Genomic DNA, 72,089 nt, shown 5'->3' on the forward strand with positions numbered 1-72,089 from the left:
CTTAGCTGGGCTCCAGCACTTGCCCTAGCCCGAACCCTAACCCTAGCTCCGGCCAAAACCCTAGCTCCAGGTATAGCCCAGGCTCTGGCCCCGACCCCATCTCCAGCCCTAACCCTAGCTCCCAGCCTGAAACTCCTGGCTGCTGCGCCAAGCCACAGCGCCGGCCCCGCAAAAAGCCGACACCCTTAGCCGGGCTCCAGCACTTGCCTAGCCCGAACCCTAACCCTAGCTCCGGCCCTAACCCTAGCTCCAGTCTGGAGCCCAGGCTGCGGCCTTGACCCATCTCCAGCCCGAAACCCCTAGCTCCCAGCTGAACTCTGGCTGCTGTGCAAGCCACAGCGCCGGCCCCGCATAAATCCGAAACCCTTAGCTGGGCTCCAGCGCTTACCCTCCTTATTCCCCTCCGCGAACCGCCACCTTACCGAGGTGGAGGGGTTTGAGTGCCTGAATGATCTCAGGAGCTATGTTGCCTGGGGCTATATGCCCCTGGTAGGGTCTCCCAAGCCAAACAGGTCCTAGGTGACAGACAAGACAAAGCGCAGTTCAAAATCCCCTTATGACTATTAAATCAAGGATCTCGTTCACCCCGCCCGGTATGGAGTCACCGGGGCCCCACTCTGGAGCCAGGCCTGGTGGCCAGGTCTTTGCCCATGGGGCCTGAAGCCAAGACGTGGGGTAAGTAGCAATTAGAGATGACTTTATTTTAGCAGTGTTTGTAAATAGTTAAGACTATATCATGAAATAAAATATTACTTGTTGCACCCCCCGGACCAGAACAGACAAATAAGGACAACTCCAATGTCTATCCTGCGAGTGCATTTTCTTAGTGATTCTGATTAATGAGGACATAGGATTCAAATTCTCCAGGGCCATGCATAGGCTTTTGGAGGAAATTGTCTCAACTGAACACAGCGGTACAAGTACGGATCCTTCATTGAAATTGGTCACTCATGATAGAGTACTAATAGAGAGGTGCCTAATCCCATGTCCACTGCTGTCCTCCTACCCCCACTACTGAGATGCCTAGATGTGCTGTAGCAAGAGCTCCTTTAATCAATACTACAATATTTATACAGTTGTAAATCTTTTCTAGTTAATCTGTGCGCACAAAACATCTCAAATTTTGATCGAAACAGCTTTTTGTTATGAATTGCAATGCTTTAGATGTTAATGGGCAGAAAAATTACTGTCATGCATTCTATGAATAAAAACACATTTACAATGTCATTTTGTAGATTAAAAAAATTTTCTGCCCCTCTTTCCACACATTGAGGGGGGTCCTCATCTGAAATCTCAGAGGTGACTTGTAGTATAATGTTCTTTATGGCTTTGGAAGAGAGAGACTCCCCCCCCCCAAAAGGTATAGTTAAATTATTAAATTCTATTTCATCAAATTAAGTTACACAGCATGTTAATCTGTACTCAAGGTTAAGTGTTGCAATTATCATGCATTAATGTAAGTTGAGGAGGGGGTGTGGTGGTGCAGTGGGTTGGACCACAGTCCTGCTCTCCGGTGGGTCTGGGGTTCGAGTCTTGCTTGGGGTGCCTTGCGACGGACTGGCGTCCCGTCCTGGGTGTGTCCCCTCCCCCTCCGGCCTTACGCCCTGTGTTGCCGGGTAGGCTCCGGTTCCCCCGCGACCCCGTATGGGACAAGCGGTTCTGAAAATGTGTGTGTGTGTGTAATGTAAGTTGTTTTTTGTGTGTTTTTATTTATCCCTCAAGGCAGTCACTACAGATGTTGAGGTGCAGCAGATTTATAACTGTAACTGCATTGTGGTCAATTACACCTGTCAATTACTTCCACGTGTTAAGGAGGTAAATTTTATTACCATTCCAGAAGCTTCTAGGAGAAAATTTGCTGTCATGCATTTAAGATGAAGAGCTTCAGTTAAAGACTTAAAGACTTTTACAGCAAAACTAAAAATTTCTTTCAGTAATATTCTGCTTTTCTGTTTCTTTCCTTTAAGTTCATCCTTTAATTAAATGAACAAAAGTTGGACTTAACTTATTTGACTGAATGAAAACTAAACAGATTCAGAAAGTTAAGACCTGAATGAAAAAAAAATGGGGGTGCGGTGGCGCAGTGGGTTGGACCGCAGTCCTGCTCTCCGGTGGGTCTGGGGTTCGAGTCCCGCTTGGGGTGCCTTGCGACGGACTGGCGTCCCGTCCTGGGTGTGTCCCCTGCCCCTCTGGCCTTACGCCCTGTGTTACCGGGTAGGCTCCGGTTCCCCCGTGACCCCGTATGGGATGAGCGGTTCTGAAAATGTGTGTGTGTGTGTGTGAAAAAAAAATGCTAAAACTTTAATATAGATCCCCTTCTGATAGTCGTTTCACACACTGTTTTATTGTCCCTTTGTGCTTTTGGATGCAGTGTTTTGTGGAGCATGAGAAAAGTGTTCAGCAAGTAAATTAAAATGAGAACCATAGGGAGTTCAGATTGTTTACTCTAGTGTTGTAAAATAATATATGCCATTGCAGTTGTATGGTTTGATGAGCTTTCGTGGTCATGTTTTAATTAATGGCACTTTCACAGGCATGATGCTTGTTTTTATAAGTTATAGTAAATAAGTGAAAGACGTCCAAAAATGTAGTGGCGTCTCGGAAGTCAAAAATGTATAGGAACACTGAGACCCTACATTGAATGAGCTGTTGACGAAAACAGAATAAACTGCAGTAATTTTTTTTTTTTTAATTAATTATAACGTTTTGACGTTTTTAACAAAACCTGACTTGTAAATAAATCAAGGTATTAAGAGGTATTATTAAGGTTTTACTGACTGATGTAGTGAATGAATTTACAAACAATTTCAAGGCACAAACAAACTTCTGGCCCCAGTTGTGTTAATAAATCCAGTGTAACTTTTATTTGTTTGCTAAACTAGAGTAACTATAATGAATTACTGATTTTTTTTTTTTTTGCAAAGATATCAAGAACACAACATAGCTATATATGTTTTTCATGCTGGTAGAAAATAACCTCCCTAAAGGTATGTTGGCCATGAACCTGCAGCAGCACCAGCTGCCAACACAGTTCACACAAAATTCTTAAAGTGTGTTTGAAATGCACAAAAAAATAGTTTTCATGCACCATTCTAATACAGCTTTTGCCTTAAAATGATGTAAAAATTATTCATTTACGTTAATTTACTGTGTCCATGTGCAAAAAAAGAAAGCAAATGTATATCTAGTTAGCATTTAGGAAACACTTGCAAGGTACAAACACTTAGCAGTGTTTATGTCTGTTAAAATGTCATGCTTTCCCAGAGTTAATGCACGGAATGTAAGTGTGGAGCCCTTTCTTACAAACATTTCAAACAGAACGGAGAAGGATCGGAGTCCAAAGGGGCATGGTCACGATTCCAATGTGAGGGTTGAGATCCGAAGGGTTGTGGGGTCAATGCTAAGGTCACCGAAGAATCGTGGTCGTGGTTCAAGGAGTGAGGGTCAAGATCCAAGAGTCAAAAGGCGAGGAGCAAGGTTTCTCAATGAGATTCTACAAACACTCTGGATAGGTCTTATTCTTTTAAAGAGTGTTTTAATGAAGTGCAGGTGTTTGTTATGTATGTGGCATTAGCTCTGATGACCTTCTACGGTCCTCTGGGGTTATTTTCCCAAGGTTGTGACAGAAAAGCTGAATACTACAATGTAATTTAAATGTGTATATATTTCTCATTTTAAATATCAGAAGGTTGCATGACAACTAGATCATAGCATATAAAACTACTTAAGATGACTGCCCTACCACTTGTATTCTAGAGTCTATTCTGCAAAATGAATGTTTCCTTTCAGTACTGCAGTCTTGTGAAAATATTCTTTTGAGTGTATGCTGTAGGTTTACTTTGGTAGGATTTTTTGAGGAAGCTTCCATGGGATTCCTAATACAATACAGTTAACACATAAACCAGTATGAAATCTAGACAGTGGTATGAAAGTATATGTGACTGTAGCTTTGTAATTTTCATACTTTAATAAAACACTTATGTACATGCAAAAGCATTAATATCACTTTCACTGTAGCCACTGTTTGTTTTTATATTTTATGATACAGTACAAATTGGTACATAAAACATGCATAAATGCAGTTACAAATTACATTTACTTACCAAAAATATAACTTGTTCAGTTCTCAGCATGAATTATTTACAGCTGATACTGCTTCCTGACACAATGGGTCAAGCTTTCCATCTCCTCCTGAAGGGGTGATATCTTTAAAAACTTATCTGCACAAATAAGACACAACATTAGAGATGTCCAAATTCAAGAGAAACTTACCAAAATCCATGTCTTTAATGTTACCAGCGTACACACACTCTCCATTTACCAGCAGCTCCATTGTGTTCCAGTCAGGAGACTCTTCAAAGACACATCGGTGTCCAGCCTCTTCTAATGCAGCTACTGATATGAAGTATATATGGTTATTATGCATTAGCTTTAAAATTATTTTAAAAAAGTATAGTGTAACTTTTACCACCTTTAAGTCCATCCAAACGGAAAGTCCTATGTTCAACAACTCCACAGGACTCATACGGACCATATCGCACAATGACCAGGCAATTTAGGGGCATAATGTACATCAAAACAAGGTCTATCCTTATTTAATTTTGTCTGTTCTGGCACTGTAGTTGCACGGAAGCAACTATGTTTACCTTAGCAACGCCAAGTTGTCCGTCGCTAAGGAAGTCCGTTATGATTCAGTGACTGGAAGGTAAGGTCAGACACATGGGAGGAAACCCATACAGACACAGAGAGAACACAAACTCCACACAGACTGAGTGGGGACTGAACCCACATCCTCTCGCACCACCCAGGCGCTGTCAGACAGCAGTGTCACTCACCGTGTCACCCACAAAACAATGGCATTCATGCCTCATATTTATGGACTTCATTTTTCATAGTTATATGCCACATGTTTGTACATGAAGTTTACACAAGAAGTTTTATTTGGGCCAGAAATTTGATTACACAGTTCATACAATATACACACAACCTGACTTCCACATACCTAATAGATGTTTCATACCCTGGCTGACCTGTGTCAAAATACTTTAAACTCTGACCATTCAGGACCAAACTGAATTACAGAAATAAAAGCAGTGAGAAATACGAGAATAAAAGCATATTCTGTATTTTTCATTATTTACTGTAAAGTACCCACCTACTCTAAAACACAAGACATACACAGTACAAATACTGTTTCGGTTTGGAAATTACATTCATTACACTGAAAAATAATGCAAAAAAAAAAATCTTTAACACCAAGTAACATTTTCCTCCACATTTTTACACCTTATATATTATTCTGCCCCACACGCTACAAACTGCCGACAGTTTACAGCCCGTGTCCACATCCAAGTCCTGTCCTGTGTATTTATTTACTGTCTTGTTCTCCTGTTCTGTGTTACACCACCATGGTCTCCAAAGAAACGACATTTCATTCCACTGTATAGAAGCTATATAGAGGAATGACAACAAAAACAACTTGAACTGCCTCAAAGCATTCCTATGTGCTATGTCTACAGAAAGTAACTTCCAGTGAATGTATGTATATATACACATCAACAACTCCTTTATAGATACAGTGCTTATAGTTTTAGCATCATTACCATAATTTGCGTTACTGTGGACACTTGCATGAAAATCTGCTTTCTCTTACTTTAAATGTAAATACTTGTATTTAAGTTTCTCACTCATTCTACTTTTATTATTTTACTGTCGTTGTTAGGTGCAAAACATTTAAGAATTTCTGTGTTTGAAATTTTTTTTTTTTTTTTTTTTTTTTTTTAGATATTTTGGAAGTCTCTGAGCTGACAATAGCCACCATCAACACATTGACACCTCCAAAATCATAGTTTCCTCATGCATATTTGAATGTTCAGAAAGCGAAAGCAATGAAATGTAGCACACCCTTAATGATTTAATAATAAAGGTGAACAAAAATAAAAGTAATAAGTATACATATAACAAAAATAACAGTACTGATTTTAAAAGGATGCATGTGAGATCCATATATAAATTAATCTGTCTGAGGCAACATTAATATTAGCTGTAATTTCTCACTATAGCTCTTTCATTCAGTCTGCAGGGTGTCTAGGGCATTTGCACTCACAGCACAGATCCCTTATTTCCACCAGAAACTCCTCCTGCCTTCACAAACCCAGATGAGCAAGTCTCCTTGCCATCTTGGAAACTGGACACACTGAAGATTATGTAATCTGACTGTGGATTGTAGCAGACACCGTATCCGTTGGGAACTACTAGACCATAGCAGCAAAACATTTCAGCAGTGATGGGAACCTGAGGAAGAATTGCATTGACTATTGAATATTTATAATCTTCCTGTGTTTAAAATGCAGAAAACTAAGATACCCCACCTGGCTAGTTGTGAGGATAAACTGGTTACTGATGAAGTAGGTTTCATCAGAGTAAATGTCTGGCTTTTCCATATTCATCTCCTGTGCAATCTCTCTTAGTCCAAGTAAGTGATTGTCGACTGCCATTCCAGTAATTGCCTACAAATAATTGGTATGTCTTGTAATTCCTTTGACGTAATAGGAATGCTTTCACTGCATTCCTGTGAAATACATTACAGAATAAATTATGATTCTTTACCAACAAACAGCTGTCAGTAAGACTTACAAGAATGCTGTAGTTAGTCTGAGCTTTTATTGCATCCCATAACTTTTTCATCTTTTCTGCTTCCTAGTAACATGAGTCCACAAGTTAATGAGAAAAACATAAATCTCTCTATCAATCTCTCTAAGTTTTACTGAAGAAAACTTGACAAAGCATATTAGAATGTCTGAAACAGAAAATGACTTACATGGACAGAAGACTTTGCATCTGTCATTGACTTCGCAAATGCCAGAGCCTCTCAGGTAGCAGAGCGGATGTTGCCCACTCGCCCTTCACAAAAACGACAGACCAAAGTGCTTTCATAAGTAGACGCGAACTTTCCATTGTACCTGAAGACACAGTAATAACGTTTCCTTGACATGTTCGTACTCATGCAGCATTGTGAACTATTGGACATGGTATCATACTGACAAAACTGAGCAATTTCCATAAAGGGATTTACTGTTAAGTTTTAGGCCTAATAAAGACTGAAATACTACTGATATGATGAAGGACCATTTCTTGGCTCAATGTACCATAGTTGATAAACTAACCGTTGTTATATGTTCAATTTTCTAAAGAAAGCTTAAAATACATTGTCAGCACTGAGCTGTGTAAATGAGTAAACAAACCACAAAGCTTGTTAATGATAGAATTCACTTCTTAAGTGTCTGTAACAGTCTATAAGTGCTCGATAACCCTAAAAAATTGTTTTTAAAACATCCTGATTGTGGTATCAGTTAAATACTGTTAAATAATGTGCAGAATCTTATGGGAATGTATTATATCTTTAAGTATTTGCGAATGTGGAGGGGGTGCAGTGGCGCAGTGGGTTGGACCACAGTCCTGCTTTCCGGTGGGTCTGGGGTTCGAGTCCTGCTTGGGGTGCCTTGCGATGGACTGGCGTCCCGTCCTGGGTATGTCCCCTCCCCCTCCAGCCTTACGCCCTGTGTCACCGGGTAGGCTCCGGTTCCCCGCGACCCCGTATGGGACAAGCGGTTCTGAAAATGTGTGTGTGTATTTGCGAATGTACAGAGTGGCCACAAAGTCTTTATGCATGAGTTTTTTTTTATGCCTGTTTTATGTTTCATTTGTTTCACGGATGTTCAGAAGGACATGGGAAACAGTTACAATTTGTGCTGAGAACACAGGACAACATACAGACAGTTTCTACTATATAGCATAATTAGCATGCATAGGGACTTAGGACCACCTGTATACCACATATTGTATTCTTACCTGTAAAAGGCCAGCTGTATGGCAAGTTGGATGTAAGCATCTGGACTCATTTTCTGCTTTTAATGAATTCCGTTTCATAATATTTCAACCTGTGTACATTTAAATACAGATTTCCGACAATCCTTGGGGAAAAAATAGACCAGGTCAGGCAAGATAAAGTCTTATTGTCAACATTGCTGATTAACTTTATCCATTCTTAGGTGGCTGTAACAAATACACATACGAAGTGCGATGAAATGGTAAATTGCCTTTGTAGTTTGCCAGCAGATGACAACAGCGCCTGGACATCAGGTGAGCACTTCCAGTGGAGTCTTTTGGGTGCAGGAAGATCTTGTACACTGGATGCTTTTGTCAAGGTTGAATACACTTTCTTCCTGCAGAAGACAATACTCATGGATGTGTTCCTTCTTATTTGTACAGCAATCCAGAAAGAAAGATGATATGATTTACTTTATTTCAACTTTAAAGTTTTGTCAGTGTCTAAAAAAGCAGTACTTAGATGGATATGGTGTAGCTATGAAATACGCAGTATTAATGAGGTGCAGTGTTTTCAGTGACCACGCTGTACTACATTTCTATGAGTCCATTATTAGAACTGTGTCTTGTATCAGCCAAGTTACTTACATGTTACTGAGTTGATATTCAGTGCACTGTACAAGAACTATTCCTTCGAAGGGAGAGTGTTCATACACACCACCACAGGCACTATCCATTCCTATAATAAACTGAAACATGTGCACTGTTTGACAAGAAAGGAAGAAGATTTCATAAATCAGTTAGCACTTAGAAGGTTATGATTCATTACTGTTCAAAACTGTTTTCTGGTCAGTTTTTATTTTATCTGGATGGGTTTGTTGTACCAGCAACTTCCCCCATTTTTTCCAAACCCTCCTCCATGAAGCATTTGCAAGGCCCTGTTGGTATCTGTCAGCTCAATGTCATTGCGGTTGTCCAAACACAGCACACACATGGAGTCCAAACACAGCACACACATGGACCTCTCAATGATACAAATTGATTCTCTGTTGGTGGGATCTTATGAAGACAAATATACAGTACAGCACCAGTACACTGGCACAGCAACAGTATAACATGATTAACACAGAAATATTTATTTTGCTTCTTTATAAAGGTTCATAGTTTTTTCAATTATACTTGTACTACTTGGCTGAAACCACAGCATGTTCAACAGTTAGTATTCCCTTTGCATCATTTGGCTTTTTTTACCATATGTTAAAGACAGACATTTACTTATATCTAACCTTTAATCAGTTGATCCCAGGCATCAGCCCATTCTGTCCTTCCATCAGAGGTTAATAGTCCAATGAAAGGATACCGTTCCAACTCATCCTGTTCCATTGCCAAGATTTTCTCTAGCTGAATAAAGATGTCATTTTCATCTAATCGTTTGACGTTTAGTACAACATCTAAAATATAGAACTGTTGCAGAGAGAAACACAAAAAAAAAAAAATTAAATGAAACACGCTTCATAAATATTGACTAACAGTTCTTGACAACCAACGCAAAAAATATATTTCAATTTTGCCTTCTGGGGCAAGTTCAGGATTATGCAGATGGTCTGATCAACTGTCTCAGGATAAACATTTTAGTCAACTGATCAGAAAGAGGGGGGTGCGGTGGCGCAGTGGGTTGGGCCGCAGTCCTGCTCTCCAGTGGGTCTGGGGTTCAAGTCCCGCTTGGGGTGCCTTGCGGCGGACTGGTGTCCCGTCCTGGGTGTGTCCCCTTCCCCCTCCGGCCTTACGCCCTGTGTTGCCGGGTAGGCTCCGGTTCCCCGTGACCCCATAAGGGACAAGCGGTTCTGAAAATGTGTGTGTGTGATCAGAAAGAAACTGAGAACATTTTAAAATGTGTCATACCTGATTCTTCCAGATGGCAATAATATGTTCCAATTGTGACAATGCACTCCGTCTCTTAATGACAACGGTGTCCTTCTCTGCTCCTAGTACATGGTAGGAGCTGAAGAGTCTGTAATACTGTTCCATGCACAGGGGACTCCCAGCAAGCTGGCCATGAGCAAATTCTACAGGTAGAGCTCATCTGGAAAACAATACCAACATTTATCAATTCAAGTGTTATTCCATTTCATGTGTTTAATCTGAATTGAGTGAAACTGCATATATCTACACACACACATTCCACGTACTCATCAAGCAGAGCTTTATAGTCCAGCATGCCCGAAACGAGGTGAGCAGCAAATCTGAAGCCAAGAAAAAAAGTACCATGAAATAATATCAGTGAAAACTCTTTTCATGAAGGTATTTTCAAAGTATACTAGAACATGCGACATTATATTTATACAAGATACAGTATATTATGCTAGCAAGCTATTATTTTTGGTGATTTAGTAGACCATTATGTAAAGCTAAGAATTCACTAATTATTCTTTGTGATGTGTCGTGTGTAACGGTGAGTATAATATAACAGTATAACAATAACTTTGATGAGTCGAGGTTGGATTTGTGTCCTGGAGTAACAAAACTTGTTTTTAGCTGTCAGATAAAGTAATAAATTAAACCAGAATAAATGTTGTGTTTCAGTCAAAAAAAACATAATGGACCATACAGCAACTGACACACACAATAACACAAAGAGGGTTATTTGTGAAAAGGTTGTTCTCGCCATGCATTTTCCAGGTGGACTTCTGTCACAGCAGGGAATGGACTCATCTTTTGTTTTTACATGTCCTGGGAGGAAATATGCAGGAAGGATAGCAGAAATAGCAGTTACACTGCACACTAACTTCGATCTTCAGTACCTGAGTGCATCATTGTTGTCCCTGAAGTTCTCTTTTGGGAACACCATAGCAGGATTTGAATTGACAGGCAATGCAAATCTGTTTTTCAAGTACATATCATCAAGCCAGAACTCATTAACCTAGGAAGTAAAATATAATGAAGATTACATTTTTGGCATATAAGCAATCCTAATATTTTGAAACTATGCCATAACATTTTATACAGTATGTTTCAATACTAGAGGCTGCAAAAGGCTGTATAAGAATCAATGATAATTAGCTGGATCTGCATAATGGGAATACAATTAGACAAATTCTACTGCATTAGTTAAGCAATTAAGGCCATATGAACTTTAAATGGGGGGAGTGCGGTGGCGCAGTGGGTTGGACCACAGTCCTGCTCTCCGGTGGGTCTGGGGTTCGAGTCCCGCTTGGGGTGCCTTGTGATGGACTGGCGTCCCGTCCTGGGTGTGTCCCCTCCCTTCTGGCCTTACGCCCTGTGTTACCGGGTAGGCTCCGGTTCCCCGTGACCCCGTATGGGACAAGCGGTTCTGATAATGTGTGTGTGTGTGAACTTTAAATGTTGATAATATATAGCATGAAAATTATATATGTGGTTATTTGAGTGTCTCATTATTTTTTATTGTTTATTCTTTGAGCTCATACTTTCCTCCAAATGGACTTAGATTTTAGTCTACAATTAATTTAATGTACAAGCTTAAATCAATTTTGATGAGAAATCAAACTTAATGGTGGACAACTTTCTTGATAATTATGTTTAAATTTTACAGGGTATGTTTAACTATTAGTGCTCTAATTTGTTATAATGGTAAAAAAAATGTTGCTCACATACGGTTATGTGATTTACCCAGTTAATTTTTTGGTCTCTCCTTGCTAGCAGCTTTTCTTGTAGAAGTTCCCCAGTTCCGCCTGGTTCTCCAAACTTTTCTACAAAGGCTTTAGACCTTTTCGAAATGCTCCTCAGTTACAAGATGTTCCATGCACCTCAAGTACATGTCTAACATCTGCTTGAAAGGTGGGACTGGCAGCTTTGGCAACACCTAACCAGACATGAAACCGCCTACTGAAATGTATTTATTTTTATATACAACATAACACAATGGTAGAACTTTACGGAATTGCCTCTGTTCTCCCTGGTTCTGTCACATTTTTATTTATTACTTCATGCACTGTAATTTCTGTGAACAGCTTTTTCAACTCCTCTTTTTGTTTGTCGTGTTTATTATTATTTCAGTATTCTTATGTCACAAAGGATTGCTTCAAAATGTAAAGACCCTGAAATCTGCAAAGTGGCTAAATCTCATTAATTTTTTACCAAGGAACATTTCAATGTGTATATAGTCTAAGAGTTGTATAGCACAATAAAACAAAAGGTATGTACAAGCAGTAGAAACATTTTGAAAGACTACACAGTATTAAATCCAATCATATGCATACAGAGTCTGATATACAAGTTCCAGTTCAAACTTTATTCTTATAAGTTCAGGTACTGTGTACAAAATCCTATGAAATTCTGGTCTAGGTGCTTCTCCACAGAATACGAACAAAAATAATAAATAGTACTGCACAGAAACAAAACTACAAATAAAGCCAGTAACGATAACAATAAATAACAATAGATAGCCAGAATACTTAAAGTGACAATGCAAGTGATGTGCCAGTGTGCTTGGAGGGGTCAGTGTAATTCTAGTTGCAAAAAAGGTGGCACATTGGTGAGTGTTGTATACTCTTACAGCAGTGGTGTAAAAGATGTTCCTGTACCTAACAGCGAGGGTTCAAAAGTGCAGTAAAATTTAATCACTGTGCCACATCTCCACAGCAGATCACTTATTAGGTAGGGGAAAAAAATTTACTGCAGTGATTCAAGTTAAGAGATTTGCTGAACACCTCTTTTACAACAGGTGATATCAGTCCTTGGTTCAAAGGCAGCAGCCCTAACTATTATGCTACTACAACCCCTCCCTGAAATGAGAAGTATGGCTTTTGCTGACCTGTAATAGCACTCTGTCAAAGACTGGAATTTGGGTCTCTCTATGTTTATGAGCAGTGCAAACTATTCTGTTTCAATTATCTTTTACTTTTCATTTTAATGAATGAATGAATGAAGTTTCATAACTATTAATCTCTGAGAGGAATTCAATTTTATTGCAAGAGCCTACAGGGAAGCTCAATTTCACTCAGTCAGTGACAGGTTACCTGCCTGGAGGTGTGAGGACTCACAATATATCCTGATGGCTGCTGGTAGAAATGACCTCCATTCAACTCCAGAAAAGACTGCAATCGCAGCAACCAACTGGTAGAAGATTCACAACAGTGACACACAGATTCTAAAGGACCAGAGCCTCCTCACAAAGTACAGAAAACTCTGTCCTTCCAAAAAACTTAAGACTGAAGATGTGCGTTTTCTGCAAATATATGTTTCACTCCTGAATAAAATTCAGGTCAAAAGGAACGCTTCTTTTCTAGGACAGCTTGAACCTGAATATAGTACTAGCACTGATTTTTTAAAGTTCATATTCTAATTCTATAGATGTATCCTCTCTGTCAAGCATATCATGACAGATTGTGCTCACTTTAAAGTTGGTCATCTATATCTGAATACAACTGAATTTTTTTGTTGACAAAGATTTTGTATAAAATTACTGTGATCACTTATTGAAGACTTGTGTTACAGTTTTATTAGTTGACATTTACATTTATTCACTTAGATACTTTTTTCCAAAGTGACTTACAATGAACTCCATGCAATAATACACAAGGAAAGATGTTCAATCCCTCGTGCCAAAATCAAGGGGGCTGGACACAAACCAACCACGCTACCAGTACTCTACCCCTCCCAAAACCCCACATACCCCTCACCCCCCACCAAACAGTTCCCTCCCCTTAAAAAAAATGAATAAAAATCAGCCCACATCATGGGCAAGCACCATCCTCGTTGCCGGGAGCCACCGCGAGCACTTCGTTGGGGTTGTCAAGTGGGCACCTTCCTTCGTTGATGTTTCATTGAATTCAGCCCACGACACCTCCAGAAGGCTCAACGACGAGATCTGGCATCCCAGACCTACCCCCCCCCCCTATGCCCACAGTGCCATCCCGGCAACTTCACCCACCAAAGGACTTCCCACCCCAGCCATACGTTAACCACCAACAAAGCAACCAACACACCACATCAGCATATGGAGGTGACAAGACTCCAACCATTTGATGTTCACATAGGCAAGTACTCTCCGCTCAAGTGTGCTTCCCCCAAACATTCTGCTGCCTCCTCATCCACAACCACTGACTGGATCTTTCTGCTACCTCTGACAAGCTTTTAATTGCTGCTCTGAACGACTGACCCCGAAACCAAAATCCAACAATAGCGACGTGATTTTGCAACAAACCCTCCTGCACCCATCTTCACCGGTCTAATAACGCACTGCCAGCCTCGCTCCTTCACCTTACCAGCCAACTCAGTGTACTTCAGTTTCTTCCTCTCAAAGGCATCTTCTGATGCGTCTTCGAGGGGTATTGTTAACTCAGTGAAGTACACTATCCGTGCGCCCTCGGAGTACAGCACAATATCAGGTCTCAGTGCCGTGACCACAATGCACTGCGGCATCTGCAGCTGTTTTCCCACGTCCGCTACCAACTTCCAGTCTCGTACTTCACCCCACTTAAAACTCGTACTGCCACATCCATGCACGTGACATGCAACGCTCTCCCCCTCCCACACAAAAGAAATTACCTTATTTCTCCCATGTAGCATTCAGCTGACACCTTTTCACCCAAGGTAACACACAACACTAGATACACAGCAGTACACTATCTATAGTTTATTACTCATCTATAAACCAGGGCACCCTCAGTCATAAACAACACAATAAGGACAATTTAGACTCACCAATTCACTTGAAACATGTCTTTGGACTGTGGGAGGAAACCAGAGCAACCAGAAGAAACCCACAGAAATACGAGGAGAACATGCCAACTCCAAGCTGACATAATAGTATAAAACTGTTTAAGAATTTCATAGATTGTGAATGTCTGAGATTAATATTTACTATGCTGAATTTGGCAAAAGAACTCACAGGAGATTTAAGCCATGGGGTGACACACAGAAATATAGAGAATGGAAAACTACAGACAGGATAGTCAAATTTATTATTAGGAAATGCAAACACTGCTAATGCACACAGAGTTTTACTGGATGATGCTAACCTTCCAGAGCAAGTTGGGAAGAATTTTTGTCACAAAAATGAGAATAAAAGTAATAAGCACCCATACAGAACCAGGGTTTTGTAGCAAAGATGAAAGCATAAATCCCAGTGAACTAATATAATTTCTTTCAGGTGAGTTTAGTGAATGTCCCTGGAGGAAATCTGAGGCTGTTTCCCATGTTGCAAATTGCTTCATCTTGTTTATGTAGTTCAGCAGTTCTGATGGAGCAGTTTGTGACAAGAATCAGACTCTAAAGGTAGCTTCAACGATCACATACATGAAGAGCTACCACACTCCTCCACATCAGATTAGCAATCATTGCCATGGGGTATGGCATATAAACAGCCCATATTCATGCTTATCAAGCATGGTTTCACTTCCCCTCTGACACTAATGTAACAACAATCTTCTGAACAGTTCAAAAGTTATGAAATACGTATAATAATTTAAAATCCTGTTGGAACTAGTGCAGTCTGTTTGCTGTATGTGGAGACCTAAGACTTTTAGCCTGTTTTTCTATTTTTCATTTGACATTGTTATAGTTATTTGCTTGTGTTGGTTTTTTCCAGCATTTAATATGTTTTAAAATAATTGCTAAAGTGTTTTTGAAGTCAAAGTGAATCATTCATGTACAATGGTTCAACATTATCACACATAATAAATGTATTTACATGACTGTGTCCTTCCTCCTTGTCTCCTAGTAGAACAGACAATTCAGAACTTCTGCAACTTGTCAACCAAGAAGAGATTCTCACCACTATAAAGTGTTCCCACTGTAACAAAAACAAACTACAGTTAAATATATTATATTGACATCTATATTTAGACATTTAACTGACACTTTTCTCCAAAGCAACTTACAACTTAAGCTACTTGCAGTTTTTGACCCATTCAAGCAGCTGAATAATTTTAATTGAACCAACTTTTTAGAGTAAGTACCTTGCTCACCAGTACTACAGCTGAACCTGAGATTTGAACCTGTAGGTCCAAAGGTAGCAGCTTTAACCACTATTCTACCAGCCATCCCTATAAAGAAAATATCATCATCATCATCATCAGATCCAAGATTAGTTTTATTTTTCTTTTTACCTTTTTTGTTATTGACGCTTTGCACAATTAGCACAATCACTCCATCTACTTTTTTCTATGAACTCTAAGAAGCAGTAGAATGATGGTGTACCTACCTTGGATACAGATGCTGAGCCCTTCAACGCTCCATCCTCTCTTCAACACTGCCTTTAAAACAATTTTCACAATGCACAAAAATTCCACCAAAGATGGTCCCAAGCCCCCGGCTGCAAAAGCAGGAGGGTTTGGCGTGGGGCTAGCAACCCCACCCCAAAATATTTTTATCGCTACAGAAACCAACACTGCAAAAACTCCATTTAATGACCCAAAAAAAAAAAAAAAAAAAAAAAAAAAACACGACACGGGAGAAAGCATATGACGCAGAAGAGCCAAACCCGGCAGGAAGCCGATTTCCCAATGAACCTTCTCTCCCTCAAGGCTGTAACAAGGACTGGATTATGGAATGTGAGAACACTGTATGAAGTAAGAGCAACACAGGTTGCCAGGGAAATGGGTAAATAACTGCAAGTAGCTTAAGTTTGTAAGTTGCTTTGGAGAAAAGTGTCAGTTAAATGTCTAAACATAGATGTCAATATAATATATTTAACAAACCATCGTTAATACAATCCAGCTGAAGGAAATGGGTCGCGCACACCTTGCGCAGAGAGAGACCAGCATTCCAAGGCAAGCCTTGGATTGGTACCCACAGGGTAAACGGAGAAGATGAAGGTCATGGAGACAAACCCTACAGAGAGAGCTAAAAAAAGATGTCCTGGGGAGAGGCAAAAAGGTCAGCCCAGGACAAAGACCAATGGAGACATGTAGTGAAGGCCCTATGCTCCAACTGGCACGAAGAAGGTTGACGAGAAGAGTCAGTGCACAAAGACTTGGAACACATAAGCAGAGAGTGTTGTCACACTCGTGTGCCATTTTAACTGATATTTTTTCCATTGTCTTTTTTGCAGTTGTCTTCCTTTATTACATGGATGAATTAACCTGTAGGCGACATGGCATTCGCACCTCCCTGGGCTCTAGAGCTCCTCCCATCCAGTCACACTGCCTGCTTTAGACTCACTTGCACATTATCGCTTTTCAGCAACCGTATGTCTAGTACAGGGTGGTCCAGAGCGGTCCAGAGCCTATCCCGAAAGTACAGGGTGTGAGGAGGGGTACACCCTGATCACAACTGACAATAAGTCAGTTATACTTTTTCCAAGGGATCTGAAATGTTAGATAACCAACTTTACAATGATTTACTAATTTTCACAGCAAGGGGTTTTTACTGGCTGAATAATAAACATCTCACTTGTCTGTTAATTGACTTGTTTCAGCACATATTGTTGTAAACAAGTCTACTGTTAATTAACTGACTATATTGCAGTATTTCTCACTGATATAGCTTCTTTAATTTGCTATATAACTAATGATTCTAGTCATGAATTTTGACTGAAGGTGAAGCTGAAACATACAAGCATGACTCTTGGACTAAATAAGCAGTTATTTCTGAAATTTTACATTCTGATCTTTGTAGAATACAAACACACACACTTTCCGAACCGCTTGTAGCATACAGGGTCACGGGGAACCGGAGCCCAACCCAGCAACACAGGGCATAAGGCTGGACACACACACACACACACACACACACACACACACACACACACACACACACACACACACACACAGGACAGGATACCAGTCCATCACAAGGCACCCTAAGTGGGATTCAAACCCCAGACCCACCGGAAAGCAGGACCCGGTCCAACCCACAGCGCCACCATGCCCCCTAGAATACAAACATCTACATTTAAATTTATTCATTTAGCACACACACTTTTGTCCAAAGTGACATACATCTCAGCAAAAGCACAATTTATGCATTACATAAAGTGTTTAAGAGTTGTTTAGTTGTGCTTGCCACTCATACATTGCTGTAAATCAATTACCATCTAAATTAGACAGAGGGAAATGAGATATATTAGTCTATATACCATCTGAAATTTAAACACTGCATAAATTTGATATGAAAAGTTGTACATTGATTCTTTGCCAGGCCTTGGTTAATAGCATTCCCCCCCCCCGTATTCCTTTTAAAACTTTGCTTCTTCCATGACTTACCACTAAAATATAAAAACCCTATCTAGGCATAAGTCAGCACACACTGTAGTCCTAATTAATGTTGTTAATGCCATTTAATGTTATCAGAATGAATTTTATCTGTATACAAGACAAATACAATGGCCAACCAATAAACACAGATCTGTTTATTGAATTTGTTTGCTGCAGACAAGTCCAAATAATACATCAACATATCACTGAAGTAATCTGGAAAAGTATTCCAATAATCATCTACACTGTCAGATTTATGCATTTTTATTTAGGTGTTTGACCACAATGATTAGCAGTCAACTTTACGTTGTAATATTATGTATGCTCAGTCCTAGTCTGCGTCAAGTTACCAGATTCACGCGCGCTGTCCTTGCTGGATTCTGTTGTGCCTTAAAAAAAAAAAAAACATATTCAGTAGTAACTTAGAAGCATTTTCTCTCTGCTTTTATATCTACTGTTTGGAAAATGGTGATGCTGTGTGGAGACGTTTCCAAGTTGCTGGCTCATATGCGTTCCGACCATGGATTCTTACACGATACGAAGAGTTCGCCCGTACAATCAATCGGAAGTGAGAACAGATTCCTTCCGAGGAAGGTGAGACTTAGAGGAAAAGTGAGGAAATCTGAGAATTTTTAGCCATGCCGACTGTGACATGTTCACAGCAGCTTCTGCAAGGACTCCGACGCGTCACCCGGGGGGGGCGGGGTTCATTAACCATCGTTTACCCCCCCACGGCATCCCTCAACAACAGCTCGTGCTCCCCGAAACAGCACTGGCTGCTCAAGCCGAATAGTACTTGTTTTTATGCAACTACTATAGTATTCCACTGTTCTCAGTAACTTTCTCCGGTGGTTTACAAGGCTAGTGTTAATTTTAGGACACAAACTAATTTTTATTTCCATTAGTAGCTGCTGTGTAAACTGTTTTATGAGGGTATTTATTTTAATTGTCTATTGTAACTTTCTACTGCAATAACCTTATTTTTGCATATTCCGTGTAACAGACTTGTATAACACAGCTACTGTATCGGCTGAGCAGGCTATTTTAACAAAGAATTTATGCGGGGGGCGGTGGCACAGTGGGTTGGACTGAGTCCTGCTCTCTGGTGCTCTCTGCAACCTCGTGATGGACGTGTGTGTATTTATGCAGGGGTCTGCATGTATTTGCAAAATAAGTTTTAGAAGAAAAACAGGATGGCAGGTAGCAATAAATAATGTCAATGAATTATATGTGCAGAATTAATGTCGGGACACTTTACTGGCATAACAGGCACCCTTAAGAAAGTTATTATAAATCTTTCTAGAAAAAAAATTTGGAACCTAAAGCTAAAATCGCTACAAGTCACTCCTCGGTACTGCAGTTGAAGTTTTACATTTTCAACGCTAGATAGCGCCATAGCAGTACATTTTAAAATTAATTCATTTTACGAATGGGCAGAAGTTATCTAAATTACCAGTTGGATTTACAAGGGAGTCAAGTTAAACTATGTCAGGTCCCCAAATTAGGAAGGGGTTACGTTCCACGAAACCCATTGTGAGTCAAAAATATCGCAAGCTGAACATCCAGTGAAGGTGCATTGGGGTTAGGTACATTCTGTGAATGAGTTTGAAGTTTTCTTCCTGGCTGCTGAGGGAGGTGAAGGCAGGGAAAAATTCAGTACATACATTATAGATGACCATTATAAGCACTAAAACACAACTTAATGTCCTCTTCAGATGTTTCCATCAGTGCATTGGAAGAACCAGTACATTTATACTGACTTCTGATAAGTGTCTAATGCAGTGATCATACCCTTGGAGTTCTTTACTGTTATGCACCGTTTCTCAGCTGTAGTTAATTCCGTCTGTAGTCTATTCTTTTCCGGGGCTGCAAAAAACTAACGCAACTGTAGGTATTTGTAGAAGTACTGTATGCCTACCGTCCCCAGCCGTTCAACAGAAGATGCCATATCTGCTACCATGCACCTTTCCCTGACCCATCTGGACAAAAAGGACAACTATGTAAGGATGCTGTTCATTGACTTCAGTTCAGCATTCAACAACAATCATCCCTCAAAAATTGATTACAAAGTTGAGCCTGCTGGGTCTGACTACCTCCCTCTGCAACTGGATCCTGGACTTTCTCACTGGGAGACCACATTCCATCAGGATCGGCAACTCCACCTCCAGCACCACCACACTGAACACCGGCGCTCCCCAGAGCTGTGTGCTCAGTCCACTGCTGTTTACCCTACTGACTCGTGACTGTGCTGCAAAGTACAGTTCAAATGATATCATCAAGTTTGTTGACAATACTACAGTTGTGGGCCTCATCAGCAACAATAGTGAGTCAACATACAGAGAGGAGGTGAACCAGCTTGTGGTGTAAAGACAACAATCTCTAGATGTTGACAAGACTAAAGAGAACTTAACTTCAGGAGGACCCCAAATAGACCACTCACCTCTGCACATCAATGGAACAGCTGTGGAGAGAGTCGAAAGCTCCAAGTTTTTTGGTATGCACATGACAGGGGACCTCTCCTGGACTCTGACCACCTGCCTAGCCAAGAAGGCCCAGCAGTATCTTCACTTCTTAGAGGCTGAAGAGAGCTGAACTCCCCCCTCCCATCCTCACTACCTTCTACAGAGGGTAGATGGAGAGCATCCTGACCAGCTGTCTCACCGTGTGGTATGGGAACTGCACGGTCTCCAACTGCAAGACCCTACAGCGAGTGGTAAGAACAGCTGAAACGATCGGAGTTCCTTCTCCCACCATCGACTCCACATACAAAAACCGCTGCATCCGCAAGGCCGCCAGCATTGTGGACAACCCCTCTCATGGACTCTTCGCCCTGTTGCCATCTGGCAGGAGATACAGGAGCATCCGCGCCACCACCAGCAGACTCCGCAACAGTTTCTTCCCTGAGGCAGTCAGACTACTCAACACCCTGCTGCCTCCCAACGCTCACCTGGCTCCATTGAACAATTAACTCAGCACTACACTATGCCACACCACAACTGCCTACAGCTCACAGCCATAGGCAAATCCTGTCCTGTGTATTTATTTTTTATCTTGTGCTATGTTCTGTGTTGCACCATGGTCTCTGAAGAAACAATTTCATACCATTGTACACAAGCTGTATAGAGGAATGACAAAACTACTTTAACTTGAAGTCCATACTTGGTAAACCTAAATTGTTTAGGAAGTGCTCAGAATTTACCATTGTTTGATCTATAAATAAATGCTATATATCCACCACCCATTTGGGTAACCATTTCTAGAGCACAATTTGGCTAAGAGATGGGGGATGTACATTTAGCATTCTTAAATTCAAAATGCAAGATCAACATATTAGTCTTCTTTGGATGTCTACATAGTGGTGGTGAAATGCTAAAGCCACAAAATCCAGTGACTGTTATACTATACACAAAATACCATAGTTCCTATTGCTACTCCACAGTGACAATGAACATCCCCTGCATAACATGCACAGTAAGAAAGTAAAGGGATTTACTCAATAATTGAAGTTAAAAATTAACTTTTTGAAACTGTTGCTAAGAACACATTTCTTGATAGGATTTCTTTCACAGTGAAGCTATTGTTTGTTACAATGATATTTTTTGTAGAGCTTTTTTCCAGATTCTTTTTGGGGCAGTTTATTCCCTTGAAACACTATTTATTGCTCTGTGAAGGGACTGAGGTCCCCCATCTGACTTAACTGAATCAGCTGTGATGGGGAATCAACATTTTCAGTTTTCCAGTAGTTTGCCTTTGATTTAATTTGAAACCAGCTATGGGGATACAGGATTGTTAGTAATCTGCAGTTGTCAAAGTATTCATTTTTCAAAGGGTCAACCTCATTCCTCAAATTTTCAAAAATCCACTTTAGGATGGGAATTAAACTATTTGTAGCTTAATGTTTCACAACTGCTTTTTCATCTTGCATCACAACTTCAATTTATATGCTCAAAAACAAGGGAAAAAGGTAATTAGTAAAATATTTTTGTCACTGCTTCCAGAGAACACACTCTGAAGTATAACATATGGAGCAGCTTGTATTAGCAGTCATATTCCAGGAATATAAAAAACCAAATATGATTTCAGTTTTTAAAGGGATAAATGTGCTTGCATGTTTCAGAAAGTTCTCTTACAAATTTCAAATTAGGTGTCCAGCTGAGAAACCACTGTGCCATTTCAGATCTTTTGCATTGAATATTGTGCAAGAGCTCTAAATTCCAGATTTTAATTTAACAACGTGCATTTCTACTTTGTTCTTGTCTTTCCTTATATGTTAGTATTCATTATCGACAGATTAATTTTGCATTTTTTCTTTTTAAAAAGTCACTTTTGTCTAAAGTGACTTCCAATGAACCACGTAGTGTTTTCAGCCCACACACCTTATTCACTGCAGTGACTTACACTGCTAGATACACTACTTACAATGGGTCACTAATGTATGGATATACATTAGTGGAACACAAATGCGCGCGCGCGCACGCACGCGAAACCTGAACAGCATGCCTTTGGCCTGTGGGAGGAAACCACAGCACCCAGAGGAAACTCATGCAGACACAGGGAGAACATGCAAACTCCACACAGACTGAGCAGGAATTGAACCCACGTCCTCTCGTATCACCCAGGCGCTGTGAGACTGCAGAGCTACTCATTGTGTCACCGTGCCACCTGTGTGCTATTCTTGGAAATACATTTGCATGTTGTTCTGTCAGAAGACCAGTGAAATAAGTAGTTCTTGCAGCTCAGCCATCACTGAAGTAAGCAGTGTGTAACTCAAAGTTGACATCCCACTGTGAGCCCTGCTGTAGTACCCTTGAGCCATGTACTTTAATGTTGAGACAATGGGAAGTGCTGAAGAAACTGCAGCCCATTATGAAGCAAAGCTTCAGTTGACAATAGCAGCACAAAGGATCTATTTAATCATCGTCTTGTAAAGTAAAGCCCACTAAAGCTTTACAATTAACAAAGGTACAAGTTTTCTTCTGTTATTAGCATGACTAATACCTGTTACATTAATTTCACACTAATTTAATTCCATTGTAGTAACATCATATCCTAAGAATCAAATTTAGTAGAAATAATTAATTTGAAGTGAAGAGAAGAGTAAATATATTCCTGAATTTCAGTGATGTTTTCTATGGCCCCCACACAGCAATATTCATTTATTTATAATTTAGCTGTCACTGCAGCATTATGCTGAAAATTAATTCAGGAAGTGACCAGAGGGCATTCTTACAACATGCCCCAACCACCTCATCTGACTCCTCTCAATCTACTCAGAAGTGCCGAAGGCCTCCTAGATTTCCAGATTCCTCATCCTGTCACATCTCACAATCCTGCAGAGAAACCTCAGCCACAGTCTCATTCCCCCCCCCCCACCATTAACTAGAGCACTTTAACACAGACTTTGTGTCACTGCGTGAGAAGAGCGCACTATATAAAATAAAATAATAATAATAATAATAATGCTGCTCACCACAGAAGAGCATGGGGATTTGGATTGTGCAGTAGCTTGGTCTGCAAAAACCACCACAGATTGTTATTCCAGCAAACATGCTGATGCTGCACCAGTCCACTTATCTCCCACTTCACTTTAGACCCTGAGATACATGAAGTCCTCCGTGGGACAGTTGCTTCCCTCTCGCACACGTAACTCACTCTGTCTTTCACCGCAGCCACTTCACACTCGCCAGTGAACCAACTGAGTGCACACTGAAGGTCAAAAGGAATCACTGGGACAACATTTTCTGCTAAAAAAGAACCCCAGCTGGACCCACTCTGAGCCTCAGCTACACCTTGATATACAGTTGATGAAAATGACAAACAGGAGTAACAACAAGTCACAGCCTTGCCCATGTTAGATTTAACATAGTTAGAAACCTCAGACACACACACACACACACACACACACATTTTCAGACAACTGACACGATACTCAACAGCACACATCGGCAGGTCTGATACTGCATATTGCTGCATTACCTCCCACCGCACACACCATGAGACACAGCAATTAAGGAAAACAGACTTATCCAGGTCCACTGTGTCTCAGGACATATATGTCTTTGGCAAGTCCCCAAATTAACATGTACAGCACCACTCGCAGCAGCAAACGCATTGAGGAATTTATAGTTTCTGCAGGATTACGTTTGATAAACCAATCAAAATTTCATATGAACTTTAAGAGGATTACACAGCAATATGGATTTCTGAAATGCCGTCTAAGGTGATGTTCTGAGGTAAAAACTGCATTACTGATAGTGGAAGCCTAGTGTCATTTTTGGCATCTAAATTATACATCATTTATGTATGTGTGATGAATTCTAAATGATCACAAAATGGGAAAGTCCTGTTTGTGGTGTTTTGTCCTGTTCATGGAGTAGTTGACCTGCTCTTCTACTTGGCACAGTGGTTTGAGGGGGCTTGGGATTGTGCCAACCTAAAGATGATGAAAATATATCAGGAGTAAACTGACCTTTTAAAAGGCATTTCAAATCCGACCATAATCTGAGACCACTGAGACTTCCTCCAGAAAATCTCTGGATGATGTTTTTTAAAACACAAATCTCAGCATGATATTTTAGGAGACAGCTGGAATGATAAAGATTTGTTACATATTTTCTTAAGCCTGGGCTTTTGCTTTTTATCCATCTTACGAAGGGAGGCAACACAAAATGGTGCATTTTTTGCCCTCAGCGAGTGTGGGGGGGAAAAAAAAAAAAAAAAAAAAAAACCAACAACTGCATCTTATGATGATGGAAGAAATATAATTATGTACTAGTTTGTCCCTGTAGCGTCCGCACACGACGGGAGTCCGACGCGACGCGCGTTGTTGTTACGTCGGAACACGGACGAAAGTAAAATGACCCCACGTGCAAAGTGATATTACAAGTGCACTATGCAAACTGTAAAGCACTCGGTGGAGGTGAAACGAGAAACACGGGACAAGGAAACACGCAGTGCGTTTGCACAAAGGCGCACAGTGAAACGCGAATCTCCGACTACAACTTGAACCCAGAGGCATGACGAAATACCGGACTGGAGGCAGGAGTTGACAGGACGGGACGGGAACTCGGGACTGGAACATAAACATCCCATGGAGCAAACTGAGGAACCAAGGAAGCACTAATCGCAAAACAGACAGCTGATCAAAAACCCACCAGCCGCCGCTTGCTTCCTTTATACCGCAGCGAGTACCTAACTGCGAACAGGTGCTTGGGTCTGGGTCGGCGGCAGGGAGTTGCGCCTCCTCTGGCCTAGGCCTAGGGGTATTACCCCTGGGGGTCGTTACTGTCCCAAGAACATTAACTGGTAAAAATGCAAATAATGAACCATCTCAAGAATCCCATAAAGGTTTCAATATATACCTCATTGAAATGCATCATAACATACCTTGTGGAATATTTTATGCTTCGTTTTGTACTCCAAGGTGCTGGCAAGTTTTCAAAGAGTATGATATTGCATGTGCATTTTAAAAAGTGCTAAAGCATATACAGTACTGTACAAGAATTTGAAATGTGCTTTTAAAACTACAGTGTTTATACATGAGAATCACTTGATGAACTTGAATAACTTTGCAATTGTGGTTACTGTCAATCTGCATTCAAAAGGATTCATCTATTGGAAGCCTAATGTCATATGTTGCTGTCCTTGAGCAACTAAAGATGCAGTACATTTGAGGTTAATAGTCCACAGACCCTTCCAGCCAACTGTAAGGCCATTTATAGATTTTTTTAAAAACTTGTAACAAATGCAAGTCTTGATGTAATGGTTTGTTATTTTTATTTTGTTATTTGGTTTACGGACCGACCGACTGACCAACTGACTGACTCACTGACACTTTTGTCCAAGGTTAAGTAGTCATACAAAAAAGGCGGCAAGGCTCCTGGGTAGCAATCATATAATTCCCTTGAAATTCAGATATCTGTACATTCAGTAAATTTTCATACATACTGTATACAATGAATTCACAGTACATGATCTCAGTCAATTTGTCAACCAGTGTAATACAATGCTAGTTCCATAAACTTACAGTACATTAATTTTATTTTGTTAGAATTTGCATCTAGTAATTAAGCCTTTCAAGAATTTGGTTTTAAACTGTGAATATGTCTAATGAACCACTTCGGAAGTTTGTCCAGATTAATAAGGTTTCTGAAATTGTTAATAAGTTTAATATGGGCAACAAATCAAAACACACTGAAATCTCTGAAATTCAGTAAAAGTGGACAAAATTAGAAATTACATGATCTGCTGTTGCATAAATATATTACAGAAGTAGAAAAAATTTGTACTTTGGCAACAGTACTGTTATCTTTAGTAGTTTGTTTAAGCCTCTTCATAACTAGGTAGGCTGAATGTTTCATTTTAGTTTTCATCCTAGGATTCAGAATTTCATAATTATTGCTATGAATACACACATAGATCAAAATGTAGTACCATCACATGATTAATGGCACAAGTGCAGAGGTGTGAATGAGTAACTGTGTGTATTTTAAATTAATATATATTCATTTAGCAGACCATTTTCTCTAATGTGACATACTAGACTAAGTAGAATTTGTATATTACACTGCTACATTGAAACAAAGGGTCAAGATATGGGTCTAATTCAAAACTAATGAAACTGAGAGCATGACTCAAATGTCCAGATTTTTTTTTTTTTTTTTTTTTTATAAACAACTGGGCCAGTAAATACATAATCTTAACTATAAGCAAGATTAATAAAATTGAAATGAACTCTTCTATATTTCTTCTTTCTCTTGGACATGATGCTTGCCTTTATGTGGGGGTGCAGTGGGTTGGACCGCAGTCCTGCTCTCCGGTGGGTCTGGGGTTCGAGTCCCGCTTGGGGTGCCTTGCGATGGACTGGCGTCCCGTCCTGGGTGTGTCCCCTCCCCCTCCAGCCTTACGCCCTGTGTTGCCGGGTAGGCTCCGGTTCCCCCGTGACCCTGTATGGGACAAGCGGTTCTGAAGGTGTGTGTGTGTGTGTGTGTGAACTCTTCTATATTTCTTCTTTCTTTTGGACATGATGCTTGCCTTTATGTGGGGGTGCGGTGGTGCAGTGGGTTGGACCACAGTCCTGCTCTCCGGTGGGTCTGGGGTTCGAGTCCCGCTTGGGGTGCCTTGTGACGGACTGGCGTCCCGTCCTGGGTGTGTCCTCTCCCCTTCCGGCCTTACGCCCTGTGTTGCCGGGTTAGGCTCCGTGACCCCGTATGGGACGAGCGGTTCTGAAAATGTGTGTGTGTGTGTGTGTGTGCTTGCCTTTATCACTATATGGAACCAAATGGATTATTATTCTAATTTGTTATGTTTTGGTTCTGCAATAACAGTAAAACCAGCAGAATCAGTCAAAAGCTGTTGGCCCTTTATTTTTATTTATCAGATGTTTGTGCTTCATGTACAAAAAATAAGTGTAAAAACAAGCACAAATTTATTCTGTTATTTGGTTCAAGACTAACTACAAGACTGTTGCTTTGAACTGAAATACACACTGCCTTTCATTACTTTTCAGTGAAAGTGATTTCTTCTGAGGCACATTATCAATTATATTTAGCGTTTAGTTTGTTCTTTCCAAACTGAAAACATGAGAAGCTGAATTATTGCATATGTATGTATTTTTTTTAAATTGAATGGAATTTGATGTCGCTTAAAATGTGGAATCATTTCCGGTTCTGGAATGTTATGACTGTTGTCTCCTTTTTGTGCCTACCTTAATGTCCTGTTGTCATTTGAAAACAAAAATCAAAAAATGGCAATATAAATTTTAGTCCTTATCAAAAATCATCTTTGTATGAAAGGAGTAGACAGTATTAAAAGAATATATTTATATGCTTCATGGCAGAAGCTCATAAATCATAACACTATTAGGACCAACATTTGAAAAGCCTAATGTGTGCAGTGAATGCACTATGTGCCTACATATATTTTGTTTTAATATATGTAATTAGGGGGGTGTGGTGGCGCAGTGGGTTGGACCAGGTCCTACTCTCCAGTGGGTCTGGGGTTCGAGTCCCGCTTGGGGTGCCTTGCGGCGGACTGGCGTCCCGTCCTGGGTGTGTCCCCTTCCCCCTCCGGCCTTACGCCCTGTGTTGCCGGGTAGGCTCCGGTTCCCCGTGACCCCGTATGGGACAAGCGGTTCAGAAAATGTGTGTGTGTGTGTGTGTGTGTGTGTGTGTGTGTGTGTGTGTGTGTAATTAAAGGTGACATTACGATTCAGAATATGTGCTAAATTCAAAATATTAAACTAGAAGAAACTGCTCAAATATCCACCATCACCCTATATGTGTTTAACTGCATACACACACACACACACACACATTTTCAGAACCGCTTGTCCCTTACGGGGTCACGGGGAACCGGAGCCTACCCGGCAACACAGGGCGTAAGGCCGGAGGGGGAGGGGACACACCCAGGATGGGACGCTAGTCCGTCACAAGGCACCCCCCGCAGGACTTGAACCCCAGACCCACTGGAGAGGAGGACTGTGGTCCAACCCACTGCGCCACCACACCCCCTACTGCATATACAATAATCGGTAATATACTATAACTACTGAATGACTGTATTTTCGCAAAAGATCTTCAGACAAACACCCTAAGACACCATTATTGGGACAAGAATGGAATACAAAATTAGCTGAAATAGTTGTTTTGTATGTCATATGTTGACCATGATACAGTCATTACATTAGACATACAATTTGCCACAAGAACTATATAAAACAACAAACAGGACTGAGCAATAAAACTAGTGACCATCATAAAGATACCAAAGATAAATACTGTATATTCTATGGAACACAGTGCAATGGCATTAAATAAAATCCATTCATTTTGAGTTTATTTGGACTTGTTTTCACTTTGAGTAACTTCAATCTTTTGTCCAGTGAGAAACTGCCAGATTCCCCCTCTGTAGTTTTCATTTCCAAGGGCATACAAGAAGGCATTGAATGTTGGGGAGGTCTTTGCCAGAATAGGAGCCACCTAAAAAGAACAATTAAAGTAATCATTCCTTGACTGGATGCCTCTAGCATCCAGCTCTATCCTCTGCACCACCCATAATCATGGAAAATATATATATTTGTTAATTTCACAAAGACATGCAATTACCATTCTTAGTTTTGGAGAAAGAAGAGTAGCATTTTCTACAGCAGCATATAGACAGAGGATTGCATAAGGACCCCAGCAAAACAACAAGGTCTTCAGTGGTGTGCCTGGGTTAAACTAAAAAATAAAGCAATCACAATAAGAGCAGATACACAAAAACAATGTCTTTGAACATTACATTGTAAATCTCCGACTTTAGAATCATTATGACCTTTTCCTTAAGCAACACTTAATATTGTCAACAATAAAACCAAAACAATACAGTAGGCACATATTAGGGTTACAGCTGAAGACCATATATTCATATTAAACAAGTTGATGTTCCACTGGAGTATTAACAAAAATATGTAAAATTAACTCTTCAAAACACTGCAACAAACTCAAGGAAAAAGTTCCTGGTAAATGTGTATCAGTGTATAATTCTGTTTGGTGATTACGCAACACATCTGCGTCAGTAAAGACTTTATTCCCACTGAACAGTTGCCATTGTGCTCTCAGCCACGAGTTCTGGGGCTTGCCTGGGTGCCATAAATAATTAAGTTATGCAATATATTCAGAGAAAAGCACTTGGACTATTACGTAAAATTCTGTTAATTTGAAACTGTGCATAAATTCCTTACCTTATACTGGCCAGTCTTCTTAAATTTTCTCTCAATTGATTGGTAAGAACTCAGAACCGTGACAGCTTGGATGAAGAAATTGCAAAAAGACATGGAGAGGAAATAGGAGACAAAGTTCCTAGTGTAGAAACAAAAGAAGGCATGTCAATAATCTTGAAATGTACTCTGCAGTTTTTTTTAATCACTTTGATTTTGTAGAACTGTTTTACTTTATCTTGTGTCTGTCATTAACCTTTTCTGCACGCTGGGACTTACAGTAAAGGAAAAGTACAGGTATTCTAAGGTGAGTACCTGTCACCCTTGGAGTAGTCTAGAGTGCAACAGGTCCTAAGGGGTTCGTAGTCATACTCCCCCCATCCAAGAAGCGGCATAGCAGCCCAAAACCCAGTGAACAACCATATGAAGATGACCAGAGTTATTACATTGCTCCACTTTAATTTTGTTCCTGAAATTTAAAAGAAAATGTATTACAGTCCAGATGCAAACAACTGTCATATAAGGTCACTGACAGACTGTCACATCAAAATATACACAATATTATCCACTTTAAACGTATCATTTTCAGTCAAAACAGCTACAATTCATTCAATGCTAATATACTGCATACAACAAAAACACAGAATACCTTCAGGGAAAATTAAGAAACAAGATTAACATACTGCAGGCTCTGTAACAGCAATCCTGTTATGCTATTATTGTACTTTTGAGTACTTTGGAGGATCATTTACTGCCTTGTGGCATTTATTTATGTTAATTCCTGGTTTCTGAGACATGGATCATTTTGTCACTTAATGAGTATAATTTCTGTTGAAATGTAGGCGTCTTGATTGCACAAAATATTGATGTAAATATATCTCCAAATGTAAATGTGCCTATGCTGTCCTCAAAGGTTTTTCTTGTACTAAACTTTCAAACACATTCTTTAATCCATGTTATTTGTTGTTCCTGATAATATGTACTGACAGAGGAAGACATCCTCAGGCAGCTATATAATCTTGGCAAAATATAGCTGGCAGATGGTTACTTTTGATACAGATTTTTTTTTTTTTTTAAATTAAAAATCAAATCTTAAAATTTCTACACTCTACAGTCCTTCAGAATCTGTGGTTGAAATGATATGTTTCACTTACTTGTGCAATACTGATGGTATCTGTCCCAAGCAATTGCAGCAATGAAGTTGATACTAGCAAGTGCAGTTAAGAATCCTTGAAAACCATGTGTCTGACATCCTTCTGAGCCATAAGGCCAATACCTACGGAATACATGTGAAAATGGTGAACAAGATGCACGGTACAGGATAGGGGTCTCACTGTTTTTTTTTTTTTTACAATAGTCAATAAATCAAATTAAGATCATCATACCACCACAAGAATTTCAGGAAATGTAGACTATAATACTGTCTATATAAACAGAAAAACAGGTTCCTAACTGTACTTCTTACTCTTGCATTAAGGCCACTCATCTACAGTAACACACTGTGTTTGATCTCACTTTGTGTGGAGTTTGCATGAGTTTCCTCTAGGTGCTCTGGTTTCCTCCCACAGTCCAAAGACAAGTATTTCATGTAAATGTAAGACACTAAATGGCCTGCAACCTGTATGTGTGTGTGTGTGTGTGTGTGTGTGTGTGTGTGTGTGTGTGTGTGTGTGTGTGTGTGTGTGTGTGTTACATTGCTCTGCTGTATAGATGGGTGAATAAATGTAGGGAGTTTAGAGCAGTGTATCTAACACGGCAAGTCACCTTAGATAAAAGTGTTGGCTAAATACCACATAACAATCGTTGTACGTCGTTTTGGAGAAATGTGTCTTCTAAATGAATACATGTAAATATAACATAGGCAACTGTGTCCCTGTCTGCCCTGCTCCCCTTTCATTTTGCTGTTGTTGCCGCCTGAGATTTTCATGTATCTCACAAGTTCTTTCTTTGCTGCCCTCACATCTGCATGCCTCAGCGTAAAAGATTGGAAGACACAAGCAGAGGTTGCCTTTTACATGATTGCATCATCGTGTGCTCCGTTTCGTCCGGACTCAGGAACGATATGCTTTCGCCCTGAACCAGAGGAAGAGCAGAGGAGGACTCTGCACCTGAGGAAGCTGGAGAAAGCGGCCACGGTGGCGTTCATGCAGATGCCGATGTCAGCCATAGCCAGGCTGAAGACAAGGAAATTACTGGGGCTTCGCAGTTCTCTTATTTTGAAGAAAGACACAAGTGTGACAGCATTGAGGAAGAATCCTACGAGACCTTGAACACAAGGAAGAAAACAAAATGATGAAGACGCTGGGTCACCCCGGATCCTGTCGAGCGCGAAAGAAACATGATGAGAAAAAATGTTGAGCAACAGATGATCATGTGAAGTGAGCTGTAGGGAAGAACTGAACTGGTACCAGTCGTGCAAGGAATTCCACCCATTGCTATCACTGCTGTGACCAAAGATGTGAAACAGTTGCCTGTTAAATTATAAATGCACGATTTACCTGTAGCTGTACAGTCAGTGCAGTACTGAAAAGGGCACAGTTGTGCTGATACAGTTCCCCTAATGAAAATGTACAGCAGTACAGTACCATGAGTACAGTCCCTCGCCACTACGATGAGCATGACTATAATTATACAGTTTTTTGCAGTATATAATTCATATATTCATTGTTGTGCTGTCAGACTCAGACTTACCTTCCACGAGAAGAGCAGAGCCGAGGGAGAAAACGTCGAAATCACTGAATCCCTCAGGTAAAGGGTACGAAGTGACCATTTTCACTGCGATCTTGTTGCGCAGAGAAGAGACACAATGAATGGATAATTCCACTAAATGAATTGTTATTCTCTGTATTCCGCGAACGCAGGGGGGTCCGAACGGAACTGAACGGAACACGCGGCTCAGCTGCGGAGAAAAGAAGGATTGAGCTCCTTTTAAAGGGCCGTTTCGTTTCACGTGAAAAATAAATGCCACTCGCGTTAATATTATGTAAAGTCTTTCTCTTGGGCTCAATCCCACCAAGAATGTTTTAATGAACAGAGCCGCGCTGCTGCAGCCCTAATCGTACATGATAATAAAGCGTTCAATTAGCGCAACAACACGAGCTTTGTCTCCCCGCCGCGGGCGTGCTGGACGAACGTGCTGTCACATAGTAGTCACTCATACTGTCACTCATACATATAGTCGCTCATACTGTCACTCATAGTCATTCAGTGTCACTTATACTGTCATTCAGTCATAGTCACACTGTCTGCAGGCTGTGACACACGCACGCACGCACGCACGCACGCACACACACACACACACACACACACACACACACACACACACGGGTCAGGTGACCAGGCTCCTGGACTTGTGAAGGTTAAATATAGGTGACATATTTTATTACTACACACCTTACTATACCTTACTGCATAGCTTACTAGATACTTTACTACATACCTACTTGTTGCGTTCTTATATATATATATATATATATATATATACACACACACATATAATGTGTGTGTGAAATATCACTAAGGAAAATATGAATATATATATATTCATATATACACATACATATATGAACACATACAGTATGTATAAGAAACGAACATTCTAAAACATATACTGTACAAATATATGTATTTTTGTGTAAGCACACACACGCCCCTCAGGAGCAGTCCAAGAGGTAATCCCTTTAACTGTGCAGATGAATGTGCTGCTGTTGTTTTCATTTTTCAGTGTTTTCCTTTCAGAGCATTTCGCATTACATGAAAATAAATGTATACAGTGAAAAAAGTGTAATTTTCCCCAGGTGAAACACATAAACTAAAATACAACGTTATTCAGAAGTGAATTAATCATAACAACAATTCAGTGGTACGTGATATAATTGCACTATCCTCAGTGGAAGCTATTCATACCAAACCAAGGAAACAATGACTACATTGTTAGCAGAGTTCTCGCTGTAACTCAGATTATAAGAGTGTGAACCTTGGGAATGTCACCAAACATGAATACAAAATCACAGAGTCCTATGTCTATGGAAAGTCAAGTACATGTTTTCATTACTTCTTTTGGCATCGCATGTACTATAAATTTTACAAAAGGCTAAACATGTTAATACCATCTCACACACACACACACACACACACACACATTTTCAGAACCGCTTGTCCCTTACGGGGTCACGGGGAACCGGAGCCTACCCGGCAACACAGGGCGTAAGGCCGGAGGGGGAAGGGGACACACCCAGGACAGGACGCCAGTCCGCCACAAGGCACCCCAAGCGGGACTTGAACCCCAGACCCACCGGAGAGCAGGACTGCGGTCCAACCCACTGTGCCACCGCACCCCCTGCTAATACCATCTCATGCATTTTTATTTTGGTATTTTGCTGATACATTACTTATGTTTACTTATTTAATATGTGGGTTCTCTTGAGTCTTCCTTTTTAAAGTTAATCGAACAATTTTTCCACCTTCAGGCTCTGATCACATTTTTTTTCTAATTAGAAAAAAATCTAGTTAGAAGCATCAATTTGTTCACCAGGCTGCTTTTAATGAATATTACAAAAGTTTATGAATATTTCAAACTTGACAGTGGAGTTGTAGAAACTTTTCTTCAGTATCAACAATCATCTTTACCATGGAGTCATGGTGAGTCATGGTGTTCTGGAGTCCATCCTGAAAACATAGGGCATAGACAGAGTACATCCTGGGTGGGACACCACTCCATCACACGCACTCATCCACTCACCCATACACACACTAGCACGAGTCAGAGTCACCAATTTACCTGAAATACATGTCTTTAGGCTGTGGGAGGGAACCAGAGCACCCAGGGGAAACCTACACCAACATGAGGAAGAACATGCAAATGCTAAACACACTGTGTCTGTTTAAAAAGCACATCCAAACTCATAGTCCTCTCAGAATCTGATGCACCACCACATAGTCCTATAAAAAAAATTACTGTGCAAATCAATTGCTCTGAAATAACAATAATTGGGAACAGAAAATGTAGCACGACACCATGTTTTGCCTGATCTTGGAATCTGACCAATTTCTGTTTAAACAGGGTTAATGCAGGCTATATTATTTGTCATAAACTTTGTCTGAATGTAGTAATGAGGGAAACACACACACACACACACACACTTTCAGAGCCGCTTGTCCCATACGGGGTCACGGGGGAACCGGAGCCTACCCGGCAACACAGGGCGGAAGGCCGGAGGGGGAGGGGACACACCCAGGACGGGACGCCAGTCCGTCGCAAGGCACCCCAAGCGGGACTCGAACCCCAGACCCACCGGACAGCAGGACTGTGGTCCAACCCACTGCGCCACCGCACCCCCTATGAGGGAAACAATTATGTGTAAAAACACTGAATGCGTATTTATTATGTCCCATCGTTAAAAACCAAGTAGCACAGACAATCATTCTGCTGTTGTAAAATAAGCATTAAAAAAATGTTGGTAGGCAAAAGGATACTCACAACGCTGTTACGGGAAGGGAGGAAGAAGTGACTGTCAATCAATTCTTTAGAGAAATATTTTTCAGCAGCAGACAGAACACAACTAGTCTATTCGCAAATGTCTGTAAAAACAGACGGTAAAAATATGAAGAATGTGGCCTGAGAGACTACTTAATTATGTGGCCAGTGTATGTACTGCTGAAATAGTTTGAGCTGCTATTTCTCAAGTTAAAAGAGCGAGACAAGTCCCACTGACATTTGAACTCAAATCGCTGCTTTTAGAGTACAGAGCGTTACCCACCACACCACAGGAGCCCAAGCCAGTCACCAGACTTGTCAAAGTGAAACTTTCTCTGGGCCAATGGGGCGCCGTAACACACCTCCCTACAGAAAAACTTCTCATTGCCTGAACACACTGGTGGGGAAAAGTTCTTCCACAAACATGTCCATAAATAAAATCACCGAAAATATTGCACTCAGTTTATTTTGGGAGGAAAGTGAAAAGGGAGTCAAAGAGAAAGACATCATCAGCCAGGGGCAACTGTGGCCAAAAATGCTAACTCATTGATTGTGATGGCTTTGCATTGTGATGGAAGAAAAGACAGACAAGCAGCTCTGAATCATTTAACTACAAATGTCACTCTAAAGTGGAGACATTTGTCACAGAGGAATGTATGACTTGGCTGATCTTCTCCAGAAGCATGTACATTAATTCACTGAGCTGACACTTTTCACCAAAGCCATTTACAACGTTGGCTTACTTACCTTTACAGTATACAGCTAGCTCATTTTAACTAGAGCAGTTTGGGGTGAGTACTTTACTCAAGAGCACTACAGCTGGAGGTGGGATTCAAACCTGCAAGCTTTGGCGCTAAAGGAAAGAGCTCCACGCAGTACACTATCAGCCTCCCGGAAGTACTCTATGCTCACAGTCCAAAACAGATTGATTAGATGTGTGGTGGTTTGAAAATGGGCATGGTGTCGAATTCAAGTTTGGAAATGTTATGCACTTACTGGCCATTTCTTAGGTACAGCTCCCTGTTACCTAACATACAGTGCTCAGTCAAATCAAATGTGGCTATTTCTCACAGTTTTCATATTAATACATGACAGCTGATATGTTGGCTGTTACTGCTGTCTAAAATAACAACTAACACATGCAGCCAGTTTCAGGCAGTTGTGCGCTCAAATCTTGAGGCAGTGTAAAACAGTTTAGGGAAATGATGCGTAACATACATGTAAAAAAAGAAGTTGTCCACATCGCTGGCTCCTTCAGATTGTTTCATGGTATGGGTGTGTTACATGTATTTGGCATTTGAATTGGTGTTTTTCCAATGTCAGAATATACAAAAATTGTTTTAGAAAGCCAACAGCTAACTAAGCTTCAACATCCTTTTACTGTTCACGATGTTGTCACCCCGTAGCTAATTTCTTTTCGCACTGCTGGGGTTTGAAACAGGCATCAGTGGCTTATGACGTGAAAAGGGAAACATGTGACCCCAACAGTTATGTGAGGTCTAACACAGAGTTCCAGGTCAGATAAAAACTGCACAGCAACATCTATTTTTGTGCACGTAATTAACATTACAAATGGGATTAGGATGGGCTGTCCCGAAATGATTTCTGAACACACTTGGCTACCCCTCTGAGATTTGTGCCAAGAAGTTTGTAGACCAATATATTTAACATGAGAATATCTATGCCCCGGTCAGGATTGATAGAGTGGAGTAGAAATCAATAGCCCAGGAAGGCTGCTGGGATGGAGCTGTTTCGGTTCTGGGGTTAATGTCAGGAGGTTGTACATAGAAGGCTGCAGGTTCAAGTGCCATAAGAGGCCCTGTTTTAGTTTCTTTGAACTAGTTTAATTCACTCGCTCACTTTTGCTAACAGAGGTCCACCCACACATTCACCCATTCATGCACTACAGGAAATTTAGCATTGTCACTTCACCTGCGCTACATCTTTGGATTGTGGGAGGAAATCAGAGCACCGAGAAGAAACCCACATAGACATGGGGAGAACATGGAAAGCCCGCAAAGACTGTGCCGGATTCAAAACTATGCCCTAACAGCCAAGACACTGTGATGCAGCAGCACTACCTACTACACCACCACACTGCTAGCTATAATTATTCCCTGTAAAAGATGTACCTTTTTAAATGGTATAAACTGTACACTTGTTTTATTGAAAGCTTTGGCTAATTAATTCAGCGATGGATCTCAGGAACTGTGTCAACCACAAGTCCCAACGTCACCAAAAAAATCTACTGGAATTTTTGTTGGCCCCCACCAAGCGTGGGCTCCTAAAATTGTGACCTGCATTTTCATCCTTCTAGCAATGGCCCTTGTCATTGTTAATACAAAAATGGGCACTTGTTGGGTTTTTTTTTAATTAAATACTAACAACTCATCTGAAATTTTTGTTTACTACCAAGTATGTTCAGCTATTTTGTTATAAACATTAATGTCAAACATGATCCTGCTAATGAGATCTTGTCCAGGTCCCCTAAATATGAAAACTTACCCCACACACTTAGGGGCACTTAGAATATTTTAGTTTGTTTAGGAAGTAGGGCAGTAAACTAGGTGAAGATGCATGGAAACACAAAGAGAATTTATAACCCCATTACCTGCATATTCCATGTTGCACTAATCAACAAGCTGAACTGCTCTTCGCACACCTATATGCTACTGGTTTTCATCCTGAAAGTTCTGGGAAAATGTCAAAATAAACAGTTTAACTATCATGTGAGATTTTAAGATTAAAAAGTAGAAGAAAAGCACATTTTTTCTCCCGTTTCAGTCTATTTTATCTCATTTAAATTTATTTCCTCCACTATGACTAAGCGATGTCTGCCTGGCCTATAGGATTGCAGGATGCAATAAGCGTGTGTGAGCTGTAGTGCTTCTGCTAATCCATTTCTATCCTTTTTATCTGGCAACTCAAAGCCGTCACAGCAGTATGGGACACTGAGGAGGGAAGGCAAGATGACACAGTGATGTATTAATGAGACAGTCACCTTTCCCTTGTTTAGTAGAATTTGTAGCATGTCAAACTGTGGCTGAGAAGCAAAATGTTCCTCACATTTTTTTGGGTTTTTTGCTTGGCTTCCAGATTTCCTCTGGTTTTGAGTTTTTGCCCCTCTCAGTGCACCTGCTTCTACCATAATCTAAGCGATGGCTCAAAAGCAAGGTAAGTTTTTTTTACTTATAAGGTAACACTGAAATGTTTTATTTTTCTTTTTTGTTTTGATAAAGCTTAGATTGGATGTATTAAATTTCTCTTTCCAAAAACCACAAGACATGATAGTTAGCAACAATATGGACATTACAGTAACTAATCATCAGCACTAGTAGTTAGTATAAGAAATAAAACTGGAAAAACTTTATTTTTAAAGTATTTTCTATTCAAGCAATGTTAACTAAAATCTTTGTTCCTTTTCTGCTGCTAATGTTCAACAATATGCATTAAATACACCTCAAAGTCTTTTGAAAATTCCCCATAAAGCAATTACTTAAAGTATAAAATGTGATTTTTAAATGCAGACACTGTCAAGGAAAAAAAAAGGATAATTCCAGAGACTCCACTGTACAATATTAATGGCATCTGTAATGTGTTTTCATTAAGTCATAACATAACATATGATGTTCATATGACTTACATATGACAACTTTCTTTGCTTTTCAAGGAGTGTTATTTGCAATGATCCAGAAATATCGTTGGTTCCTGCTAATTTCCCTGTCGACACGTCCAAACTTCGTATTGAGAAGACCGCAATCAAGAGGATCCCGAGTGAAGCTTTTAATTACCTTTCCAATCTGGAATTTTTGTGGATGTCTTTCAATTCTATGTCTCAGTTAAATGTGGACAGCTTCCGTGGTTTGTACAGCCTTGATGAATTAAGACTGGATGGAAATGCCCTTACATCTTTTCCCTGGGAATCCCTTGCTGACATGCCTAACCTCAGGCTTCTTGATTTACACAATAACCAGATTACCTCAGTCCCTGCAGAGGCAACGGTCTACATAAAAAACTTAACATATCTGGACTTGTCCAGCAACAAACTGGTGACTTTATCCCCTGGAGTTCTCTCAACTTGGTTAAGTGTGAAAGCTGCTCAAGCACATAATTTTAAAATGATTCTAGGTAATGCATAAATGTCATACTGCCATACCTTTAATGAAAAAATAAATGTATAAAAATGTAGTTGTTTTATTAAGCAGTGTCAATATACACTAATGGACCGTTAAAATAATTTTGAATCCCTATTATTCTCACTTTTATTTGTTATTACCACCAAGTTTTATATTGCGTAAATTTACATTTACATTTATTCAGCTAGCAGACGCTTTTCTCCAAAGCGACGCACATCTCATGGAAAATACAGTTTGTGCAAATTTTCCCTTATCTGTGCTGTAGGTCTACATGACAACCCCTGGGTTTGTGACTGTCGGCTGTATGACTTCGTTAAGTTCCAGAAGTCTCCATCGTCATTCGTGGCTTTCATTGATACAAGACTACGGTGCTCTGACCCCGAGAGTCTCTCTGGAGTGCTGTTGAGTGATGCTGAGCTGAGGAGGTGCCAGGTGCCGAGAGTCCATACCGCAGTGGCCCGCGTTAGAAGCACTGTAGGAAACAACGTCCTGTTGCGCTGTGGAACCATTGGTATTCCCACACCAGAACTTTCCTGGAGCAGGACGGATGGGAAGCAATTGAATGCAACCGGTGAGTAAGTGCTGCTCAGTGGTATAAACACTTCTTAGCTAGCAGGATTAACACATGTAAACGCACTGCAGGACAGTAACTTCACTACAGACAAACAGGCTGTGTGTGTGTAACAAAGGATAGGACTGCATAATTCTGAGAGAGGCAACATTTTATTGCAATGTTTCAAGACAATTCTGTAATAACACATTTTTTTCTCTTTTGTCTTTTTAGTCCAACAAGAAGTTTCAAAAGAGGGAATCATATGGTCCATTCTTAGTGTACCTGCTGTCTCCTACAAGGATTCTGGAAAATATATCTGCAAAGCAACAAATTTTGCAGGAAGTGCAGATGCTGTTATTTCATTGGTAATAATGGATGAGGTGAAATCAGATAATCAAACTAGCAGCTCAAAAAAATCTAAGGGAAGGAAACAAATGGGAAAGATTGCCTACCAGGGCAAACTTGTGGCAAGGAATCCAGCTGCTATTACTTCTGCCATGCCTATTATGGAGCTGCTGAGTAACACGGACCTATATGCAGATGTAGAGAGCTACAGCATTTTGGACAATTCAACAAATAGGCAAACATCTAGCCCTGCCTTTGCAGTTGGGTTACTAGGAAAAGGTTTTGGTAACCTTGCTGCGAACACCTCATCTCTTCAGCAGTATCCAGAGAGGATGGTCAGGTCGGTGAAGGTGATTGGGGACACTGACCATACAGTCTCTCTCAACTGGAAGGCTCCTGCAGCCAAAAACACCACTGTGTTCAGTGTGCTGTATGCCATCTTTGGAGAGCGAGACATGCGCAGAATTAATGTCAGTCCAGGCCAAAGCAGAATCACCATTGAGGGACTGGTGCCAAAGACAAAGTACATTGCTTGTGTGTGCGTCAAAGGATTGATCCCAAAAAAGGAGCAGTGTGTAATCTTCTCAACAGATGAAGCAGCCAACGCTACTGGAACCCAAAAGCTTATAAATGCAGTTGTAATCACGGTTGCCTGTGTAATAGCTGTCCCTCTGACTGTGATTGTTTGCTGTGGGGCTCTCAAGAGGCGCTGCAAAAAACTTCTGGGAAAGAATTCAAAGGACATACAAGACTCTTATGTCACATTTGAGACCCTTTCCCCAGGAACAAGGGCCAAGGGCTTGGAGAATCAGCATCTAACAAGATTAAACCCTGAAGAGTCTAACAGGCTTCTCTCAGCAAGGTCGAGCTTCGATTCAGAGGCAGCTGCCAAGAATGAAATACAGGGAAACGAGTACTTCTGTTGACAGCCCTTAGATATTGAATAGTGCTTGTAATGTAAACTGTACAATTCGGGCCCACTGAGAGCGTTAAGGTCAAGACACAGAATGAACCTGTAGATGAATGATGATGGGGTTTATAATGCACTGCTCAGAGTGCTTCTTCTCTTTGGCCCTTACTGCCGTATCATGACTGAACGGCCACTTAAGGAATCCATAACAAATCTCTTTTCACAAAATTCACAGCAGTGTACAGATTTTTGATCGTTGCCTTCTAAGAATTAAGACTTCTCATCGATTACTGAACTGATTTTTTCACGTTTCTGATTACACATTTTTTTTTACATTTAAGTGACTGCATGACATATGTAATGTATCAAATTTTCCAGTTAAAATGTATTTTTAAAAATGTAAAAGTATTTCTTTTGGTAAAATTATCAAAACATCACTTTCACAAAACTATGAATAGTTAATTTGTAGCAGTCATAAAAATCTAGAATGAAATGTTGTGACATATGCACATTTGTAATACACACCTTTTAAATAATATATGCGTTTTGTATCTAAAATGCTGCACAGGTTACATTTTTTTTAAAGAAAGTTAACATTAAATATATAAAATAATTATTGAATAAATACTAAAAAGGATTTTAATTTCTTATAGTAGTGTGAATTTAAATAAAAGTGCCACAGCAGTTATGCAACATGTATAAATGTATTGTTTTACAGACGAAATGTTCTTCCTATATTTATGCGCATATAAGACGTGCTTTTTATACTTTAAATGTTATATAATTTCTTTTGACCTGACACGTGATTTGTTTCCCTCTTTGTTTAATTGAACCTGTTGTTGTCAGTAGTTATTGACAATATCATTATATTATAGTAAACAGTTACAATACCTGAGAAAGAAAAAAATTCAAGAGAGAGTGCTACAATCAGTTCAGAAGTCTAGAAATCACTGAATTTGGTATTTCAAAGGGGCATCGATCATTGTGTTATGAGTTATTTTTTTTAATAACCTAACATGTTGCATAGCCACCATCTTTGGTTTTTATTATGTGTTTCTCCTTATGTTCAAACAACCAAGAATAAAAAATATCACTGTTTTTAAGCCCTTTTTGAAATTGTCTGCGTCTTGCAGGCCTTGCATTTTAACTGTGACTTCACCTTGTTCTTAATACTATACACTGAATGGTAATGTCACCAAAGACATATGAAAGCATCTTCATTTGCATTAAACCAAATTAGCGTTAAATGAGGAAGTGCTAAACTAGAATGTTTAAGGGAAGTCACAACAAATGCGGTTATTTTGCCTATAAAAATAAAAAAGTTGATTTATTCATTAATTTATTCCTTTAAATTATAACTGTCACTTAAGCCAGAAAAAAATTAGCATATATTGAGACAAAGACCAAGTCTCTTGTTTTGGGACGAGCGGTTTCAGATTGCGTGTGTGTGTGTACACAGGTCTTTTCTACCTAATATATTTCCTTCTTAATATTATGTAATTCGGGGGGTGCGGTGGCGCAGTGGGTTGGACCGCAGTCCTGCTCTCCGGTGGGTCTGGGGTTCAGGTCCCGCTTGGGGTGCCTTGCGGCGGACTGGCGTCCCGTCCTGGGTGTGTTCCCTTCCCCCTCCGGCCTTACGCCCTGTGTTGCCGGGTTGGCTCCGGTTCCCCGTGAACCCGTAAGGGACAAGCGGTTCTGAAAATGTGTGTGTGTGTGTGTGTGTGTGTGTGTGTGTGTGTATTATGTAATTCCATGTAAAAAGGGGGATCTTGAAAAAGAGATGTGAAAAGCACTGGACAGCTAATTGGCAGTAGATAATCTGAAATGCTGCATGCATTTTTAAGTAGTACACACTGTAATCATTGTTTGAACATATATTATAGAAACTGGGTTAATGTAGTGTAATTCCATCTTTATTTTGAGCTATTCTTCAAAACATGAATTCCATGCTGTTAAACATAGAAATCACAATACAAATGAAGTAGAATAAAGCAGGTCTCTTCTTTGGGTAAATCCATTGAAATGTGGTTTGAAATGTTGACCTACAAAACCATGTTTTTTGTGTCAGTGATTCCTTTGCTTTAGGGGATTATAAATGTTTTTCATCTCCGTATGTTTTCTGCAAGTGGATATATTCTTATCTTCTGGTAAAAATCAAATGGTTTTTAAACACTTAATGGTATTATACTCTTCATAATTACATTACTTCTGCCACTTTTGATTAAATTTTAATATACACATAGGTCTAGTTTTAACCAAACAGCTAAATTCATGCCAATGGGAAGTGCTGGTGTTTTAAGAATTATGCCAAGGAAGATTACAGATTTTCTTCAGTAGACAATCCATGAACAGCTATGTGTTCATTTTAAATGAGTTTCAACATATTCTGTATTTCATGTGCTACCAGAAAATAAATACACACACACACACACACACACACACACACACACACACACAGTCTGAAACTGCTTGTCCCAAGCAGGGTTGAAGCAAACCGGAGCCTAATCCAGCAACACAGGGCATAGGGGACACACCCAGGACAGGACGTCAGTCTATCACAAGGCACCCCAAGCAGGACTCGAACCTCAGACCCGCCACACAGCGGGACCCAGCCAAACCCGCTGCACCACCACATCCCTCTAGAAAATACTATAACATTATATTTCACAAACATTTGCATTGGTATTTTAAAGACAATTCAATATTCTTCACATTGAATTCTAAAAGCCTGAAGGCTGAATTGCCACTAAAATGACACTAAACCTTTCAAACCACACTGAAATGCCACTAAAACAGAAGTACTTGTGGTGGGTGGTGATGCCAAAACTCTTGACACAATCACACCAATCTTTACCACAAATGGTATTAGCTTCAAGTGTACAGACTGTGTCAAGGATCTGGGTGTCCTGTTGGATGGGAAGCTGTCATTTGTATCCCATGTAAATGCTTTGACTAAGTCATGCTTCCATCAGTTAAGAAACTGCTAAATTTCGGCGATTCCTATGTAGGCAGGATGCTGAGAAACTGGTTCATGCTTTTGTTTCAAGCAGGCTGGATTACTGTAATGCTTTATTGTCGGGTTGTCCATACCAGACTGTATCCAGGCGACAGTCGGTACAAAATGCTGTTGTGAGAATTGTCACTAGAACTAGGAAATATGATCATATAACACTGGTACCTAGATCACTGCATTGGCTCCCGGTCACATTTAGAGTTGATTATAAAATCCTGCTTTTGACCTATAAGGCAGTACATGTCATTGCTCCAGTTTACCTTTGTGAGACGATTGATCCTTATATCCCAGGACGATATCTTTGTTCATTGGATGCAGGTTACCTTAAAGTACCTGTGATCAATAAGACCTCAGCAGGAGGTCACGCCTTTAGTTATAGAGCACCTGAATAGTCTACCAGTTACTGTCAGAAATGTCCCGTCTCTCTCAGCCTTTAAATCCAGACTAAAGATTTACATGTTTACTCAGGCATTCCACCTCGAAATGTAATTCCACTTTGCTGTGTTTTATGTTTTTCCCACCTAGGTACCAAAACGTATTAAATTTATCTGTTTAAGTTATAAATCACTAACAATTTTTTTCTTGTTGAGCATCGTCTCCCTACAATAAGACCTGAGAAGGCCGGCCGGAGGTCACAGACACACCCCATGCCGACTAAAGATGATTACCAGCTTACATGATGGACGAGACGTACCTTGCTGAACTGGGAAATCAGGCTATCATACAGCAACAATGCCATTATTACTTGTAAACTTAGAAGTCTTGTTTAATCTAGAATACCCAGGAAGGGGGGGCAGTCACTGGCCCTAGGAGCCCCAGAGGTTTTTTCTCCCTCAACTTTAATGTGTGTGAAGGAGGGTGGGTCTGAGGTACCACACTGTACTGCTGAGCCTTCCTGAGGGGTCGCAGGCCTAATTCAATGAAACACCAACGAAGACAGGTGCCCACCTGAAAGCCTCGATGAAATACCCATGCTGGCATGCCGTGGTTGATGTGATGGTTGTGGGAGAAAAATAATCCGCTTGGTTTTGATGGCAGTGCCGGATGTTTTTCTTAGTGGCGTTGTGGTGAAGTTGGTTGGACTGGGTCCCTGTGTCCCTGTTGTAACATAGGCATGGGGTGTAACATCATGTCCTGTGTATGTTGAATGTTTAAATGGAGAAATAAAGCATTTGGACTTGTCTGGAAAACACAAGCTAATTGATAAAAACTTTCAAATTTTGTAAACTTATATCAGCACACCTGCTTTGCACTGTTAGCAGTTTTCTTAGTAAATGATTGTAATTCATGGATGTATGTGAACTAGGGCACCTTCCATTTAAATTGAAGCAGTATAAGTAACAAATAATATTGCAGTTACTCTAGTAAAATATACTTAATGTACGCTTACGAGTGACACAGCAAATAGCATTGCTGTCTGCGAGAGGACGTGGGTTCGATCCCCACTCAGTCTGTGTGGACTTTGCATGTTGTCTGCGCGGGTTTCCTCCAGGTGCTCTGGTTTCCTCCCACAGTCCAAAGATATGCTGATCATGTTCACCCATAGTGTGTGAGTGACATACAGAGAGAGTGTGTTCCACTGATGTATGGATGAGTGACCCATTGTAAGTAGTGTATCTAGCAGTGTAAGTTACCCCGGTGAATAAAGTGTGTGGGCTGATAACACTACACAGTATCCACTGGAAGTCGCTTTGGAGAAAAGTGTTGAGAAAATGTAATACTTATGTATACAAATACAACAATATTGACAAACGATATATATATATATATATACTTATAGTGTCCAAAAATTTATTTCAGGTGAAAATAAAAATGTTTTCAATTTTATATATATGTTTTGGAAGAGTTGTCCTCAGTATTTCACTCTGCAGTTAAGAAAAACCTGCAAAATCTTCATTAAAGTAGTTTAATACTGACTGTGTGAATAGTATATTACGGGAAAAAAAAACATAACCATGTATTTTACTTAGCAGGGGGTGCGGTGGTGCAGTGGGTTGGACTGGGTCCTGCTCTCCGGTAGGTCTGGGGTTCGAGTCCCGCTTGGGGTGCCTTGCGAAGGACTGGCGTCCCGTCCTGGGTGTGTCCCCTCCCCCTCCAGCCTTACGCCCTGTGTTACCGGGTAGGCTCCGGTTCCCCGCGACCCCGTACAGGACAAGCGGCACAGAGTGTGTGTGTGTGTGTGTGTGTGTGTGTATTTTACTTACTAAATCTAAATTTTATTAACATTATGATTTGTGACTATGGAGTCCATAGGTTTAAATCATTTCAAGGACATCAGATTACTTGTGGACAAGAACAACTTTGTACTATGGTGCGCTTGTCAAAATAAATCTGTTTTAGAAACCTAATACATCCTTAATGATTTCTGGTTATGATGGGCTTATACTTATCTGTTAATCAGCTTACTACGAAATGAAAATATAATTTTCAAAACTGGACTTTATACAACATAGCAAAGATCAACCAAAAATTTATAGTAGATAACTAGGATCACAAATGGAAAACCCTGGGACAGTTAGATATAGAAACTTAGATTACATTGAGGTATGTTGTACACTGGCCAAAAGCCGATGTACCAATACAAACATGTCATATTTTCTTCGAAGTAGCTCAATCAGCTTGTACATACATCTCTGTAGTTCATGTTCAAGTTTAAACTATATTCTTACTTCTTAACTCTTATTCTTCTATAATACATTATATTAGCCAGTTTTCTGCCTCCAGGTACAGTATGCTGGCATGTAGAGTAAATAGATGAGTGAAACAAACACTGGAGACAAGTTCTGTTTACATATTACTATGCCAAATACACACACACACACACACATTTTCAGAACCGCTTGTCCCTTACGGGGTCACGGGGAACCGGAGCCTACCCGGCAACACAGGGCGTAAGGCCGGAGGGGGAAGGGGACACACCCAGGACGGGACGCCAGTCCGCCGCAAGGCACCCCAAGCGGGACTTGAACCCCAGACCCACCGGAGAGCAGGACTGCGGTCCAACCCACTGCGCCACCGCACCCTCTCTACTATGCCAAATAATACAAAGCAATAGCAATAATACAGTTTCTACTGTATTCATTTGCTTTCTACTCACTGCTGCTGAACATTATTACATTACAAGCACCAATGTAGGCAAACAAGGTCACAAAAAATCTGGCCCTATTGCATTGCAAATGACAAGTCACTGGCCTTCCAACATATAGCACAGTATTTTTGTCTTATAGTGTTATTAGAGTTTAAAGGATTTAAGGATTAAACAGGACATATATATTCCTGTAATGCTGGTGTAATGGTTTGAAAATGGTATGAAAGCAGATTTTCTCTTTTTCCTTGTTTATTGGTTAACATAATTTCAATAAAACTGGAAGTTTGGAAGATGCTTTGGAGAAAGGTGTCTGCAAAGTAAATAAATGTAAATGTAAAATAATTTTTGCAAAACGTGACAGATTATTTTGTATAATTTTAAGAAGAAACTGTCAATCAGTTTTATCCTGTGCCATGGAAAATAGATAACCCCACTTGGACACAATGTCAAAAGGCCACACTTGAATCCCACTACCTTAGATCATCCTGACTCCAAATGTTTTTTCAAAGTTAATAAAAAAGTTTTTTTCTTCCCTAGATGGCACTAATAGGACATTTGGCATGGAATTACTCTCCAAAAAGTTAGGAATGTGAAAAAATATTTTAGTTATTTATACTTTAATTTTTCACATAGAAAGTTAATAAAAATGGCATATAAAGTGTATAAAGGACAAATCCTTTGAAGCATAGATAAGATTGCAGAGTAAATGTTACATAAATCCATATAATGAAGGGGCTTTACAAAATCCAATGATTAGATTCTCTTATTCTGAAATTCTGTAGACTGAAAGCAATTCCTAAGTGTTTTCTGAGTTGATGATGTCTTGGGTCATGTTATGGCTGAGTGTTTGTAAATACATATATATAATACAATGCATTAAATATAATGAATTAATTTTGTTTATTCATAATTGCAAAGGAACTTACCATATTGTAGTATATGAATATTTCTGCATTATACATTGTTGTCTACTCCACTTGAGAACATGGTAATTCCATGAACTGTTAAGAATATAAAAGGACTGTTTTTCATAAAAATGAACTCCTGAGCCCCCTTATTAAATGTTTTGCTGCACCGAAAACAGCTAAACCTGGATTCATTGCTTATGGGGGAAAAAGGAGACACTGGAGGCATCATATAATAAAAGCTGTGCAAAGGGATATAGGGTGAATGGCATCTATTGAAAGTAAACAAAAGCACCAGCTCTGTGGTACCAGTGATGATATTCTGTGGAGAACTTTTTATGTTTGAAACCACTAAGGTGAAGTTGTGTGCATGTACTGCATGATTAAACAAAGGTTTCCTGTCACTATAGAAATACTTGTGAACATTATAGTCCAGAACGAAGGTCATCTCTTCATGGCTCATTTAGCTGATTGGAGCGGCCTTAGATAACCCCACACAAATGGTGGGATTTACCCTCCACATGATTCATCTTGACAAAGTAAGACAAAGAGACTGATCCAGGCACAGAGGGCCATTTACTGCACCCTTTTTCTATTTCCCCTTCCTATTCAAACCGATTGAAATTGACATGATGCAAAATTAGTTAACAGCCAGTGATAATTTTGGAAATTCATTATTTAAGCCTTATTCACTCTAATTCATTCACCTACTACATATTCAGTAGGGTTTATAATAATTAATGGAATGTCATTTGAAATGAAATGTATGAATGACTGTTTTTTGATTATTGCCTGATGTTCAGAGTATGTGAGAAAATACATAAAACTATATATCTTCAGTGTGAGTGCCAACAATTTCAGTTTTAGACTGCTTCCTAATGAACACACTAAACAAGTCTTTTAGAGAGGATCTGTTGTCCAGCTAAACCTTTTCAACAAAACCGTTTTGCAGAGGACACAAAGAACCTCAGAGGAACAAGTTAGACCTATAGGCCACTTGCTACTGAGTTGCAAGTTGAGAGGAAAAAAAACAGAAAACGAATGATGATCATGCTGAAGAAAACCACTGCTCAGAAAAATATTGCTGTTTGTCTTAATCTTGCCAAAATACACACACATGATCCAAAACCGTCAAAGGCTGGACGTCTTGGCCACAGTAAGAAATGTGTTCGGCAAAAGTCATTGGCCGAGCCAAAGTCCAAACGAAAGGTAGACACTGGGAGGTGGCAAAACAAAACAAACTGGCGGTGATCTTTCCAAAAGTATAATTACAATAACAGCTCAGTGCTTCACTCCTGTGGATTTCTGTGATGTCTGCAGTCCTGCAGAAAACCACTAACATCTACACGTCTAACCTAAGGGTTAGAAAAATAAAGGTAAATGTACATGTAAAAAACACAAGGACAAAAGACAAGAGGGACTCTTGAGATCATGAGCGATGCAGCCTCCACACGGAATATCGCTGAGTGGTGCTGTCAATAGTCTCACACAGCAAGCATGGCAAAGTAAGCGGGCCCATTATTGTGTAGTTTATGGAGAACATTCCGGACGATATTTGGCTTCAGATACTGGCACTACCCTCTGCTGGTTGGCAGGAATAAGGACAAACACATGAAAGCAAGGAACACATTTCGACATTTCGGAGTGTGTGTTCTGTGGGCTGTCCTGATGCTGCCATGAGCTGCAGCAGTGAGGGATCAAGAAGAAAAATTACCAACTACAAATTAAAACAAAACTTTAACTCATTTAAGAAGAAAAATGTCAGAGTAAAGTAAAGCATCTGCTGAAGTATCTGGTTTTTTGATATATAGTTCATTTTCAGGAACAAGCTAAGAGCAGTTCATGGGGTATAGCTCTACATTATACTAAAAATTCATCCATTTCTTATAAGTAAACAAAATTTAGCAGATGCCACAAAATGAATGCAGCACAGGGCCTCCACCTGCCTTGAATTAGTCAAAGTGGGATGTGTATATTTGCTATAATTCTCACGCTGTATTGGGTAAGACTGGAAAAATCCTCAGGACATGTTACGCAGCACAGCTTTTGGAACCTGGGTGTGATCAAAGCCAGCCACAGACAGTGACATCTTTGGAAAAGGAGATTATCTCTTCATATACATTCCATTTAGACCTATTTTAGGCTACGGATTACACTAAACTACTTGTCTGCCAATCCATTATGCTTTTCTGGGGTTCTGTAACTGATCCATTTCAGATGTGCTCTTAATTCATACAAAGTGGAATTACTGCCTACATTTTTAATTACTGGGGGGGCAGGGGCAGGGGCAGGGGCAGGGGCAGGGGCAGGGGCAGGGGCAGGGGCAGGGGCCTGCTGTGTGGCGGGTCTGGGGTTCAAATCCTGCTCAGGGTCTCTTGTGCTGGACTGGCGTCCCACCCGGGGTGTGTCCTCGGCCCTACACCCTGCGCTGCTGGGTTGGGCTCCGGTTTGCCACAATCCTGCTGGAGCCAAGTGGTTTCAGACTGTGCGTGTGTAGTTCATGAATCCCCACCACTCCAGCCCACCAGGTGGCGCTATGTAACTTCGATAGCATAACCGCACTTACGTGTGTGCACCGAACAAGAGACCAGGGTTTCTCTTCTCAATGAGATGTCAGGGAACTACTTTTTTTATTTATTTAGGTTTTGCTTGTTCTCTGTTAATGCTCTTGTATTGTGACTCCTGAACTGTTCAGTTACTAAAAAAGTGTTATCAGAATAATAATCAACTGTCACTGGAAGATGTATTGTGAAATATGCACACTTTTCAATAACAAGTAAGCCCCGAAAAACTGGTTAATTAAATTTATATTTGAATCACCATATTGGCTAAGCTCCAAGTTTTTCTCTGTGGCTTCTTGTTGTTTTTGGTTGGAACGGGTGGGTCTTTGTGTACAGCCCTTGTACGTCATGTCCATTTGTATCTTGAATGAATGTGTGTATGTGTGTGTGTGTGTGTGTGTGTATATATATAAAAATCATTTTAAAAACACACACACACACACACACACACACACACACACACACACACACACACTGTCTGAACCGCTTGTCCCATACGGGGTCGCGGGGAGCCGGAGCCTAACCCAGCAACACAGGGTATAAGGCTGGAGGTGAAGGGGACACACTCAGGATGGGACGCCAGTCCGTTGCAAGGCACCCCAAGCGGGATTCGAACCCCAGACCCTCCAGAGAGCAGGACCCGGTCCAACCCACTGCACACTGATCTTAAAAATATTACAATAATAAGCAATCTTAATGGCCTTCTTATTAATATTATCACAGTCCTCGATAGCGTTTCTGTACTGCTTAACTTCTTTAAAAAAAAAAAAAAAAAGAAAAAAAAGGGTTTTTTATTAGCAAATTTTGACCTGAGCTAAATTGATTAATAAATTAATGATATATGCTTGTTTCTCTGTACATCTATCATAACAAAAGAAACCAAACAGTACATACTGATAGTACAAAGCAAAATCCTTACACAGTTTTCAATAATAAATTAGAGACATCTCTCCATACGACAGTCACAGTGCAAGAGAAGAAGAGGTGAGGCACCGTGCGGGCTGCGTGCATGCAACAGCAGGTTACAAAAAGAACAATTTACATCATCAGTTCAACCTGCCACAGGAGCTACTGATGCAATTCTACTCCGCAGTCATCGAGTCCGTCCTCTGCACCTCTATAACTGTCTGGTTCGGCTCAGCTACGAAGTCAGACATCAGAAGACTGCAGCGGATAGTTCGGACTGCTGGAAGAATCATTGGCACATCCCCCCCAGCTCTCCAAGAACTGCACTCGTCCAGAGTCAGTAAAAGGGCTAGCAAAATCATTGTAGACCCCTCGCATCCAGGCCACTTCCTCTTCGAACCTTTGCCATCTGGCCGGCGCTACAGAGCGCTGAGCACCAGGACAGCCAGGCATAAGAAAAGTTTCTTTCCTCAGGCCATCTACCTCATGAACACCTAAATCTCTCCCCTAGCGAGTAAACCGTGCAATACATAATGCTATTTATATTTATATTCATAACTATTTATCACATATCTCTTACTCACACTCCCTTGCATTTGTAACTAGTGACTATTTTTCTATATAATATTGGGTACTGTATATTTTTATATATTTTTCATCTCTTATTCACATACTCTATCTTTTCATCTATCTTGTCACTGTCATTCTGTCTCTGCTGTGGAAGTTTCTGTCACCAAGACAAATTCCTTGTATGTGTGCGAACATACCTGGCAATAAAGCTCGTTCTGATTCTGATTCATCCTTGAATATTGTAAGAAAATGCTTGACAGGGTAGAATTTGTGTCTAATCTTGAAATAGATTTCCTTAACCTTGTTTGTTAAAAAGTATTTGTGAGTCAACAGCCAAACTTTCTCCACCCATGGGACATAAGGTAAGCTGGCAGGAACTGCAAGTCAATCAATGCAGTAGGAGCGCGGAAGCCCGGACACATCTGACAGTAACACCGGAGATGACGTGGAACAGATTCCGAGTACGTCTTTGTTTTGAAAATAGTGACACAGTACTGTGTGTTTAGGATAATACTTCTGTTGACGTGCGTTCCACTGATAGGTATTTTCTTTAAATTGGTTATCTTGAGAAGGGGACACCGCTTAAGAGTCTCTTGTTAACTTGTCACGCTGACTCCTATGCGTAGTTCTGTCTGTTGAGGAAAGTCAGTGGTACATCATCATGATCATGTCTGTCATGATGAATAAAAAATATTAATTTGCCCGCTGAGCGAGCGCCTACGACGTTACTAAGGCTGTAAATGAAAAATGAAATAATATAACCGCGCTCAGCTTTGAAAACTGTTCCACGAAGACTTGTAGACGTAGTTCCACTCCAGCAGCAGCAGTAAGTAAGGTTACGTTGCGAGCCGCTATAATCATCATCATCATCATCATCATCACGATCATGTCCGCCGTGGAAACATGTTGCGTGGTCACAGTTTTCGAGTCGCTCCAAGAAAACCGTGATGAAAGTGGCTCCGATTCTCTGCAAACACCGAGGCTCCCGCCGGCACATAAATGTCTGAGCTGCACTGGAGTCATGATTCTGAATGATGATCGCGGCAGTGGAATTGTGTTGTGCAGCGGCCCCATGTTTTCCCACTTTCTCATTAGTAAGGAGAACACGTTCCCAGACCGCCAGTTTTTGTTACGAGACCGTTTCAGCAACAAACTTGAAATATATGTGCAACACACAGGAAAAGCAGTTGTTCCTGCAATAAATCACGACTGTGAGAAAATCGTGAGAACTTGCAGTAAATTATACAAGCAGCAGAATATAGCCACTCTGAAGGCAGAATTAATCATGGTGGTGAACTGTGTGGAGTTCCGGACAGCATTTCTTAATCTGTTCAAACAGTCCGACAAATGGAAGTTTTACAGCAGTGAAGGTGATTGTGATCTAACTGAGGACTGTGCATTTTTAAGCTGGTTTGCGGTACTTGGGGTTCCTCACCTGCACGAGTCAAAGCACGAAGGTCACGTGCGCTGGGAATCAAGTTGTGTTCTAGAAAGGGGCTGGGAGGTTTTTGCCTGCGGTTCTCCTTTTGGCTCCTTGTGCCCTGACCTCTTCATGAGCACCCTGAGCAAAGGGATAGTAAGCAATCTTGCTGGAGAAGATCACGCCCTTATCCTCACTGATGCACGCTGCTTGCCAGGCACAGAGGGGGGAGGACTGTTTCTCAGAAAAGGAGACTGCGATTTCCTTGTGGGAGTGATTGTGTCTCCTTTATGCTGGAAAGCCGCCGAATGGATTGGCCTCACTTTAGTGTGTTCTTTTCACTTGATACTAAAGAACGTAGTACAGTCCCTTAATCTTTGCAGTTCATTGCGAAGATTCATTTTTCTTGTACCAACCCCTTTGAATGAAGCTTTGCCGCGCAAAGGCCAGTCCACAGCTATGCAGAATTTTCCTGTCGTCGTTTTGGTTGACAGTGGCAAATTCTGGGGCAGTGCAATTGTTTTAAGTTCTCAGCTGATAATGACATGCAGACATGTCTTGAATGGCAAAACCGGTGTGATTGTGAGGTACAAGATGCCTGAAAGGTATGTAACATTTTTGCAAAGTACTGTTAATGCCATATGACTGCGTAATTTCGGTATGCACAGAAGTAATGCAGAAGAAGTTTTTACTGATATGCTGTAGCTTTTAGAAATGTTGTACATGAATAGCAGGATGCATCATGTATAATTCCAAAGGAGAATGTATAAAGAGCATCATACAGTACATCTAATCAGCAATATGTATTCATAGGGAAAAATTTGTGAAAGACCAGCATGTACAGAAAAAGAGTAAATCACTTACAATTTTATATGTTAACAAATGTTATGGTTGTTTTTATTCTTAGACTACTTGCTAGGAAGGGTGATGTGTTGTATGCCACAAAATTTTCATCACCGTTTGATGTAGCAATAGTGAGACTGAAAGAACACCTTCCTGATATTTTTGTACCAACATGGGCATCATCCTATAAGCCAGGTATGTCTGATCAAAACTTAGATCATAAGTGCTGTATTCTTGTTCCTTTTGGTCCTCAGTATTTGAGTATTCGAGTAGTTAAGTATTTACTAAATTTTTTTTAGAGAAGTCTCATGCATATATATATATATATATATATATATATACACACTGTGTATATATACTGTATATTATATAAGCTTAGGTTTTGCATGGATAATGACATCAAGAATAAGGTACATAATGATATTCTTCAGTTCATCAGTTTTCATCTTAATAATTCTATAATTTCTTGTGTTTTTAGGTGAAGATGTGTACGTCATAGGCCATGGTGTATTTGGAGAGAACTGTGGCCCTTCTGTGACTTCAGGGATCCTGTCTAGAGTTATCGAATCCAATTGTGAACCAGTAATGCTGCAGACTACATGTGCAGTACAGGCTGGAGCTAGTGGGGGTGCTGTGGTGAGAGCAGCAACTGGAGAACTGCTGGGTACTGTACACTCTACAAAATGCCATAGTATTGTTATGGTTAAATGCATGACAGAGTTGAATGCATTCCATGCACATTCAATAGACAAGTGTGCACAATTAATTTTGTTTCAAAGTATTGAGTGTTTTTTCCAGTTAATCCTGTCTGGAATAGCTCTTGAGTCACCAGTAGAATTATTGGATATCATCACCACCTCATATCCTCCTCTTTCCCTGAAATACTAATAAATGGTTACTCTCTCTGCCTTTTTTAAGGTCTTGTTACCAGCAACACAAGGGACTTTGTAGCAGAAGTGACCTATCCGCACTTAAACTTCAGTATTCCAGCAGCTGTGTTGGAGCCCTTACTGCACGATTTTTCTGTAACAGGTGATCCCAAAGCTTTTAAGAAACTGGATGAAGCAGAGGATGGGGTAGTAAGGGTGTGGCGGCTACAAAACAAACCACAACAGTTCCCAGACTGTAAACTTTGATGAGCTATAGATTAAACATGTTTTTACTTCCTTGGCAACATTTGACTATTTTCTTGAGGTTAGCTGGATAATTTAGCATTTGAAGAAAAAATGTTATTTCACATTCAAGTTTCTTATCCACCATAAATACAGAAAAGGCATTTTTGTTTTATATTCTGTATTTGACTTTAATTTGTATTGAAAATCTGCAGAGGGATATAATTCTAGATTTTTTTTAAATAAACAAGAGCTTTTCTATAATATCTGATCGATTAGCATATTTCTGTGATGTTGGCAAAAACTTAACTAAAAATAAAAACTGAACAATATCTTGCATTCACAGTTCACAAAATTCTGTAACTGTTATTAAACTGTTATCAAATTTGGTGTTATATCCTCTTTTGTGTTTAACATATTTAGCATTTTACTTAGTTTGACTTTATTTCTGCAAAACAGCTGGAATTCCCAGTTATTTAAAATCTGCCAGGTTTGAGTTATGCACTTGCATTGCATTTGATTTATAATCAGTGTGCACCTTTTACATATGAGCTTGCTGTAGATATCAACACAGCATAGAATTTGAAACTTACTGTGTAAAATGTATCACCGTGTTCCTCAGAAAATATGCATTTGAGGTATAAAATACCTCAAGATGATTGAAGCGCTTCAATGAACAATACAGAGGAAAGGTTTTTCTTTGTAAGTTGTGACAATTTGTTGCCATATTGTTTATTACTATGTCACATTAAATCCTGTAATGGTCACACTCTTGGTGATGAATTTACCATTTCAAAATGTGTGATGTCATGTGTTACCATTCAGTAAGAAACTGATAGAGAAATAATGTTTGTGAACCCGAGGGGGGTGTGGTGGTGCAGTGGGTTGGACCACAGTCCTGCTCTCCGGTGGGTCTGGGGTTCGAGTCCCACTTGGGGTGCCTTGCGACGGACTGGCGTCCCGTCCTGGGTGTGTCCCCTCCCCCTCCAGCCTTGCGCCCTGAGTTGCCGGGTTCGGCTCCGGTTCCCCGTGACCCCGTATGGGACAAGCGGTTCTGAAAATGTGTGTGTGTGTGTGTGTGTGTGTGTGTTTGTGAACCCTTTGGAATGATTGCTTTCCGCTTGAAAGGCTCAGAAAAACTCATCTAATCTTCAATAATATAGTTTTAACAATGCTTGCACTATTTTACATTTCAATATATTTATTGGAACCAATGGTTTTAACAGTAAACAGTTAAAGCTTGCATGATGCCACAGCGAGTAGCGCTGCTGTCTCAGCGTCTGGGTGGTGCAAGAGGACGTGGGTTTGATCCCCACTCAGTCTGTGTGGAGTTTACATGTTCTCCCTGTGTCTGGGTGGGTTTCCTCCCACAGTCTGAAGACATGCTGGTTAGGTTCCTCATAGTGTGTGTGTTCCACTGATGTATGGATGAGTGACCCATTGTAAGTAGTGTATCTAGCAGTGTAAATCACCATGGTGAATAAGGTGTGTGGTCTGATAACACTACATGAGTGTTCAGTGGAAGTCGCTTTGGAGAAAAGTGGCTGCTAACTGAAGTACCGTAAGTCTCTAATGGAAAAGGTATGTAAACATTGCAATGTTTAATGATGCATATGCAACATTAAATTTCTTTCCACTACAGGAAATTTTGTTTGTGCATTTTGCAATGGGTATTTATCATGACACTCATGACAGAACAGAAGTACAGTGCCATTGTTATGATCCACTTGGATCTCGGAAACTCGTCTCCATGACTACTGCGGAAGCACTTCCTGGACTGTGCACAAGCATCGTGCGCTGAAAAAGCTGGTTTTCCTCTGATTTTTTCTGTAATTTTAAGCATGTTTTGCTTGGATTTCACAAATGTGATGGAAATGACAACAGGTGCCATATAATTAACCCTTTTAAATTAGCCAAATATTATATACATAAGTGTAAATTTAGCAATTCAAAGCCTTTCTTTCCCTTGTTGTAAAAGAAATTACACATAACACTATTGTACTTTCTAAAAGCCACAAAGCTGCGAGAACTGTGCTTCTACTGACATCTTGGTGACGAGCGTCTTTACATTTCTTTTCATTTACTTGTTTATTTTGTGAGTATGTTTATTTGTACATGTTCTTTTCCTCGTGTATTCCCTCTGGCATTGTTGTAATATTTGGATCTGCTGTCGTGATGCTTTTCTCCAAAGCAGCTTACAATGTTAGGGTTACAGTTATCACAAGCTTACAATTATTTACCCATTTATACAGCGGGGTAGGTACTTTGCTCAAGGGTGATGCAAGGGGGGAGGATAGAACCTGCAACCTTTAGATCCAAAGGGAACAGCGCTAACTACTATGCTACCAGCTGTCCCCCTACAGTACAGTATAGTATTAAAGAACAGGTTACTGACAGAAGCTTGATAAATCCAGAAAAGCTTAAGACAATAAGGAAACCTCACACACTAAAAAATATTTATTTGGATGTGCCTTACAAATTCATCATACCCTTGGTGGAAGTACTGACGTCACTTAAGTGAAAAAGAAAGGGGTGGGAAATGGACTGAAATGTATCCCAACAGTGTGGAGCAGTTCAAACTTGGCTCAATCCTTCTGCACTAAATATAACCCCAAATTTCTTTTCATGTTGTTCACTGATGCTAGACTTCGGTGCCATGTTAGAGCAGGGACGTTCAAAATGTGAAAAGGTGACAGGCTATGTTTCCAGAATCTTACACCTGCCCAAGAAGAAATACTGAAATGGCCTGAGAATGGTTTGGCCAGCAGGGGAGAGACAACTTAGAAAGCATAAAATGTATCTTCACTGCCCATGCCGCACTCTTTCAGCCTTCGAAATAGCCAAAAATCACATCATGTGACACCCAGTAGATCCTACAAGTGCAGGAATTTCAATTTATTAGAAAGTAGCACCGAAAATGGTTTCAAATGCACTGCGCCAGCCACTACTTTCTCAATCAGCATATGGCTCTTTGCATCTTTTATGACAACATTTTTTTCTACCGTTTCAATCAACACTGGATGAAATTACCAGAGTACCTGCAGGAATTTACAGCTGAGGTCAAGGCACAGCAGTCCCAAGTAAACGCATATCCTTTATAGAATGAGCATAAATAGAGCACAGGAGGATTAATGTGCAAAAAGAGCCTATTGAACATCAAGTGGTAGAACTTCAGACTTTTGACGTAGAATTACGTCTTTCTCCTCACTAGGTATGGGGGGGTAACTTGGGAATTTACAATCACATAAAAATGCAACCCTTCTCACCGCTACTGCATGCAAGTGAAAAGACACAGAGAGATAGTGCCTATGCCATTTGATAGAGGAAGGAACACCGCCCGCATCACACAACATATGAACGGCCGCTGCCGGTTCAGCCCGAGCAAGCTGGCAATGTTGCAAAAATGTCCCACATTTGGCTCATTATGGAGTTGCCACATTCGAACTACGTCATAGCGTTACCATCAGCACCTCAGTTCGTAGCTAGAGAGCCGCACTATTGGACACGTATTGCGCTGGCAGGAAAACCTAAATTTAGAGCGAGGCAGGGGGCCCGAAGGCAGATCGTCGAATTAAAAATTTCGAAGATGCCCAAGAAACACAACGCAAAGTATTTTCACGACCGACAAGCCGCATTTAAGGAGCAATCTGTGGCCTCCGGGACTCGAAAGACACCAGCCAAGACACCGGCTCAGCGAAAGCGTGAGCAGCGTGCCCGGCCGGGAGAAGCAGGCGGCGCGGGAGCGGCCTCGGAGCCGCAACCATCAACTTCTCGCGCACCCGACATCGCCATGCAGCACAAGCCCACAGACGTGGATGCAGCAGCGACCGACCGACCGGATGTCTGGGCCGAGTGGGTCGGGGCAGCAGGGCGCCGAAGACTCTGACTCTGAGACCGAGTATATAATCAGGTGCGCTGAGTACGAGGCTTTCTACAAGCGCGCTGGCGACATATTCCACGTGCAGTTCGTCAACAACCCGTTCGGACTTGGCAGCTCGTGCATCAACATGGTCTTCGTAAGAAATGTGGACAGCTTGCGATGCAGCAACGACATATCATACTTCTTATATCACCACCCTATTCTTGCCGTGTACGATTCCATTGAATCTGTAGCGTGCCGTGATTTGTCGACCGATAAACGATTGCATACACAAGCTCGTCTCATTTCTCACACCACCCACACGTAGTTCTACGTAAAGATATGCAGCATAGTAAAGCTGTGCACCTGAAATTGTCTGCTTTTCTTCATAAATTTCATGACAACCAACTTGAAGGTGAGTTAAGGCAACTTAAAACCGACACGTATTTTGGAAGAGACCACTTAGAGAAAACACGGAGCAGGGCATCAGAACTGGCTTAGCTGGGTAGTTAGTGGAAATCTAAGAAAGGTAGTAGGAACTGGTCCCCTTCCCAAGAGTGAAAAGGTGGCACATTCTTTGTTTTGTGAACAGAATTTTGAAGATACCCAGGAGTACCACTCTTGCTTTTGAGTTTGATGGATTGCATTCTATGGTTGATCATTTTAATCAGTGTCACTGGACTTGATGTGCTTTCTTGTAAAGTCATAAATATGCATTAAGCTGCGGAAGAGGAAAACAATTTTCCAACACACACCACTGCAATCTTAGTGGACTGGTCTTTAATGGGCCCACCAAGGGAACACACACAAACATAAAAAGATGGACCCCTATTTTTCAACAGCAGTTAAGCATCAACTGCCAAGAACTACAAGAATGAGACAAAAACTAGATTTTTGTGATGAAGTATTGCCTTAAAGACATTCAAAAAACCTGCATGATTGTTATATAGAATTTGTGGCCCAGACAGAATGACTTAACTAATTTTATTAATCAATTGAAATAAATTTAGAATTACCAAAGCCTGAAAATGTAAACAAAGTAACAGAACTGGTGACTCTAGCCAATATAAATAGTAAATAATTTTTTACTCATAAAAAGATATTACTTCCTACCTTCATAGAAAAAGATGGTTTATGGAGAAGTACAATTGAAAACAAAAAATTTAATACAAAAATATAAACAGTGGGGGGGCTCCCATTACACCATTATTTCATTCTGCCATCTGGGAAGTGAGAACATTTACAGATGTGTATTTTTGCCAAATGCATGTCTCAGATCTCAGACTTCAGCGGTCAGTCATTTACAATTAGAAAACGTTTGAGAACTTTCACTTAGAATTCATATACAACTCATGGTCAATTATCTTCTGTAACTAAAGGTTTTGTTTTGTCTTAACAGCAACTGATTATTTTTAAAACACCTTTATTAAGACAAATGATTATGACATGAAAAACCATAAATTAAATTGAGTCAGAGGGTTACAAACCAGTACATCCATTTCCATCTTCAATTTTTGAAGTATATACTGTATTTACAGAAACGAGACAGGGGAAAGCAACACTACAATGAGAACACCTAGCTAAGTGATTTTTTTTTTTTTTTTTTTTTTTTTTTAACAGCATGTTTGCAGGAAGTCAGCATAAGTATGCCTTAGATTCAAATATGTTTTAAAGTCTATGCAAAAATATCATGGCAATGCCTGATCAAATCCCAGGGACTTTAAATCAGTTATCAAGTCAGTTCACTGTCTTGTAATTTGTACATTTTCTGCAAGCAATACCAATTCAGTTCAGTTCACATCTGCTTTATAAGGTGCATATGACTAGGGAATATATGGTAGGAACTGGGTAGAAATGTGGAGAAATGTGATGTACATACGATTCAATGAAAATCTCATGCAATTCCAGGCAATTTTCAACAGAGCTGTCCTGACCCCAAGTTTAAACAAAATAAGTTTTTATACACATTGATCATAAGAAAACCCCAACCAAACAAATGTCATGTGTAATAAATCTGTACAACCAAATAAGTTTGGGTTCTACACCTAAAGTTACAATATTTTATGGTTATATACATGTTATACCCCTACCATATATTATCTTTATGAGAAGACTTATTTCAAACCCAAACATTAAACAGTAAGAAAAATGGATCACATCAAACATCCAATTAAAACATATCTGTTAGGTATAGTGTACCTCAAAACCAGTTCACCAGTCCTACATTATCTGCCCTCTACCTGTACAGTTAAATTTGGCAGAACTAAAATCTTTGCTGACCAAACAAGTCTTTGGATGGATGGATTTAGACACTAGAAAGAAATGTGACAAAGCTATGGTTTTGGCCAAGATCAATTTGATTTATTCCATGCACTTTATCTAAATAGTCTACATTGTGTACACAACTTGACTGCAAAGTATGTGCAGTTCCTGGAAAATTAAAAACAAACATGAAATCCAGAATGGATGGATGACACTCTGGACAACTTATAAATACAAAATAGACCCAAAGTCAATGGGTGGATAATAGCCAACTACTCTCCCTTTTCTTAAACCACAGAACAAAAGCTTTCAATATACAGTGTCCTCTTCATTGAAGAGAGCTAGACTCCATCAGTAATGAGCTATGTTCATTTTTCAGAGGTGGGAGTTTGAGTGAAAAGGGAGACATGACAGTTTTTTTGTTTTTGTACTACATATACTCCAAGCATATGCCTCAGCAAAGTACTGAAAGCAATTAATGGAAACTTAAAATTGATGTGCATTTCTTGAATTAGACAACCTTTTTTTTTTAAACTCATGTCGATTCAGAAAATGGAAAACTACATTTTTTACAAAGTAATATACCACAATCTCTTCTTGCAAAATGACTTGTGCCTGCTTGTTAGAAAAGCTGAAGCTGATCATCAAATCCCACTGTGGTTTCTTCTATTCTAATCAATTTTCACATTGGTGTAGATCTTCCTCACAAAGGCACTTGTTCCCATATAACCAACAGCACCTATTAAAGATAAAGACACTATGATGCACTTCTAAAACCACGCAACACACCTGTTTGCAACTGCAAAGTATATAATATTTGGTTTTGACATTGTACTCTTTTATGCTCTTTGAAGCTAGCAAAATAGATACCATTTAATGGCATGTTATACATAAACAACAAGTAACACTTTTTTCAGAAACTAATGCAGGAAAAACAAAAAAAATAAAAATTTGCACTGACACAAAAAGTTCTGAACTAAATACCTACATTTCAGCCATCAAGTCTCAATTCAAATTAAATTGTGGGAGGAAAAAAAACAATGGGCTCTTACACTGGTACACTTTCAGTTCAACATCTGAATTACAAGTTTAACAATCGTTTAGTCGTTTACTTGGGTAGGAGAATATCTTTCGAAAGCTGCAGTTTTGGTAAAGACTTACAAGAAGATACTTTAATCCACTGAAATTCATTCTGAAACCAACCATACACCAAATCGTATACAAGAAAATTAATTCTTACAGGGTAAAGGTTCCCACCCAAAATCAAGGTGTTTGATGAATAAAAATGAGAATGCCAACCTATTTTGCAATACTTCCAATAATATCTGTAGCTTGTGAAATCTATCCTGAAAACTAAGTGGGCTAGGCAGGCCACTCCCTGGACAGGTGGCCAACCCACTGCAGCACAAAATGTCATTTCTTCCTTTTTCATTGTCATCTTTAAAACCTTCCCAATAACCTATTGCACTTGCTTTTCAAAGTTCTGAAAAGACTTGACAAATTTGCCTCAGAAATATTTATATGTATGTTGACACTGCTGTTAGAGGTGCTGTGTAGCATTGCTAACATCTATAAAAAAAAAATAGGCTTGTGTCAACATTAATGAACCACATTTAGGCAGGAAAAAAAAGCTAGTGTGACACCACTGAGGGACAAAAACCTTCTGGGTTTGATGTACCAAGTGTGTACTTCCACCCCAAACGTTTCATGAAAGCAGCAATGAAGTACATTTTTTTAATTTTAAAAAAAAAAAAAAAAAAACCAGTGTAGAAGGAAGTGACCAGGCAACAGGCTAAAACATGATGCATAGAATAAAAAAAAAAAAAAAAATCCCATCATATGAAAAGAAATTTTTACCCATGTATAATTTATTAAATACACAGAGTAATGTATAAACAAGGCAAGTTGGCAATTAGAATGGGGGGGATAACTCACCACACATTATTCCTAAAGCAGTGCTGAACACAGCCATATATCCAAAGTAGAAGGACGTCTGAAACAAGCCGTACATCCTAACACACAAAAAGAAACCATAAACATATAAAGGTACAGAACGTACAGACATTTCTTTGTGGCTAAAATATCAAGTACTGTGAAGTAGCAAGGTATATAGCTCCTATAGCAAGGTGAAATACTTGATATCGGAACAAAGACAAATTTAAATGAAACTCACTTTGTCTTAAAGAAATAGTAGTAGAATGAATACATGTAAACATAAACAGCAGTGGATGCAGCTGACAGAAAGCTTGTCCATTGCCTGCAAAAAATAACTTCATTATTAACAGCAATGACAAAGAGGAACACAATGTACAAGTTTAGGATTAGCAGGTTTTAACAGGACTTGCAAATTTAACATGATTTCACAGTCTTATTCATTATACACATTAGAGCTGTCTGGCATATTATGCATCTCAAGAACTGGCCTGTTTAACCAACATATTCCTTTATTATGCCCCCCTTTCAGTCAATGTTACAGAACCTAGAGTAACAAATCACAAAGAAGTACTTGGTGCAGCAATATCTCTATGCATTTAACAACTCAGTAAGGAAACACTAGTCATATGCGGCATATTGAAACAAGCCTTTAATCTAAATAGCACAAATATTTCATAACTATCCTTCACACAATGAAAATTTGAAAAGCAAGGAAGCGCCACTGAAGTAGAAGTCTTGAAATCAGCTTAATTTGCTTAAGTATATGTACAATTAACAGTGAAATTAATACTTGTCATTGCGTTAATAAAATTAGTTTCCCCACAAACTACCAAATTAACTCAAAGGTTTTTCATATATTAAACTTGAACAAATTTACTTCAAATCTTAACACATTTGATCTGAAAAACCAATCATATCAACTATGTTTGGCCTCAGTGAAAAATGCACAGCAGAGTATCAAACGGATAATCAGGTTGCGCAATAAGAAAATCTGACTTCTCAAAGCTCTACTCACCACCGGTAGTCTTCAGCATTGAGAAGAAAGTAGGTGCAAACGATTGTCACACAGACCGTCACGATGCACAAGATGACCAGTACAAGCATCATGAAGCCGTACACATAGTATATCTTGTAGGCCCAGAATGAGGTGAAGATGAAATACCTGAAATTCAAAGCCAGAGGCTAATTTCTAGTCTTACTAGCAAAAAGAAGCCTACAGAGGGGGGGCACCAAAATTCTAATGTGGAACAGTTAAAAATAAAAGCTTACATTTCAATGAAAATGGAGCCAAAGGGAAGGATTCCACCCAAGCAGACAATGACAGCTGGCTCCATGAACCTAGAAAACCCAAATGGATGGTCATTCATTGGACCAGTACACACTCAACTCATAACATTTACCTTTGCAAAAACACATGCTACCAATGGAATATCTTTACCATTTCTTTTCAGGGATCGGTCTTGGAACTGCATTGACACGACATGGGAAATTGGGCTGGCCAGACAAATTTCTCCCTAAAATGGTGCCCACTAAGTTCAGAGGTAGGATGACAAAGAAACAGATGCAGCAAACAGCAACCTGAAAGAAAAGTAAACACCGTAAGTTTCTCAAATCTTACAGTGACATTTTAAGTCAATCAAATGTTAACTTTGCTGACTTACACTTATGTAGGACACCTTATAAGCCTTACTTTAAGGTCATGTTTCTAAAGTAGAGAGTTATTCTGACTTCACAGGTTTTTTTCAATACAGTATGGAACTCTTAAAAACTGTTTGTAGAAGGTTCACCAGTTATAGACTTTGCCACGTGGAAAGGAAATATTTCATCCTTTGCCAAAATCTGCTGTCACTACCATAGAGGTACATGCATACACAGCAGCATTAATGGAAGCGAAATTGTCACTGACCATCGTGCCAAAAGGTATGGCTCTAGAAGCATGGTAGTAGATGGCGATGAAGTTGATGAAGAAGGCAGTCCCACAGACCATAGCAGGAATAAGGAAGGCCCCAATGAACATCTGCTTGATCCACCTTCTTCCTGTATGAAAAAGTTACATTTTCATTTAATAAATCAGTTCATTCCTTAACCCGTTTACATACACCACACAAACATGTGTGTGCCTGAAAGTTGCACAGCATAAAATAAAGACACACTGAAACATGAAACTTGAGCCCATACCCTCATGTGCCACTATCCAGTAAAGTTATCAGATTGGTGCTTAAAGTTGGGAGAAGAGTGACTTCACTGGCACAGACTACACACCACTGGTCCACCTTCTTGGTCAGTAATATATCAAGCAGTAGCTTTTAACAGGGAGTTGCCAGGTCTACTCAATCACCAAGCATGTCCCCATTTATCTTTTCAGATGTCGCTACCATGAACTTTTGTTGGGCCCCAAGAAGAATGGCCCTTCCAACTGAGCTGCCACCATGGAGCGGGGAGGGCCACTGGAGAAAGCAGAGGCATGTGTGCTATGAGGATGTCAGGAAGCCCCTTGCCTTCACCACGCAGCTACATAATTCTTGCGCCTACTGGCTGTTGCTTGAGATTACTGATTAACGTTGGACTTTGAGCTGGGCGCCCTCAACCAAATCACTGCAACACTCCCAAGACAGACCGCCAACTAGCTGTGCTGCCACCAGCTGGCATCTGACTGAAGGCAAGAAAAATGACCATCTCCGCAGGACCCCCCCTTCACATCCTCCAGACCACTGACAGTCAGAAAACCCTATCTCCACTTCTATGGATGTGCCAACCCCTTGGGCAGAAAAACTCTGGAATGTATACCTCCTTCAGAAGCCCTACTGAAGAAAGCCATTGGTCATGAGTGCCCTCTATGAATAACACAGGCCCAACACACCCCGACATTGTGACGTGTCTCTGACTGTTGCTGCCTCAGCCATGACTGTGCTGCCATGGAAATGGGAGCCATTCAGCCACCTTGAAAACCTCCCTGCATCCAAAGATAAGGAACAAACAAGAGGGGCAGGAGACCAGCACTTTCTGTAGACACTCCATGATCAATTCAAATGTTGTTCCATCCCAGCCACTGCAAAGGTAAACAACTTCTACCTGCAGCAGGCTCAGAAGAAACTTTCTACAACGTTGACAAGCAATTATGTTGAAAGTTATGGGGAGCAAGTGAACTCCAATCAACCCATAGGCATCCCCAACTTTTGTATATTGGAAAATAAAACTGTACTGAGTGAACAGCAACACAGAATCAAACCGAGGTCACACAGCTGCTCACCCCTCAAAACAAGTAGAAAGTCCTTTTCCAAGCAGCACAGAGTAAACCTGATGGCATGTCACCCTTTGCCATCTGCCAACCAGATTTTACTGGCCAGGTATCAATGCAGAATGCCCCACCTGATAGAGCACTATTTCAAACTGCACGTGGAAGTGGTTGTGCAAAGCCTCCCTGACCAACTCCCTGCTCACAAACAAGAACTCGTGGTGGCGAAAGGATGTAGATAAGATAATGGAAATGGGCAAATCAAAAAGCGATTGGAACAGCCCTGTAGTACTCATAACTACGGCTAGCAGTTGCGTAAGATTCTGTGTTTATTACTGAAATAATAATGTCATCAAATTAAATGCCTTTGGCTGATAAGCTCACTTTTACTCAGCACTGCAGTTAAAGGACTACTCGAAGATTCATCTGCCCCCCAAATTCAGGGAGATCTCAGCCTTCTCAACCCTGTTTGGTTTGCAACACTTGGCTACCCTCCCGTTCTGTCTTCATGGGGCCTCCACTACATTCCAAGGGCTAATGGAAAAAATTCCCCATCCACACCCAGCATATTTTGCTGCCTACTCTAGGCGACTTCATCTTTAGCAATGACTGGTGAAGACATGTCACAATAGAGTAGCAGCAGAGGTAACAAAAGCTTAAAATGCCAAAAGTTACAGGATTTTCTTTCACTGCTCCACAAATGACAATGACATTGGAACTGGTGGGTGAAGACTTGGCCTTTATGTGACTAAGTCACCGAAAATTAAGCCCTAAATTTCAGCATGGTCACAAATATCTTGCTGAATGCCCCTCCGAACAGAATGAGATGAGTGCATGCCATAATTACAATAAATTGAGTTGAAGATTTAAAGTGATTTAAAGAAAATGAAGTTAATTGTAATAAAATGTGCAGAAATTAGTACACATTTGCAGAGATCCTCACAGGTGGCCGAAATATGACAATTTTGAATATTCTTACAAACATGTTCCCATTTCAAAGACCTCAACTGTGAGACATAATATAGACTACTTCTATCATTATATGTTCCCTTTCCAGTTAAGATATGACAAAACTACAACAGGAAACAACTCAAGATTTTCTACTTACCTCCTTGCTTTGCATATAAACTTCCCCCAAAATAACCATTAACTGGAGATGTTGCTGCATAGACAAAGATTGCTGTACTCAGCATGGACCCCCTCCTATAAACAAATCCAGATTAAATTTGTTCAGCTTTTCTCTGGCACACAGGTCAGCATACCATTCAACATTTTTTATAATTAATAAGATAGAAGTTGTTTTAAAGTATGTGCTATGAGTTAAAGCGCTACCTATTGCACATATAGTAGGCAAACACTTACGTTCTGAAAACTTTGCGCTATTCAAACTCACCAAATCAATTTTTCATGAAAAGGAAAGTTGAAAAAAGGATTAACAGCCCAGCTGGAATGACAATGTGACAAACTGGTTTTGATACAACTTATGTAAACCATTTGCCAGTGAAGAAAACAAAATGTGATTATAGCGATTGTTGTATTATTCTCTACAAAACAACCAAAAGCCAACTATTAAAATTCTTGCCCCTCTAGAATTTAGATTTCATGCACCTCCAAACTAACACACACATACTAGAGGCATTTTAGACCCACCAGTAAACCACATAAACATGCAAACTCCACACAGACTCAGCAGGGATCAAACTCACATTGAACCACATAACCCAGGGGCTGCAACACACTGCCTCAGATGGGTCAGTGAGTGTGAATCCGTTTGCAGTGTATTTATTGATCTTTCTTTACTAACGATTTTCACATTAAAGGGTTAACTAATAAGCACTGTACACCAGATGAATGTAGGTTTCATTTTTGAGAGTTAAGTGTATGATATCGCATAGGTACAAAAAACCTAAACAAGCACAGGCAGACAGCCATACACAGCAATAAATAAAACTGCTTTGTTATGTTAACTAATGTTGAATATTAAATTAACTTAATTGTAATAGAATTTGTTGACTTCTCATAATATACTGAACGTTATTTTTGGCCTCAGGTAATGCATAAAACTTCCAGCGTTGAAACTAATGGTAATCAGTAATTCAAGTTGTGAGAATGAACCATGCAAAAGGGCTTTTTTGGATTAAACCAAATGCATTACCTTTATAAGGTTGGGAACACTGATTTTAAAATTTGCTATATGTGTATCAGAAGAGAATTACATTTTGCCATCCATCAAAAAATTACTACTTCAATTTAAACTTAATCACCAAGTTCCATTTTAAAATGTTTGCATTATAAAACAGTAGTTCTCTGGACTGCAACCAAAATGCACACATCACAGGGACATGAAAACAATCAAGGAACTAAATAAAACAAATTAAACCATGTTATACCTTTTAAAAACTATGATCAGTGTCACCTCCATACATTTGACAACTATGACAAAGTATCCATAATTACTATCCACGATTAGTTCAATTAAAGCACAAAATTCATATTTAAATTTATATAAAATGTTCAATATTATTTTTTGAAAATTTCTCAACTAAAAACGAATATGATAAATCCAAACATAATATTTAAAAGAACATGACTAAAACCAAAATTGTACCAAATTTGCATTGAGAGAAACATGATTTCCCAGAGGTACCATGACATTTCATTCTAGACAAAGATTGTGTGATGGGTCAAAAGCAAAAAAAGCTTATTTAGACTGAATTTGAATTATAGGGAAGTAATCAAGTACATCAATTTATCTACTGTATTTTTACCTTATTTATTTTATTTTACCTAATTTACCTACTGCATTATGAAGGTATTTGATAATGCCAAATGTGAGATTTTTGTATGGATACGATTCAAATATACATTAGCAAGTGAACAATGAAAAGTTTAAAATTAATGATTCTGCAGGTTCAGAAATTATAATCAAAGGAAGAAAATGGAAGGTCCGGTTCTTAGCTGAAAATGACTTCTATTGCCATTTCAAATACGAGCAGTGAATTTTTTAGAAAGAATTTTTAAACTTACTCTGTATATAGATCTTCAATCATTGCAACAATTATAACAATAAGGGAAACGGAGAATATCTGGCAGCCTGATCCAATGAGAGAAGAAAATATCAAGGGGTGACTCGAGGGGCGAAACACGTCTCCATGAACCTGTTTCCAGCCATATTCATCTCCAAGATCCCGGTCCTGTAAAATATAACATACAAGAAAATATTCTACTAATGCTGCTATACAAGTTACAAAGAACACTGTTACTGTACTGCTACTATAGTACAGAGTACTATTCATTCATTATTCATAACTGCTTGCCCCATACTAGGTGACAGTAGTTCACAGAATATGCTGAATGCATGAGGGTGAGTCATGATGCACCTTGGGCCAGATGCGAGTATCACAGGGTAGCCAAACACAATCATGCACATATTCAGACAATACAGGCAATTTTGAATCACTAATTCACCTGAAACATGTCTTTGGACTGTGGGGCAAAACCAGAATGAGTACCTGGAGCAAAGTCACATGCACATAGGGAAATCAGAAAAAGTCAACAGAGACTGAACAGGAATGAAACCTATGCCTTATCGCATAGCCCAGGAGTTGGGAGGAAACAACATGCTGCCCTAGGCAGAATTCATGACAGGCTGTTTCCAGTCTCCTTATACAAAAAGTCAGAAATATTCAAACTTCTATTGCACTGCACAGGCATTTGACATAAGACACATAATTCCAGTTTGGCATGACCTGATACATGCTTAGGTTTATCCTGGAATCTTTCGTAATGGGAAGGTGTTTGGAGAACCCACAATTGCTCGAAACATTTTTTTTCCATTATTTTGTTTTGCGATGGGGGGGATGAGGAACACACCCTCGTTGGAAAGCATTTCTAACTGCATAATTTGTTGGTTTTTCAACTTCAGAAATTTTTGTTTTTTGTAGTGAAAGTCAACTACAGGTGACCACCCATGAGGTTATGGTAACAATGGGTTAAAAAAGTTTAAATGGTGCACTGCTTCACACATATCCTTCAGCTGTGGGAGGTAAAAATGTGAATACAAGGAGAACAAGCAACCACAAAGAGCAAGATGGATTTGAAATCAGGTCCAAAACCGCAGTCCAGGAACTGCAAGGTACCAGTTCTACTCTCTGCACTAGCATAGAACTGTTTTATTTGTACTATACCTCAAATCTCTGAATAGAATGTTTACGCAAGTTTACACAAATTTAAAAACAACTTTGTCACTGTTGCCAGCTTACAACTGATAATTTCTGGTATATGACCATCTTAAAAATTCAACAACCCAGTACAGATAAAAGGTTGGCACAACCATGACAAAAACGCTGCCCTTGGCTATACTGACATACTGTATAGACAAACATGTCATAGATACTTCCAGTTCTTTATTTAAATAATAAAAAAAAAAAAAAACCCTCACTGATAAAATGATTGATTGTCATTCTAAACAGTTTCAGGTGGCAAAGAGGATTTTTGGAAATCTCCTGCTTGCAAAAACGTAAACAAATTCCTTCAGTTGTAACAGTGCACAAGAGTACTCACCATATCATCCATTTCCTCCTCCTTACTGTATCTCGCATAGTCTTTTCTTAATGTTCTCATGAGGATCATTGAGACCAGTCCCACAAGAAAAATTACCATCATAAATGAATTGAAGATCGAAAACCAGTGAATCTGTTGAGGGAGGAAAGACCATTCACAACAGAATTTTTGCTCTAGATGTGTCTGAAGGAATCTACAAACAGCCATTACACAAAAGATATATGTACTACACAACTTTCTGCTCAGAAGATTCAATGACACCCGGTACTTAAATCTGCTCATTAAAAATTACTTCAGTCAAGATGACTTCCCAGTCATAGTACTGATGAGTACATATTCATTTTCTTACTCAAATTACTTTGAAACAAATCAAACTTACTCTGTGTTGAAAAAATGATGGATCAAGATATTTGTCAAATCTGTCCTCGAACTTCACATCAGATCTTTTCCACTTAACCTGGTGAATAATAAGATTTAAGCATTAATTTTACCTGTAAATTCTATCTTGTTCAGGTTATTAAAATGTAATGGATAAATACACAAAGTACAGTAGAAAGTGCAAATATAGGTGAGCGTACAGAATGAAAAACAAATGAACACACCTGGAAGAGCTGAAGTTCCATTAACGCATTCATTGTAATTACTTGATGCCTTTCTCCAAAGTGACTTAATTTACCCCTTTTGTATAGCAAAG

The 72,089-nt window shown here is 39.9% G+C and overlaps 5 protein-coding genes and 1 pseudogene across 6 annotated transcripts in view; 2 read left to right on the forward strand and 4 right to left on the reverse strand.

Moving 5' to 3' along the window:
• Positions 1-4,126: 4,126 nt before the first annotated feature.
• Positions 4,127-4,565, reverse strand: c8h10orf53 (chromosome 8 C10orf53 homolog). The gene is made up of 3 exons (XM_018738037.1): positions 4,472-4,565; positions 4,273-4,392; positions 4,127-4,191 (listed from the first exon to the last, which is right to left on the reverse strand). Exons 1-3 carry the CDS (start codon positions 4,563-4,565, stop codon positions 4,127-4,129), a joined length of 279 nt encoding a protein of 92 aa, XP_018593553.1.
• Positions 4,566-6,071: 1,506 nt separating this feature from the next.
• On the reverse strand, positions 6,072-13,216 carry LOC108925795 (choline O-acetyltransferase-like; annotated as a pseudogene).
• A 15,624-nt stretch (positions 13,217-28,840) lies between these two features.
• On the reverse strand, positions 28,841-32,818 carry rgra (retinal G protein coupled receptor a). Its single transcript, XM_018738057.2, has 7 exons — positions 32,395-32,818; positions 31,812-31,968; positions 30,858-30,979; positions 30,019-30,172; positions 29,728-29,845; positions 29,111-29,224; positions 28,841-28,984 (listed from the first exon to the last, which is right to left on the reverse strand). The coding sequence occupies exons 1-7, from the start codon at positions 32,471-32,473 to the stop codon at positions 28,841-28,843; spliced, it is 888 nt and encodes a 295-aa protein (XP_018593573.1). The 5' UTR covers positions 32,474-32,818.
• A 5,416-nt stretch (positions 32,819-38,234) lies between these two features.
• Positions 38,235-41,139, forward strand: lrit1a (leucine-rich repeat, immunoglobulin-like and transmembrane domains 1a). Its single transcript, XM_018738036.1, has 4 exons — positions 38,235-38,353; positions 38,850-39,307; positions 39,581-39,886; positions 40,100-41,139. The coding sequence occupies exons 1-4, from the start codon at positions 38,235-38,237 to the stop codon at positions 41,137-41,139; spliced, it is 1,923 nt and encodes a 640-aa protein (XP_018593552.1).
• Positions 41,140-52,621: 11,482 nt separating this feature from the next.
• tysnd1 (trypsin like peroxisomal matrix peptidase 1) lies at positions 52,622-55,755 on the forward strand. Of its 2 annotated transcripts, none has more exons than XM_018738046.2 (4): positions 52,622-54,191; positions 54,494-54,624; positions 54,908-55,093; positions 55,348-55,755. In XM_018738046.2, the coding sequence occupies exons 1-4, from the start codon at positions 53,053-53,055 to the stop codon at positions 55,563-55,565; spliced, it is 1,674 nt and encodes a 557-aa protein (XP_018593562.2). In that variant the 5' UTR covers positions 52,622-53,052; the 3' UTR covers positions 55,566-55,755. The 2 variants fall into 2 exon arrangements, with proteins under 2 accessions (XP_018593562.2, XP_018593563.2); XM_018738047.2 differs by having other exon boundaries at positions 54,908-55,065; positions 55,348-55,453.
• A 5,151-nt stretch (positions 55,756-60,906) lies between these two features.
• tm9sf3 (transmembrane 9 superfamily member 3) overlaps positions 60,907-72,089 on the reverse strand; it is a 21,048-nt gene continuing 9,865 nt past the window's right edge. The window contains exons 5-15 of the mRNA XM_018738141.2: positions 71,775-71,852; positions 71,396-71,527; positions 69,860-70,026; positions 67,941-68,035; positions 65,504-65,634; positions 65,036-65,175; positions 64,867-64,935; positions 64,613-64,759; positions 63,836-63,919; positions 63,598-63,674; positions 60,907-62,401 (exon numbers count right to left, since the gene is read on the reverse strand). Of these exons, the coding sequence (XP_018593657.1) occupies positions 62,334-62,401; positions 63,598-63,674; positions 63,836-63,919; positions 64,613-64,759; positions 64,867-64,935; positions 65,036-65,175; positions 65,504-65,634; positions 67,941-68,035; positions 69,860-70,026; positions 71,396-71,527; positions 71,775-71,852 (1,188 nt within the window). The 3' untranslated portion in view covers positions 60,907-62,333. The remainder of the gene's footprint in view (positions 62,402-63,597; positions 63,675-63,835; positions 63,920-64,612; positions 64,760-64,866; positions 64,936-65,035; positions 65,176-65,503; positions 65,635-67,940; positions 68,036-69,859; positions 70,027-71,395; positions 71,528-71,774; positions 71,853-72,089) is intronic.

This window comes from Scleropages formosus, chromosome 8, assembly GCF_900964775.1.
Source record: "Scleropages formosus chromosome 8, fSclFor1.1, whole genome shotgun sequence".
In the NCBI taxonomy this organism is placed as follows: Eukaryota; Metazoa; Chordata; class Actinopteri; order Osteoglossiformes; family Osteoglossidae; genus Scleropages; species Scleropages formosus.

Bases quoted from the DNA above. Each gene is read 5' to 3' on its own strand.
- c8h10orf53 (XM_018738037.1), bottom strand. From the start codon at position 4,565: ATGCCCCTAAATTGCCTGGTCATTGTGCGATATGGTCCGTATGAGTCC. The intron at 4,393-4,471 runs GTGGTAAAAGTT...TCATATCAGTAG, and splicing joins CCGTTTGGATGGACTTAAAG to CTGCATTAGAAGAGGCTGGA. The intron at 4,192-4,272 runs GTAAGTTTCTCT...TCACCCCTTCAG, and splicing joins CATTAAAGACATGGATTTTG to GAGGAGATGGAAAGCTTGAC.
- rgra (XM_018738057.2), bottom strand. From the start codon at position 32,473: ATGGTCACTTCGTACCCTTTACCTGAGGGATTCAGTGATTTCGACGTT. The intron at 31,969-32,394 runs GTAAGTCTGAGT...CTTGTGTTCAAG, and splicing joins CTCTGCTCTTCTCGTGGAAG to GTCTCGTAGGATTCTTCCTC. The intron at 28,985-29,110 runs GTAATTGCATGT...TGTTCTTTTTAG, and splicing joins TTTCTCCAAAACTAAGAATG to GTGGCTCCTATTCTGGCAAA.
- lrit1a (XM_018738036.1), top strand. From the start codon at position 38,235: ATGTTCCTCACATTTTTTTGGGTTTTTTGCTTGGCTTCCAGATTTCCT. The intron at 39,308-39,580 runs GTAATGCATAAA...TCTGTGCTGTAG, and splicing joins TAATTTTAAAATGATTCTAG to GTCTACATGACAACCCCTGG. The intron at 39,887-40,099 runs GTGAGTAAGTGC...TTGTCTTTTTAG, and splicing joins GAAGCAATTGAATGCAACCG to TCCAACAAGAAGTTTCAAAA.
- tysnd1 (XM_018738046.2), top strand. From the start codon at position 53,053: ATGTCCGCCGTGGAAACATGTTGCGTGGTCACAGTTTTCGAGTCGCTC. The intron at 54,625-54,907 runs GTATGTCTGATC...TTGTGTTTTTAG, and splicing joins GGCATCATCCTATAAGCCAG to GTGAAGATGTGTACGTCATA. The intron at 55,094-55,347 runs GTACTGTACACT...GCCTTTTTTAAG, and splicing joins AGCAACTGGAGAACTGCTGG to GTCTTGTTACCAGCAACACA.